A 69,422-nucleotide genomic window follows, 5' to 3' on the forward strand; every position below is an offset into this window, starting at 1 on the left:
CTAATTGGGCACCTTATTTGATGTCAAGCACAGTTCTAGCCACTGGGAATACAAGCCCTATCCCCACCTTCTCACGGTGCTCCATGCGACTGAAGAGACACGTGGATCAAATACGTACACACATAATCATTTAATTACCACTGCCCTAAGTGTTCAGAAGGGAAAGCACAGGGAGCAGGATGGAAGGTGTCCCCAAAGAAGAGACATTTGACCAGGAGCTGAAGGAACAGAGATGCCCTCCAAGCAGAGGCAACAGCTTTGGGGGAGACCCCGAGGAAGAAGGAATGGAGGAATCTGGGCACTGGAAAGAATGTGGGCAAGCCAAGCTCAATGAAGATGCCCGAGCCAGCCGCTGGGAAGGAGCTCATCTACCCAGGCACTGAGCAGACTCCAAGGAGATGAGGGTGCCCGGATAGTGCCAGAGAGGTCAGAGGAGAGAGAATGGGTTCATGTGCAGGAAGGGGGGTGTAGAGAAGGAAGTTAAGAAGTCCCCCAAAAGGAGGGAAGAACCAAGCAGGAATCAGAGATCCCAGAGGAAGGGAAAAGAGTGATTCCAGAAGTGGCCGTTTTGTTAGAATTCTGGCAAAGAGGAAGGCATGGGGAAATGAGGACCAAGTGGCACTAGAGGTGACACCCAGAAATAAACAAAGGAACTGGAGGGGCGCCTGCGTGGCCCAGTGGGTTAAAGCCTCTGCCTTAGGCTCGGGTCATGATCCCAGGGTCCTGGGATCGAGCCCCACATCAGGCTCTCTGCTTAGCAGGGAGCCTGCTTCCTCCTCTCTCTCTCTCTCTCTCTCTCTGCCGGCCTCTCTGCCTACTGGTGATCTCTGTCAAATAAATAATAAATAAAATCTTAAAAAAAAAAAAAAAGGAACTGGAAATGTTAACCAAAAAGAAGTCCGTAGAGGGTAGAGTGGCATCAGAGAATGAGCTCCCCAGCACAGGGGACATCCAAGCGGAGGTAAGCCGTCTCCAGGCTCTTCCTCACTCGCTCCCTTTTACCCCCCAGTCTCTGCTCAAGTGTCACCTCCCCGGGGGGGCATCCCTGAACTCCACCCTCATAAGCACTGCATGCCAGACCATTCTTGAACACAGAGCCCTGCTGCAGCATCTTCACCTACTGGTCACATCTCTATACACCTGCCCCCATTTAAAGTATCCTGCATGAGAGCAAGCCCCTCACTCAGTCTGCCGCCTGCTGCATCCCACACCCAGGCACGTGGAAGGTACTCTGCAATTTGTCTGTGGGATGAGAAAATAAAATCCCAGCTTTGCCTCTCACTGGCTGTGTGACCTTGTGTTAGTGACTGTACCTCTCTGAGCTTCATCCTATCAACTGTAAAATTTGTATTAAAATATGGTCGTCATGAGGTTCAGATGAAATTAAGGACCGTGTCACTTCTCCGTTGCAATGCTACTGTGAGCCACTGTTGCTAATGATGAAAAATTGGGCACTCAGTCACCCAAAGGCAGGGTTTGTGCCTCTCCACCATGGGAAGACACTGTGAAACCTTTTGAGAAATGGGGATCTGCCCTAAAAACCTATACTTTCTGGCAAGAATGTTAAGGTTTTTATTTTATTGCCTCTAAAAGCAGGATCCAAGGGTGCCTGGGTGGTTCAGTCATTAAGCGTCTGATCAGGTCAGGATCCCAGGGTCCTGGGATCAAGCCCCACATCGGGCTCCCTGCTCCGTGGGAAGCCTGCTTCTTCTTCTCCCACTTTCCCTGCTTATATTCCCTCTTGCAGTCTCTCTCTCTCTCTCTAATAAATAAAATATTTAAAATAAAATAAATAAAAGCAGGATCCAGAAGCCCTGGATTCATTAGGCATTTCCTGGACATGCTCTGTGTGCCAGGCCCTGTGCGGGGCCAAGAGGAGGAAAGGATCTGTCCACAGAGCTCACTGAATGAGACAAGTATGACCCACCTCTCGTGAGGCTCCCATTTTTCCTAAGGAGATTAAAAAAAAAAAAAAAACTAAACAAATAATTTTTTACAAGACAAATGTTAGTCCCCCAGTTAAACACTAACAGTGAAGCAAAAGAAGCAGGAGCCAGGTAGCATCATGAGTACGAGACCCTGGTTTCTCCATGTGCTGCTCAGCCTAGAGCACTCCTCCACAGCTCCATCTGGAAAATGGGAAGACGAGTAGGCTCGACCTCACACAGCTGTGGTGAGAATTAAATGAGCTCATGTAAATCCCCAGAGTGCCAAGCCCATGGTACAGAAAAAGCACGGTGCCGGGCTCCTCGGAGGGGTGGTGAGGAAATGTCTGTTTGATGAGGACACGAGTGCATGAAGATCTAGGGGAGATGCATTCTGGGCACCAGAGGACTGCAGGTAAAGAGGTCTCTGGGCAGTGATGAGCCTGGGTAGGACCCAGAAAGGGAATGCTGCCAGTGAGAAGTGGCCATTTCGAAATCTGCAGGCCACAGAACAGAGTGCAGGATTTTATCCCCAGGCTAGAGGTAAGCTACTAAACTGTCTTGAGGAGGGAAGACGGGAGGTCGGGTCCACTTCGATTTAATGTCAAGGAGGGTCATCCCGGCTGCATGTGGACAGTGGGCTAGACAGAGAGAGGCAGCAGGGGTGTTGGTTGAGAGAAGGAGTGAAGGCAAGATCTCCCACCCAAGGCCAGGGACCCGCTACTGAGAATGAGACAGGACACTCCAAATCCTTCTCCATCTAGGGAGACGTCTGGGCCAAAATATGGGAAAGATGATTAAACTCTGACACAAGGGAGAAACGGAAGCAGATGGCCTGTGAACCCATAGCAAAAAAAAGAAAGAAGACATGATCTAAGCCCTTGAGCAAAAATACATCTCCCCTTACATTTTGGAACATATCACAATTAATATTTTTTTAAGATTTTATTTATTTATTTGACAGAGAGAAATCACAAGTAGATGGAGAGGCAGGCAGAGAGAGAGAGAGGGAAGCAGGCTCCCTGCTGAGCAGAGAGCCCGATGCGGGACTCAATCCCAGAACCCTGAGATCATGACCTGAGCCGAAGGCAGAGGCTCAACCCACTGAGCCACCCAAGCGCCCCCATATCACAATCAATATTGATCTTAATTACACTAACGTTAGTCGAGTGCTTATTTATGTGCCCAGAATAATGGGCTAAATTTACTTTCTCATTCAATTCCCTTAAAAGCCTCACGCCTTCATTCAACAATTCAGTAAATATGTATTACTGGCACTGCTCTAGGTGAGAAAAACAAAGCGTCTACTCTTATGGAGTTTATAGAGACAGAGACAGAACCCAAACAAGGAAACAAAAATATTTCAGAGTGCGATGAGAACTGGGAAGAAAACAAAGCAGGGTAAGGGGCGAAGAGGGATGTGGGAGGAGTAGCCTTTTTAGGAACAGCGGTCAGAAATCTCATGGAGGGGATAACTCTTGGAACAGAGGCATAAATGATAAGACCAAGACACCCTTGGTTAAACCTGGGAAAGGGTGTTCCATGCAGAAGGCCCGGCAAGTACAGAGGCCCTGCTGGGCTAGGTGTGGGGCTGATGTACTTGAAACATAGAAAAAAAGACCAAGGTAGCTACAGCACAGTGAGTAGAGAAAGGCAGGGTATAGGTGTGCTGGGGCTGTAGTGTTGGTTAAGCATCTGCCTCTTGGTTTCAGGTCGTGATCTCATGGTCATGATATCAAGCCCCATGTAGGGAATCCACACTCAGCGGGGAGTCTGCTTCAGATGCTTTCTCCCTCTCCCTCTGCCCCCACCCCTGCTGTGCTCGCGTGCACACGCTCTCTCTCTCTCTCTCTCTCAAACAAATTTTTTTTTTTTAAAAGAGAGGCTATAAAGTTGAAAGGTAGCCAGGGACCAGACAGGCCACAGAAGACATTCATGTTTCACTCTAAGCACATAGTAGGAAGGTGCTAGAAAACTGTGAACTGATTGCCTTGGGTACCACTAGGGCAGGAACACTAGAGAAGGAAGAGTGGACACTGGAAGTCTAAATAGGAGGCTGGATATGGTGGGGAAAGTGGTAGCATTCAAGATGTATTTTGAGGGGCATCTGGGTAGCTTGTTAAGCATCTGCCTTCGGCTCAGATCATGATCCCAGGGTTCTGGGATCAAGCCTAGCATCCAGCTCCCTGCTTGAGGGGGAAGCCTGCTTCTCCCTTTCCCACTCCCCCTGCTTGTGTTCCCTCTCTCGCTGTGTCTCTCTCTGTCAAATAAATAAATCTTTAAAAAAAAAAAAAAGATGTATTTTGAAAGTTGGGATGCAGTGGCTCAGTTGTTTAAGTGCCTGCCTTCAGCTCAGGTGGGATCGAGTCCCAACAGGCTCCTTGCTCTTCAAGGAATCTGCTTCCCACTCTGCCTGCTACTCCCCCTGCCTGTGCTCTCTCTCCCTCTATGAGGGAAATGAAAAAACAAATAAGATCTTTTTTTAAAAAATGTATTTTGAAAGTAGAGCAAAGAGCATTGGATAAAGGACTTAATGTGGAAATGTGGTGGGAAAGGGAAAAGGAAAAGGGACTATTAATGATGACTACAAGGCTTTATACTGGGCACCATTAACCAAGTGCCATCAGCAAAAATTAGGACCATGAGCAGGTTGGGAGAAAATTTATGGAAACAAATGCACTTATTTTAAAAAATGTTTTAATAAAGATCTTATTTATTTATTTGACAGGGAGAGGAAGCATAAGCAGGGGGAGCTGCAGAGAGAAAGAGAGAAGCAGACTCCCTGCTGAGCAGGGAGCACATGAGGTTGGATCCCAGGACCTGAGATCCTGACCTGACAGGAAGGCTAACCCACTGAGCCACCTAAGCGCCCCCCCCATTAACATTTTCATTTCACAGATGAATAAATAGCTTGAGAATGATCAAATAACCTGCCCAAGTTCACACAACTGGTAAGTGGAATTACTTTTGTAACATGAATTTATTTTTACCCTCATAGTGCCCAATTATTAATCATCTCCAATTTACAGATAAGGAAACAGACCCAGAGATGGGAAGCCTACACAGCTAGCAAGCGGCAGAGGCGAGCAGATATCAGATCTAACAGATTTATTTTCCAATAAAGGAGTCAGTCAGGCTGAGAGACTGATAAGGAATCCCAGCCGACCAGATAGAAAAGAACATGAAGTTTGAATAAAAAAACATCTTCAGATTCTCTTTCAATGTTTTGAAATTCCCGAATATGATTCAAGGACAAATTCCAGAGGCCAAGAACTGCGGAAAGGACAGCACCGTTGTCCTTTGTAGCAAAGTGGTTCCCCAGCAGCCACATCAGAATCACAATCGCTACCTAACGAGCAGATTCCCGGCCTCCAGCCTAGCGGTCGCTGAGTAACCAATGGAAGTCAGACCCGGAGTCTCCATTCTACACACTAGCGCTCCAGAAATCGTCGTAGGACAAGGCTTGAGAACCGTGAAGTATGCATTGAATCCCGGCTTCCACCCCTACACTACCAGCCCTGCTACTCAGGATACCCCAGCCCTCCGGGCCTCAGTTTCCAAAACGAAAAGAAGGGGGGGGAGCGGGGCAGGGGAGGGGCGGAGGAATGGTAACCATAACCTCTGTCCCGGACCCTCGATCTGCCCCCAGCTGTGAGACCCGAGCCACACCACTGGCCAGTGCAAGCCGGAACCCCGGCCACGCTGCGATACAGAAGGGCCGAAGCGATACCCGTGAACCGCTACGGGACCGGGAGAGGCCGTCACCTCTCCCCGCCTCCAGTTTCCAGTGCACCGCCGCCACGTTTCAAAAATTCTGGACGCCCTCTGGGGGCGTCGCCGGATGCGCCCGTGACGTAACTGTAAACACACCCCCGGCCTCTTAGCTCCTCGAAAACCGTGTGTACACCTCTCAAAGAAGAGTGACGAATTTCCGGGTGTGCCGTCGCTTTACGACTCGTGCGCTCTGCCGTGGATTCCGCAGGAAGCTAGAAGGCAGTTTACGACAGCGCCGATTGTGTTTACGGCGCCGGCCGGTGCGCGCGCATCTTTCTTCCTTTTCCCTGTTCCTTGGAGGGTAACCGGGTGCGCTGTCTTCGGCCTGGACCATCTCTCGCCATCCGGGCCCGGCAGAGGCCTTTACAGGTGAGTGGAATGTTCCCTAGGGTTCCGTGGATCTCTGGGGCCGGCTTGGGCTAGGCCCGGCCTTCGGAGGCCTCCCGGAAGAGACCTCCCGTACGTCTGCGGCCGCCTCGGGCCCCCCCGCTGGGCGGGGCAGAATCCACCTCCGGGGACCCCAGGCCGGACACACTTAGGGATGCGGCTCACGGCCTTGTGGGTGAGGTCCCCTGGCCTTAGGCTTCGCTTTGCGGCCACGGGCTGAGGGACTTTGATAGTTACCTGTTCACCCCGTTGGGTCTCAGGGTTTTCAAAGTAGCCAGAGGCTCCCAGACTGTCTGTGAAGGAGGTATTTGGGGGGGTTCCAGGCTGAGCAGTGTTTGAGCCTAACGTGAGGAATTCACAGTCCAAAGGTTTTCTTCCCTTTTCTGTGAAATGGAAGGCTGTGGTGGCATAAGTTTGATCTCTGATCTGAAACTCTCTCCCCTCTGGAATGATGGCATCCCATCTGGAGTGGCTGTGATAGTCTGTCTACACAGCACCGTGGCCTGCCAGCCACAGGGCACCTTCTGAGCCCCGGGGTGCCTCCGCTGCCCAGGGTGCAGCTGTCACCCCGATGCAACTGACCAGCTGTTTGTGCTTCTGGTTCCATTCTGCTCATGGGGTATGCGTTGAAGTCCAGCGAATTCTTCCCACCTGCTGGAGAAATGCATGCCAAGCCTTGGGTCTGCTTCCTTCTTGAACTGTAGCAGAACAACTGGATTTTTTTTTTTTTTACACCTTTTTGAAATATTGTTGACTGGGCTACTAGGTAGGGATACAACCCCATTTCTTCTCAGGTGGCTGCCGAGCTATAACATAATGGGAAGAATGCTGGACTTGGGGCAGACAGCCCTGGAAATCAGCTGTTTTGAAACAGTGGCCAGATCAACAGCTTAATTGGCCGAGCTGCGGACTTTTAATCTCTGAAATGTGGGGTGTGGGGGAGTTAGTGCTGTTAACTCGTTTAGCACAGTGTCTGACACTCTGTAGGGGCTCAATAAGTAGTCATTGTAATGAGACTTGTCTTGAAGCTGCCATCTCTTCTCTCGGTCCTCTTCCCGTGGTATATCTTAAGTTTAGAGTCGGAGGATGAATCCCGCTGGTATGTTCCCTCTTGCTGTCACCCCGGTTCACTTCTGCAGGAAACCTCAGTCTCCCCATCGTGGGACACTGAGGAGAGCTTTCTGTGATGCTCTGGAAATATTTGTGCAACGGCTTTTCGTCTAGGAACGCACCTGAGGATTACGATGGATGATCAGTGCATAGGTTTTTGTTTTATTTTGTTTTTTAGATTTTATTTATTTGACAAACAGAACACAAGTCAGCAGGGGGGTGGGAAGTAGGCTCCCTGCTGAGCAGATAGCCCAACATGGGCCACGATCCCAGGACCCTGGGATCATGACCGGAGCCGAAGGCAGAGGCTTTAACCCACTGAGCCACCCAGGCGCCCCAAGTGCATAGGTTTTTTATAGGAACTGTCAGATGAAGATCTATTTCAGAGGAGCTATAGCATGACCAGAGCGCGGATTCCAGCCAGACTGCTTTGGTTCAAATTTTTTCATCAACTAGCATTGCAAATTTGAACAATTTCTTAGCTTCTCTGTGCTTGTGTTCTGATCTGAAGAGCGGGGATGATACTAGAAGCTACCTCAGGATTGTTCGGGGCATTTACTGGGTTTATGCAGGGTCGACACCAAGAACAATAACTGGTACTTGTGAACATCTACAAACATGGGACGTGTGGACACTTTTAGGACCTAGGGCTTATGGTAACCTCAGCTTTCTGACAGGCTTTTTGCTTGGCTCTGTGTCCCCTTGTTCTGCATAAGGATTTGCATTGATGACAGAAAATCAGAAGAACCAAGAAAGAAAGGTTACACATCAGGCTATACTTACGGACTTCTTTTTTCTCAGCACCCTGTGTGTAAATACATTTTTTGCAAGTCCCAGATGTAATTGTGTGGCATTTTACAGTCAAGCATTTTCATATGTATAACTACCCAGTCTTTAGCAGTGATTTCGTGCTGTGAATTAAACCAGGGTCTTATTCACTTAACAGATGAAGTCTTAGAGAAGCGGATTGTATGACTTGGTGAAGGTGTTTCTGAGAACTAGAACATGGTTATTACACTGGAGAAAGGTTACTACATTCCATCAAAGCTGAGACACTACTGAATTAAAGAAGCACACGTATGTTACGTAGCACCAAGAAGGACAAACTGCCAATTAGGATAAGAGAGCCAATGAAGCATAAGGTGCAGCCTCATTTCAAAGACATTATAGTGAGGAAAGTAGGTGTCAGAGAGTCGGTGCAGTATGGTAGATCAGTTTTGTTAGTGGTCTTCCACATCTTAAGTATTCACGATATTATCTACGAGAAAACGAACTCAGTTAGTAGGAGCTCAACAGTGGAGTGTTCCATTTTGTGTGTTGCCTTTCAGATTTTGTCATTATGTCTTAGCTTCTCATAGCAGAAGCCTGCTTGTACTCAGAGGCTTTCTTCATGAAGCTACTCACATTATTTGTATTTTTTAGGTTTTAGAAGATGGCGAAGTTCATGACCCCCGTGATCCAGGACAACCCCTCCGGCTGGGGTCCCTGTGCCGTGCCCGAGCAGTTTCGGGATATGCCCTACCAACCGTTCAGCAAAGGGGATCGGCTAGGAAAGGTACTTGCCTATTCATGAAAGTGAAGCTTTTAAGCTATGGCTGCAGCCCTCCGTTAACCATTTCTGGTTTGTTCTCTCCAAAGTGTAACTCCTGTGTTCCTTAGGGGGACACCAGCTGGGGAAGGCTGTAACACCTGGGTACTTAACAGTAGTCCTAACAGAGCTAGGCACTTAAAGGCCTTATGATCCCCAGTCTCTCTTAAGTTATTCCCAGATGGCGTCTTCACTTAACAGGGGTTTCTGGGTCCGCAGAAACGTGTCTGACTGACCTGTGTGCTCTCTCCTCTGCTACTGCTCTCACAGGTTGCAGACTGGACGGGTGCCACATACCAAGATAAGAGGTACACGAGTAAGTGTTCAACGGACTGCCCAGACCAGGGCCTTGGGAGGATTGTTGCTTTTTCTAGTAACCTCCATCCAAAAGCATTCTAGGAAAGGAACAAAATGATGATGATGATAATTCGTAGTTTTTAGGGCTGTCTGAACTGTAGGAAGTATCCACTTTTTTTTTGAATGGCCCTAAAACTTGGACTGCTCATTGAAGTGATTTAATCTGTTATAGTGGGATTTTTTTTTTTTCCCCTTCCACTTTCAGGGAGCCATGAATCTTTTTACGTATCCTTTGAACTCATTCCTGTTTTGTACTACAGTGCCTAGGATTTTCTGAACCTAGGAAGCCAGTCAGAGGACTCCACATATTAAGATTTCGACCCAGTAAATGGGTGGTGGTGGTGGTGGTGGTGGTTTTTCTGTGCCAGCTGAGATTGCTGGAAGGGGCTGCTTGTAACCCAAGTGACGATTATCTGAGGCCGAGGTCAGCAGTAAAGTGTAACATGACCTGTTGGACGTGTCTGCCTCAAGCACCCGGTGGTGCAGGTGTTTGCCGTTTGCATAGTGCACGCCCCATGTCTGCCCCTTCTGGGAGAGTAAAGGTGGACTCCTCTTCTTACAGACCAAGGCAGGGCATGAAATGGGCTTGACATCCTCAAACTCTGTCTTGACTTAGAAAGCTCTTTAGATCAGAGCTGTTCAGACTTGAATGTGCACGTGAATCACCTGGGGATCTTAAAACTCTGATTCTGATTTGGTGGGTGTGAGGTGAGTCCATCAGCACGCCCCTCTGCTAAGGGTCCGGGGGCACAGTTTGAATAGGAAGGCTCTAGACCAGCATGTGTGTAAAGTAACTGTAGCAGCTGTTACACATCCCTGCCTTTGCTTGCAGATAAGTACTCCTCTCAGTTCGGTGGTGGAAGTCAATATGCTTATTTCCACGAGGAGGACGAAACTAGTTTCCAGCTGGTGGACACAGCACGCACACAGAAGACCGCCTACCAGCGGAATCGGATGCGATTTGCACAGGTAGGCCAGGAACCAGCAATCCGACTGTCTTGGGGCCATTACCACTGGCAGCCACCTGCTGAAAATGCTACCTTGTGTGTACTGATGAAAGCACGTTTTCATGGGTCTTCCAGTGATTTCCAAGTGGCTGACCATTGATACACTGTGCTGAAGTAAACTTACTGGGTCCAGGATAGGTTTAAATGGTTTGGCTTTTTGTCATAGGCTAGGACATCGTACCTCTGTGCCAAGAGGGCGTGCTTGTGTCAGGTAAAAGGGTGCCTGTTGCCTCATTTAATCGCTGTGTGCAGGCTTTATTAAGTAGATGGTCCAGTTGGGCTGCATCTTCCTACATAAAGAGCCAAACTGCAACTCTAATAAAAGCCCGTAAACCTACTTCAATAAAAAATATGTGACTGTGTGTCCATGCGAATGCCAGGGAAAGCTCTCCCATTAAGCCTTGCCTCTTGTCCATCAGATCCCCAGGATTTTAACACAGGTGTTTTCTTCTTACTTCCCAGCGGAACCTCCGCAGAGACAAAGATCGACGGAACATGTTGCAGTTCAACCTGCAGACCCTGCCTAAGAGCGCCAAGCAGAAAGAAAGGTGAGGTTTCTTGTCCTCACCCTTCCAGGGCCGAGCGTGCTCTGAAATTACTGGGCCAGAGCAGGAGGACAGTTGTCTTCCCCAGCATTGCAGACAAACACAGAAACCTTCCTGACACCAGCAAAGCCACTGTTTGAGCTTGCCCTCATTCTACGAGGGCTATCGTTGGCAGGTAGCACGGCAGGAGATTACTCGGCAGTGGCCGTGCACTGGTAAGAAATGAGGGCAGGTAAGAAGAGCTCTGGTGCTTCCCTTGGTCAGTTCTGCTGCGGCCCGAGCCCAGGGCCTCCTTCACACGGGGCCCTGGGAGCCATGTCGGCCAGCAGCCCTGCCCAGGCTGGAGCTGCTAGAGGCCAGAGTAGGGGGCAGTGCACCTCGTCTAGCACTCGTGTGTACACTCGTGCTCTGCTCTTTTTCACGAAGCCCCTGTTTTCTTGGTTCCAAGAAGTCAGTGACAGTGTTGCAGGTTAGCAGAAGAGGATGGCAGCTTCTGCCTTTCAAAAACCCGCTCATTTAAAGATATGCACCCAAAGCAGAGTCTTCTTGTCTTTCTAGAGAGCGCATACGACTGCAGAAAAAATTCCAGAAACAATTCGGAGTGAGGCAGAAGTGGGACCAGAAGTCACAGGTAGTGTATCCACACCAGAGTTCTATCTAGAAATTCAGTTTTGTCTGCTTATTTGGTTTTATAACTGCTTTATTGGAATTTTCACGCTCTGTGCAGTCCACCCAATTCAAGTGTACAGTTCGGGGGTTCTTGGTATGTTCATGGATGCGGGCCTGCAGCCAGCAGAACAGTCTCATCATTCTGGAAAGAACCCCATGCCCTTCAGCAGCCAGCCTTTGCTCTCTCTACACAGCCCTCGGCTACTACCAGTCTCTTCTGTCTCTAGGTTTGCCTCTTCCAGACATTTCCTATACATAGACTCCTGTGACATGCGGGCCTTTGTGTCTGGCTCCTTCCACGGAGCACGTTTTCAGGTTCATCCAGGGCCTCCTTATTGCCAAGTCTGTAATACGAGTGTACCATGTTTCATTACCCGTTCCCTGGGACACAGACGTCTGGGTGGGTTCCACTTGCTGCTGGTGGGGAAATGCTGCTGTAAACGTTCGTGCACGGGTGCTTATGGGGATGCTGTGAGAGCGGGAGGCGCACATGAGCAGGAGACGGGCTCCGGCGGCAGCAGTTAGGTTTTGCGGGATGCGATGCTTGCTGGGCTGACATCCTGTGAGACATAAAAGAAGCTGCTAGAAATTCTATACGTGTGAAAGAGCTGGTGTGCCCTGGGTGCCAACATCACCTAGAAGGAAATTTCCTGGTTGTTTTTGACCTCTTGCCCCCTTCGGTCCTTTTCTAGACTGCAAAGCCCAGAGTCGGGGTGTTGTCTTAGAAAGCAGCCAGCGACAGGGCGCCTGGGTGGCTCAGTGGGTTAAAGCCTCTGCCTGCAGCTGGGGTCATGATCTCAGGGTCCTGGGATCGAGTCCCGCATCGGGCTCTCTGCTCGGCAGTGAGCCTGCTTCCCCCTCCCTCTCTCTCTCTCTCTCTCTACTTGTAATCTCTGTCTGTCAAATAAATAAATAAAATCTAAAAAAAAAAAAAAAAAGAAAGAAAGCAGCCAGCATGTGGCACAGGCTCTGGAGGGATTTATTGACTAAGAGCCCTCCACGCTGTTAACCTGTCTTCTCCTCCTGTTACACGCTGCCTGTTGTTCTCCCTCCACTGGTTCTGCACAGAAACCCCGAGACTCTTCGGTGGAAGTCCGTAGTGACTGGGAGGTGAAGGAGGAGATGGACTTTCCTCAGTTGATGAAGATGCGCTACTTGGAAGTGTCAGAGCCACAGGACATGTAAGTCGTGTCTTCTGCCACCTCCTGCTACGCGCGTGTGTGTATGGACCAGCGAGTTGTGTGGCTCTTTCGGCAGGAAGAGAAAGACCGTAGTTCCTCAGAAGCAGAGCTTCTCCTGATGTCACAAAGAGCTATTTCCCTCGGGTAGTAGATAGAAGTCAGTCAGTGGGGGCCAGAGCGCCAGGCCAGGAACCTGCATGCCCAGATGCCTCCATAACTGCCCATGTCCCTGTCTTGGCCTTAGTCTCCCCATCATTAAAGTGGGGAGTCTGTGTCAGTCAGTTGTGTTCACGCTGTTCTGTGGAGCCATATCCAGAGCTTAGCAGACAGGGATCTGTGTGAACTCTGGGAGCTTGTCTCTCCTGTTCCCGACAGAGGAATCCTCTCTCCTTTTATAGGTGGGATTTCTGGATAAGACTTTGGATTGCACAGCTTTTTTTTTTTTTTTTCTTCCCTAAAAATTGATTTATTTCTTAGAAAGAGAAAGCAAGCACATAAGCAGAGGGAGGGGCCGGGGGAGAGGGAGAGAATGTCAGGCAGACTCCGAGTCCCCTCCGGGCGCAGAGCTGGCTGAGAGCTTGGCTGAGCCGAAATCAAGAGTCAGGCGCTCAGCCGGCCGAGCCACGCAGGCACCGCTCTGTAGCTTTTTAAAAACGAAGACAAAAAGTTGATGGTGCCGTTTCCCTTGTCGCCTGGCTGCTGGCCTCAGTGAGTGCTGCGGGGCGCTGGAGTACTACGACAAAGCCTTCGACCGCATTACCACGAGGAGCGAGAAGCCGCTGCGGAGCATCAAGCGCATCTTCCACACTGTCACCACCACAGACGACCCTGTCATCCGAAAGGTGGGCCCCGCGGGCATCCGCGTGGATTCCTAGGCCTCGGAACCCCCTCCGTCTCCGATGCTCCCAGATGGGGCAGGGGCCGCTGGGACACGGCCACCCTGCGGCCTGTGCCGTGACACGGGCGTTAAGTGGAGCTGGACCCGAACCCCAGCCCTGCCACCCTTCCTCGCGCCGCCTGCCTGAGCCCTCCTCTCCTCACCTGGGAAGCGGGGCGAGTGTGCTTAACACAAGCCACTGGGGTGAGGCGAGAGCATAGCGACATGCCGTCCTGGAATGTGGCGCATGCTCAGGGAGCTGCAGTCCCTCGTGGCGGGGTGCGGAGGAGGGCGGCAGCACGCCTGCTGGCGGGAGCTTGCGGACTCCCCGCTCCAACCGCTAGCGGGGCGTGTACTTGCATGTGAGGGCGTGAGCGCTCCCTGCGGAGGGCCGGCTAGATCTGAGAGTATCCTCCCCTCTTTCTCCCCCGTCCTCTCTGCAGCTGGCGAAAACCCAGGGGAACGTGTTCGCCACAGACGCCATCCTCGCCACGCTGATGGGCTGCACGCGCTCCGTGTACTCGTGGGACATCGTCGTGCAGAGAGTCGGCTCCAAGCTCTTCTTTGACAAGAGGGACAACTCCGACTTTGGTAGGAAGCCTGTTTGGGAGCAGCACAAAGGTGTTGGCTGTCATGTTGGTTCAGAGCAAGTCCCTGGTTCTAGAGAAAGGGCTTTAAGTTAAGGGGTTTTTTTCCTTTACTTCAGTGTATTTTTTTTTTCAAAGATATTATTTATTTACTTGACAGACACAGCGAGAGAGGGAACACAAGCAGGGGGAGGGAGAGGGAGAAGCAGGCTTCCTGCTGAGCAGGGTGCCTGACGCGGGGCTGGGTCCCAGGACCCGGGGTCATGACCTGAGCCGAAGGCATACTTCAGTGTATTTATTAAGGGAAAACTACTCATGCACGTGTTCGATACCACACAAACATGAATACGCAGGCCCCGAAGGGAAACCAGGTCACTAAAGCAGGATAGCAGCGAGGTAGAACGATACAGTTCCATACCTGAGGCTTAGGGTCTTTTCTTAGTCAAAAAGCTAATAAAATCAGACATTTTCTTGAATCCCAAAAGATTGAAACGAGACTGGTTTCTTGAATTTAACATTAGAGGAGATGTGAAGTTACCCAGCAGCGCTCCTCGCTCCTCCCATCTGTCCCACCCCCCCTGCTTGGGAGAGCGGGCTTGGCAGGTGGTGGTTCCTTGAAGGACAGGCCTGCGCCCCTCCCCGTAGTGCCAGGCACGTTAATGGCTCGGTTTTGTGGGTGGGTGACCACGCCGCTGCTTTTGCAGACCTCCTGACAGTGAGTGAGACTGCCAACGAGCCCCCGCAAGATGAAGGCAATTCCTTCAATTCGCCACGCAACTTGGCCATGGAAGCAACCTACATCAACCACAACTTCTCCCAGCAGTGCTTGAGAATGGTGAGGCGGTGAGAGCCTCTGGGCCTCTGTTTCCAGAACATCTGCTTGGTGGTGGGCTCTGGGGTGGTGGGACTGAGCAGGGCAGACGGGGTCCCTGTCTGTCACAGAGGAGCCCACGCTGGGGCTTTGAGTTCAGGCTGCCTAACGGAACCCTAGACCCAGCACTTCAGAGCTCTGTGTTGTGTCGGACGTTCTCCATGAGGCTGGAGTCCTAGGAACACTTGTCTCGGCTGTAGGGATTCCTTCAGCTCTTTGACAGACTGATTACAAACACACTGTTTAGGTGCTGGAGATCTAGCAGTGAGCTGAGTTCTACTCTCAGGAGGCTTCATTCTAATGAAGGAGGAAAGACCATAAACGAAATAAACCTCTTATGACAAGTGGTGGCGTGCGCTCTAGAAAAATGGAACGGGAGGGGGGTGTGGCTGCTCATTCAGACACACGAAGCACACAGACGGACCATGCAAGCATTCGGGATCTCCCCGGGTTCATGCTCGAGGTCGGGAAGGGTAAACGGCTCCCACCCCACCCCGGAGGGCTGCAGGGGGCCGGCCACGGCTGTAAGCAAGCCGAGTGCAGGGTCTGCTCAATGGGCCCGGCCGCGAGTGCTCACTGTCTCCTGACCCCTCTGTCTCTTGGCAGGGGAAGGAAAGATACAACTTCCCCAACCCAAACCCATTCGTGGAGGATGACATGGACAAGAATGAAGTCGCCTCAGTCGCCTACCGGTATGTCAGCCACCTGGGGGGGTGGGCTCTCTGAAAGCCGGGGTCTCCAGTGGCTGAACAAGCTCCTTGTTGGCTGCAGGTACCGCAGGTGGAAGCTTGGAGACGACATCGACCTTATTGTCCGTTGTGAGCACGATGGCGTCATGACCGGAGCCAACGGGGAAGTGTCCTTCATCAACATCAAGACCCTCAACGAGTGGGATTCCAGGGTGAGGCACGCTTGGTCACCCTGTCTGTGGTTCCTGTGGGCCCTGCTGTCCCTGACTAGCCTTTGTGAGCCTTGGTCTTCTGTCTCTGTGCGTCACTTACACAGCTACCAAGATTTTTTTTTGTGTGTGTGTGTGTGTGTCTTCTGAGTTTTTCCTCCCCTTAGTTCCTCATTGAGAAAGAGATCGTGCCTTTGTAGACCGTGGCTAAGGCTAGAGCTTTTCTGCTCGTGTGGCACGCAGGAGGCACACAGGAACCAGGAGTAGTGATGTTCTCACAGGACTTTGTCCCTCTCTGTTCCTCTCTGCCCTCCTGTGGGCTTCTCTCTGCGAGCGTCTGGTTTTGATCTCTCGTCATCCGGGTTGGCAGATGTCCTATAAGCCCCGGAGCTCTTTTTTTGATCTGTTCTTTCACTTAGAGCAGCCACAACCTTCCCTCCGACCTTCTGATTTCTTCTTCCAACTCCTTCCCTTCTTGAATTTTGAGATTCTCAGATCAGCGAAGATTTGGCTCTTCAGGAGGCCTCTTGAAAGAAATGGGCTTCCTTCATCTCCTCTTTCTGCTTTCCCCTCCTGCTGGTGCTGCAGGATCGTTGGGCTGCGCCCCTCTCTGAAGCTGCCTGGGCTTCGGACTCGGCTGCGGAGGGCAGTGCCCCAGGGCGCCGCTGTACCCAACAAAGGGTCCTCCACAGCAAGGACAGCTCAGGCGCACATCGAACAGCGTCTAATGAGACAGAGTCTGTGGGCCGTTGTGCTCTGCCTTCATTAGAGACTCGGGGACCCACATTTACTGCTGCTGATTCCCACTCCCCAGGCGGCCTTGGCCTCTGCCACCTGACGAAGGAGCGCACCAGAAGCCCTGCTGCGGACTCGGCTCTGGGCCAGTGGCCTCTTCTCAGACTTTCCGCCGGTCCCCCCGATAGCATACAGCGTCACTGTCGCCGTGTGGCTTTACCCTCTGTGGTGCTCCCGGACTCCAGCCTCGCACATTTTTTCAGTCCTTCTCTTGCTTTCTCTGCTGGCCCCCCTCCTTTCTGACTTCCAGTGGAGCCGCCTTTCAGGTCAGTCCCTCCGCAGCTCTCTGTGCCACAGTTACTTCTCCATAGAGCTCTGTGTTCGTTTTCTCTTGCTCCGTAACAAAGGCTCAGAATGAATCTGAAGGTTCTGGAAGAAACATCCAGGCTCATTCTAGTTAGTAGAATTCAGAGTTCCTTGCTGTTGTGGGCTCAGTGCCCCGTTCTCATACCAGCTGTCCGCTGGGGCTTCTCGGCTCCTCGAGGTCCCCCACATCCCTTGCCCGAGGGTCCCCTCTGTCTTCAGATCAGCAACAGCTCAGCAGGTTGTTCTCGTGCATCCAGCCTCTGACTTGACTTCTCTGTGTCCAGCTTGCACCCAGGTGGTCTCCCTATCTTAAGGGACCTTAGTTACATGCGCAGAATGCCCTTGACATGGAAGGTGCCTAACCATGGGCATGACCTTTCCTCATCGGCACGGTTTCCCGCCACACAAGGGTCGGCGCCATCGGGAGACATCTCCCGATGACTTAGTAGAATTGTGCCTAGCCCAAGCCTCAACCTTGAACTGTAAGCGTGGTTCCTCAGATCTGCTTGGGTTTCTCAGCTCTGCGGTCCGTCTTCTCCCTCAGTTCTGCCGTCATCACCCACTTCAGGATGCTGTCGATCGCGCCTTTTACTGTGCGCTTGCTGGTCTAGCTGACCTCCTCCGTGCCCTCCCCGCCCCAACTCGCTTGATATCTGCCAACTCATTGTCCAAAACACTGCTCCCACCGTGCAGCACAGCTATGTGGAGAGACTCTCGAAATGCCACAGCAAACTCGCAAGAGTGGTCTTGAGGGAATCGTATCTGTCTAAGTCCTATTCCTAAACCGTTTGGGCCCGACTACTTAAAGGACTAGTATTTGGGAAGGCCTCTGGTTGCCATGAACCAAGACAATCTGAGAATCTCTGCACATGACCTTCAGCCAGTCACTTCACTTTGGGTCCCAAGTTCCCACATCTGCGCACGAGGTAGTAGGAGCAGATGATCTCTTTGTTTGCCCGTGTATATACAGAAGGTCAGACTCTGGCCTCCTCCCCCACCCAGGGCTGACCCGACCTGCAGCCTGTCTTTCCCTCTGTACCTCTCCCATCACGCCACCTCCAGCCTCTGTCAGCATCCTCCCCGGGGGAGCCATCACGTTCCCTCCGGGGAGCTCTCCCTTCCCACACCGCACACAGTGAACTCTTGCCACTGCCATTCATACGGCCCTTGTGTCACTGTGCGCGCATGGGTCCTGGTCTAGACAAGAGGGTTAGGGGTTTGCCGGGCCCCCCCTGTGCGCCCAGGGACCGTGTCTTTGCCTGTGATTTACCTGCGGACTCCCCGCTTCCAAGCCAAGCCCACAAAGGAGTCCCTTCTCTGCCGGAGGAGGTCCCAGGCCTCCGGCAGTAGGGGCCCCCCTTCACGCCTGGGCCCGGCTTGCCTCCTGCAGCACTGCAACGGTGTTGACTGGCGTCAGAAGCTGGACTCGCAGCGAGGTGCCGTCATCGCCACTGAGCTGAAGAACAACAGCTACAAGCTGGCCCGGTGGACGTGCTGCGCCTTGCTGGCCGGCTCTGAGTATCTCAAGCTGGGGTGAGGTTCGCGCAGGCGCCCAGAATCCACCGGCTGCAAGGGGCGGTCGGCGGGCCGGGCGGGGTGGGCCTCCCCGCTGTCCCTGGGGAAGAACTTGGGGCTGCAGGTGTGGCTGTGCCCCTGTGCGGCCTGCCCCCGCCATGGTCACCCCCTCCCCTGCTAGGTACGTGTCCCGGTACCATGTGAAGGACTCCTCGCGCCACGTCATCCTGGGCACACAGCAGTTCAAGCCCAATGAGTTCGCCAGCCAGATCAACCTGAGTGTGGAAAATGCCTGGGGCATCCTGCGCTGCGTCATCGACATCTGCATGAAGCTGGAGGAGGGCAAGTACCTCATCCTCAAGGACCCCAACAAGCAGGTCATCCGCGTCTACAGCCTGCCGGACGGCACGTTCAGCTCTGATGAGGACGATGAGGATGAAGAGGAGGAGGAGGAGGAAGAGGAAGGTGTGTGGCAGGCCTCCTTCTGAAGTCTAGGCAGGGCTGTTAGGCTAGCTAGGGACCGAGCTCCGAGGCCACTCTTCTCTGGAGCCCTGACATGGGACCAGCTGAGTGCTCCCGGAGACTCGACTCTGCAGCAGCCTGCCCTCCGGCGCCTGGAGCTGCTTCCAGAGCCTTCAGATCCCATGAGGGGTGCTGGGGGAGAGGGGCCTCCTGGAGGCCAGGGTGGGAAAGAAGCATGGAGGGAAAGGCGGAATGGTTAGCCAGTGGTCTGGAGGAGGAAAGATGCTCTGGGCTGGTTACACGGGCCCCGGGTTGCCTCTTTGCTGCTTCATTCACCATCTGATGACTGCAGGAAGTTCCTCGTAGCCCCATGACGATCCAGAACGCAGTGGGGAAATCACAAGCACTTCCCCGGCGTGACATGCCTCATTTCTCTAACGTTTTCTGTCTTTCAGAGGAAGAAACTTAAACCAGATGATGACATGAAGCTGGAATTTGTCGTTCCACTGAGCCTGGAAGGGTTTTGGATGTGTAGTGGAATGCTGATCTGATTCGTACTGTCTGAAGTATGACAGTGGAATAAAGTATAACTATTTAGTCTCTTACCTTTATCGTGTGCTGCACTGGGATTGGCAGCCTCTCCCCCCAGTACCTCCTGGGAGAGGGATGGTGAGATACGGCTGTGTTCTATCTGGAGTTCATAATTGGGCTCCTTCGTCTTTTACCCGTTTCATACCCCTGTTAGAGGGTGAATGTCCTAGATGTTTCTGTTCTTGGAACCACCTGACATGATCCTTCGCTGGGGATGGTTGTCAGTTTTCTGAGGCACCTAACAGAGGTCCCCCGAGAGGTCTGTTTCCACAGGTAGGGGTGCCTGCTGGCCATGTGCCAGACTCAGCTCCTGCCCTTTACTAGGGACATAAATCACTAGTAAAGGGAAGGAGGGCATGGTCTCTGAAGGTTGAGGTGGGCGGGCAGCTTACGAAGGAGACTGCCCCAGGAGATGCTGATGGGTGTCCCACTGGGTGGTGAGGACTGGTTTATAAATTGTTTTCAAGCTTGGTTTGGGCCGGTGACAGAGTCCCAAGCCGGCACCCTCAAGGCAGTGTGTCGTAAATCAGCTACAGAATGCTTAGGATATGTAAACTTTTTTATAAGTGAATAGCGTTCTATTCCTGATGGTTTGAGGTAATTACCCTGCCCAGTATTATGCTAAGCTTTCTATAAATATCTCATCTGAGGCTGAGGCAGAACAGGAGTGCTGGTCAGAGTGGAGTCATTGTACTGATGAGGAAATGGGCTCAGCTCTTGAGTAACATTCCTGGTTACTATTTTAATCAGAGTAATTGAGCCCAGGGGGTCATGGTGGCTCAGTGGGAAATCTGGTTGTCTCTCTGCCTTTCCTCTTGCTCATGCTCTCTTTCTCAAAATCTTTAAAAATAATAGTAGTAATTGAGCCTCAGCAACCAAACATTTATTGGTTTCATGGAAGTTAGTTAAGACATGCAACATGCTTCTTGGGGAGTCTTCAAAATAGGTAGATTGTCCAAAAGCACACGTGAAAGTGTTAAGTGCCATGAGGTTTCGGAGTTGAGCCTGGTCCTCACCAGACTGGCTCTGCAGACCCAGGATGCAGCCCAGGGGATTAGGGGGGGATGAGTGGGCAGGTGGAAGTCAGATTCAACCTTGGGGCCTAAAAACTGCACCAGCTTCCACAGGCTTCATTTGCTTTATCTGCCTACTACTTATCTCCGTCCTTCTTGGGGCCATCAAGCTGATGGCTTCAGTCCTGACTCAAACCTTCCACTGCATCCTGCTGCCTGTGAGCCCACTGTCAAGGCCTGGCCATACTTCATCAGTCCTGACTTCCCTCTGCTCACCAGACAAGGCGAGCAGCTAATTCTTCATTTATCTGTACCCATTCTCACATCGTCCCAACCACCAAGAAGCAGATGTTCCTACTTTGTTTCTGGCAAGGTACTTCACATAGCCTCTACTTTCAGGATTTATTCAACAAATGTTTACTGGTGTCTTGCTGTATCCCAGGTCCTGGAGGAAGCACAGAGGCCACCAGAGTGACTAAGATCATTTCTGCTCCATTGACCTTTTCTCTGAGGCAGACACAAGCTATAAATAGATACATGGCATTCCTTGGGGGTACTTTTGTTCTGAGAGGTCAAGGAAGACTTCTCTAGAGAAGGTCCCAGGGACAATATTTTTAAAAAAAGCTCAAGCCATGCAAAGTTAGATCATGGAATGCTCTCCATACCAGGCATGGCTGCCTTTCCATGAGAACACAGCCTTAATGCCCCTCCAAGGTTCCTGTACCTTGGTTATGCCCCTGTAAATCTGAAGCGGGATCCACGTTCCCCCTGTGCAAAGCCAGCCTTGATTATCCAGTTCACCTGAGCAGTGGCTCAGGATCATCTCCCGCCCTTCCCGTTCCCTCCCCTGCAGTCACGCCCATTGCTGTGCATTCGCAGCGGGTTTGTGTCTACACTGGCATACCATGGGCCACTTTGTTTACATTACCAAGAATGAAAACGTGACAAAAAACTTCTTGGAGAGACCTCATAATTTGGTGTAAGGGAGACTGGGGATTAATTCCAGGTTCCACTTAACCGTTTGGTCCCTCAGGCAAATCACAGCTAAACCTCCATTTGGCCAGTGACTACAGAATATGAGAAACAATTGCCTACCTCTCCTGGTTGGTGGGACAACCAGCCAGTCGTGCAGGTTACTGAGCAAATAACAGACTGAATCACTGTGGCAAACACCTGTTTTTTCTGTCCCGACTTCGACCTGGTTTCCAGCCCCCCCCCCCAAACTGGGTAACCAACAAGTGTCCGGCTACGTTAAGGATGGAGTGTTAAGAACTAGGTTTATCTCGGGGCGCCTGGGTGGCTCAGTGGGTTAAGCCGCTGCCTTCGGCTCAGGTCATGATCTCAGGGTCCTGGGATCGAGTCCCGCATCGGGCTCTCTGCTCAGCGGGGAGCCTGCTTCCTCCTCTCTCTCTCTCTCTCTGCCTGCCTCTCTGCCTACTTGTGATCTCTGTCAAATAAAATAAATAAAATATTAAAAAAAAAAAAGGTTTATCTCCAAAAGCCATCAGCTCCCGCGCCTCCCCTGCACCTGGAGAGGCACATTTTTAACACAAGAGCCCTGCGCCCCAGCGGTACCAGCCCCCCAGCTCCCAGCCCGCAGGCAGCACGTGCGCGCTTTGCCCCGCGCCCCCGGGAGCCAGTGCCCGCCCCGCCCCTCCCGGCGTGCCGTGCGCCGCGCACGTGACCCCGCCCCCTGCCATTGGCCGGGCGGGAGGGGCGGGGCCGCCGTGGTGCCTTCGGGCCGAGCGCGGCCTCAGTCGACTGCTGGCTGTCGCCCGTGCGGCAGGGAGGTCCGCGGTCCGTGCGGAGAGGCAGGCGCTGCAGGCGTGGGCACCGCGCACGCTCGGAGAGAGGCCTCGGGGAGAGCTGCGCCGGCAAGAGTGTGGCCTTGCGTCGCGTGGCGGCAGGTGTGCTGGGCCAGCACTGTCACCGATCGAGGAGTCCGGCGCGCAGGGCACCCGGAGGGGGCGGGGCCCCGCAGGCCACACCTCCTTCGGTCTCGAGGGCGGGGACGTAGCCCAAGAGACCTGTTTCTATGGTCTGAGCCGGGGAGGGCTCGGGAAGGCTGTCGGGCACCCCTCAAATTAGGGGAAGAATGGGGGAACACCCACCCTCATACCACCAGGGCAATAAGAAAGGGGGTGGCGCTTCTGGGAACCAAGGCCCTGGAGGAGACGGAGGCGTTCAGATTTCCTGGGGGGAGCCCTAGATCCGAGCTTGAGAGGATGGGGGCTGGCAGATGAGCTTAGAGGGCCTGGGGCTCCAGTCCTGGCTCGACCTCCGATTGCGGTGAGCGCCCAGGCGAGCCCCTGCCCCTCGCCCATCTACCCGGGCCTCGAGGGGCCATCCGGGGTGCGAGACCTCACAGCCGTGGGCTGCCACAGGATGGACCTCTGGGCCGCAGCCCGGCTGTGGGGCCCACCGGGGCTGCTCCTGACCTGGGCCCTGCACCTGGCTCTGTGCCTGCGCTCAGCCCAGACCTCGGTACCCCCGTCCCGGGACTACTGCGTCCTGGGTGCCGGGCCCGCGGGCCTGCAGATGGCCTACTTCCTGCAGCGGGCCGGGCGGGACTATGCGGTGTTCGAGCGCGCCCCACGGCCCGGCAGCTTCTTCACGCGCTACCCGCGCCACCGCCAGCTCATCAGCATCAACAAGAGGCACACGGGCAAGGCCAATGCGGAGTTCAACTTGCGCCACGACTGGAACTCTCTGCTCAGCCACGACCCCCGGCTGCTCTTCAGACACTACTCCCGCGCCTACTTCCCCGACGCGGGAGACATGGTGCGCTACCTGGGCGACTTTGCCCAGCGCCTGGGGCTCCACGTGCTGTACAACACGACCATTACTCACGTCACTCTGCACAAGGCCCGGCAGGCCTGGAACGGCCATTACTTCATCCTGACCGACCAGATGGGTCACACACACCAGTGCAGGTAAGGAACGCCTCCCGGAGCCCACCTGCTGGCACCCCTTGGTCAGCAGGAGATGTGGAAGAAATGAGAGAATAAGATCTTTACTTTCTTTTTTCTTTTCTTTAATATTTTATCCATCTGTCACGTTCACTGTGACACCAGCATCGGGTACTCAGCATCGTCTAGGTTAAGTACCCAAAAGTCCTTCCTGAGGAACATCTCCTAGAACTAGTGTTCCTCCAGAGACATGCTGGGGGAGATGTCCAGCAGGTGTTAGACAGGCTCAGTGGAATTTCAGACTGAACTAGAGCAGGAGGCCCCACAGGCAGAGCTGCCGGCGGGCGTTCAGTTTTAGCTTGCTTTGGCTTGGGAGAAAGCTTAACACTTTGTAGACAACCCAAACTCCAAGTCACACACTGTACTGCCCGGATTCCCTCCTCACAATGACCCTGGGGGCAGTTCACTGATCCTCGAGTTACAGATGAAGAGCTCGGGCGGGAGAAGTTGAGTCACTGGTGCTGTGTCACACAGTCTGAGCCCATCTTCCTCACCCCGGAGCCTGTACTTTTTCTGTTACACCAGGCTGCCTCTCCCGCCCAGGCTATGGGGCTGCCACTTGGGTCCCAGGTAGTGCCGGGAGGTCATCTTCTCAACGCCCTTCGCCGGAGGCCCAGCCTTGTCCTTTGCTTGTTACAGCCCAGGAAAGAAGGGCCGTGCCAACCTGGGACCCTTGCATTTTAGCCCGCCAGACAACCGCCTAGGGGAGTCAGGGTCGCAAAACAAGGAGCCACAAGGGCTGCGGTGTCTTCTATAAGCCCTCCGGTTCTGTTTTCAAAACCACCTGTAATCAAATCTCAATGCATCCCTGCCCAGGACTGTAACGCCCTCCAGCATGAATCAGTCGGGCTGATCTGGTTTCACATTCTGACTTGGCTATTGTAGGAACTTGGGAGGCCATAGGCCTCTAGGGCCTGTGTCCCCTCACCTGGAAAGCCAAAGAACACCAACTCAGGGCTGCTTTAGGCAGTGAGGTGATGCACAAAACACTCGGTAGGGGCCTGGGACAGAATTCCTGCTCGGCAGTCTCCTGCATTGGCCCAGCCATCAGAAAAGGGAAAGTGGACCAAAGAAAAAGGGAAGAGTCATTTTCAACAATGAGGGAGACACTTGGGCTGCCTGCTGTGTTCAACATTAGGGGAATTACTTAATTTCTTGTGTTCCCTTCTCAGAGAGTTGGATTAATCCTCATGTTTGGCATCATCCCAGGGCGTGGGAAAGGAGACCGTCCACTGGAGTGGGCCTGGGAGGGGCAAGGGGGAAAAGTCTGTCGGATATTCTGGGATAGGTCAGTAAACGGATGAATGAACGGAGCTTCTCTGGCTTTTTTAGGAGCCGGCAGCCTGGGGAAGGCGGGGTAGCCAGGTGGCACGTGCAGGGAGTCATTTTCACGGCGGGGTCTTCCGTCTGTCCCCTCCCTGCAGCGTGCTTCTCGTGGCCACCGGTTTGTCGGTCCCCAACCAGGTTGACTTCCCAGGCTCCGAGTACGTGGAGGGGTACGAGTCTGTGTCCGTGGACCCCGAGGACTTCGAGGGTCAGAATGTGCTGATCCTGGGGCGTGGGAACTCTGCCTTTGAGACGGCGGAGAACATCTTGGGTGTCACCAACTTTATCCACATGCTGAGCCGCTCCCGGGTCCGGCTGTCGTGGGCCACCCACTACGTGGGAGACCTCAGGTACGCTGCGAGCTGCTCGTGGAATCCGTTCCGCCAGCCCCCTCCAAAGCCATTCCTGACCCCACCGGAACAAGCACCCCTTCCTCTGAGTCTCCTCGCGCCCCGTTCAGACTCCTTTCTCTCTCCTGGTGTTCCCCTCGGGCCCCAGGGCCATCAACAATGGCCTGCTGGACACCTACCAGCTGAAGTCCTTGGACGGGTTGCTCGAGTCCGACCTGACGGATCTGGCCATCGTGAAGGACCGCGAGGGCAAGTTCCACGTCACCCTGAAGTTCTTCCTGGAGGAAGGCAACCCGAGTGCCGACGCCGACGCCGTCACCCTCCCCCAGGACGACAATGACAACTTTGCCATGCGCGTGGCCTATGACCGGGTCATCCGCTGCCTGGGCTGGAACTTCGACTTCTCTATTTTCAACAAGTGAGTCCACACAGGGGGGAGCTGGGGTCTCCTCGCGAACCCCTTCTGACACCTCCCCAGGGGGCAGAGAGTCCCCATCCCCTGGGCCGGCGGCAGGGCTCTCGGGATGGCGCCATCAGGGTGGACATGGATGCTGCTGGTCCCCCACCCAGGGTGGGCGCCTGCTGTGCTGACAAGGACAGGCGGCCCAGAGGCCCTCCATCCCAGAGCAGCAGCCACAGGGGCCTTCCTCTGCGCTGGGATCTTCCACCAGACAGACGGGAAAGGGAGCTCGGGCCGAATAAAGAAGGGGAACTTGCTGAGAGGCCGCGGTCGCATAGCAGCTAAGGACACAGGCTCCGAGGTCGATCTGAGATTCTCTGCAGAGCAAATCTGCGGGCTCTGGGAAAGTCACTTAACCAGACTATGCCCACTTTCTTCATCACTAAAACGGAGAGCATAGTTCTCTCTCACAGGGCTGCTGTGAGGAATAACATGGGAAAGTACTTGGTATATCCTATAGGCTTCATAAAATGGTAAGACACCAAGTTCACTTATAATTGTTTTCAACCGCTTTGCTTGACACGTTGCTGCCCCAGGACCTTGGCAAAGCTCGGTATCAAAGACTCCGTCCAGTGTGTCTCCCTTTCCTCTGGCCAAGGTGTTGGCAGATGTGGAGAAACTGGAGGGCCTGAAGCGGACCCCCCATCCCAGCATGTCCCCCAGGACCCCGCTGGAGCCCAGAGCCTAGCCTTGAGTCCGGCTTGAACCTGGCTCTGTCCCTGACTCACCACATCTTCAAGCTGAGCCTCAGGGACTCCCTCTGTCAAACAGAGATCATCATACCCAGCTCCTAGGGGCCTGGTGTGGTTTCAACACAACAAGCAGTATGAAGCCGGTGCGCTGAGTTCGGTGCCGAGCACACAGTACACTCATACACAGCAGTGTACATGGCGGTGTTTTGTACATAGCAGTGATTTTTACAAAAAACCCTTTCGGCTCACAGGTCCCTCAGACTGTCTTCCGGGGGCAAGTTCAGCAAGAAGTACCCACTGATCAAAGCCAGTTATGAGTCCAAAGGAAGCCGGGGTCTCTTCGTGCTGGGCACCGCCAGCCACTCCGTGGATTACCGCAAGTCTGCGGGGGGCTTCATCCATGGTTTCCGCTACACAGGTGAGCCAGCGGAGAGAACCATCCCCGGGGCTCGTAAACAGACCGATTCACAGCAGCCTTCCCAGAAGTGCTTGTCGGTAGTCATTCATCTTAAGATCCCTGTCTGGGACGGAGGGCCGCAGGTCTCATGGGCTGAGGATAGATCTTGAGAAGCATCAGAGAAGGTGTGAGAGCCGGGCCATGTGGGCGAGGCGTGTGGCTTGCCCTAGTCCTGTGCCAGTCGAGCAGCAGGCATTGCCAAGGAGGCAGAGCCTGAAGAGGGGTCGTGGGGGTCCCTCCCCAGCAGGGCGGGCTGAGAGGTGAGCCTTCGTGACCTCTCCGGGAGCCTCTTTTGGATGCGGTGGCGTCGGAGGCATAGAAGTGAACTCTCGGCCCTCGCGGGGCTGTCGTAAGAACTAAGACGATATCTGGGGACCTTGGAGCTACAAAGCATCATGCACAGATGCTTTGGGTAGCCACAAATCCCAGTAAAAACTGCAGGTTGGTTGATGTCAGTTCTGAGGGTATAAACGCTCTGCGTGCCAGACAGGCTGATGGTGGGCGCCTGTTACACGGGCCTGGTTTGATTTTGCCACAAACGCCAGAAGGGTCCTCCGTCCTGCGTCCCCGCGTCTCTGTGTTCAATTCGATGACTCCCATTGGCTTTATACTCGTGTTTGCATTTTACTGTCCTTCCAGTTTGGCAGGGGAAAAGAGCCGTGTTTGATTTTCCAGATGATGTATTTTATGTCCGTGTGTGGTCAGAGAAGGAAACCAGAGAGAGGGTGTTACCCATCTGTAAGCCAGGACATCCACAGATCAAATACACACAGCCCTGGAATGGACGTGTCTGTCCCTTTAGCTGTGTCTCCCCTCTAAGAAATCCTCATCAGTGTTCCCCTCCCTGCACCTGCTGTCCTGGCAGATTCTACCCCGGCTGCCCTGCTTCCTTCTGGCGCCCCGATCTTTCTTCAGCTCCAAGACCGGATCCTCACGGCAGCTCCGTGAGGCAGGGCCTGTTGTTTCTGCACCACTTCCCGATAAGGAAACTCGGGCACAGAGAGCTTAAGTAACTTCCCCCACGTCCCCCAGCCGGTGGATGGCAGACGGGTGATGTGAATCCACGCATGTTGCCTGACCCTCAAGCTCGCAGCCAACCACTGAGCTTCGGGCACGTGGGCGACAGTCCTGGGTGTTCAGGCGCCGACCGCTGTGTGGTCACTACTCGGAGCGGAGGGCCCTGCGGGGGGAGGGCCCGTGCGGCTGTGCACATCCCGCTCATCCTGCCCCAGCCTGAGAAGCCGGTCCCTGGGGAGACCAGAAGCAGCCAGTAAGGCAGAGGAAAGCCAACTAGGAAGGGCACAGACCGTAACCGTGTGGACGATTACTCCCGACCCCCAGCCCGTCCGTCCCCACGCTGTATCTGTCAGCCCGCCCGCCTCCCTCTCCTGACCCGGGCATGTTTGTCTCTCCTGACGGGTCTTCCCACTGCCAGAGGTTTCTCTGGCTTCCTATCCAGCTACATGGTCCCTGCCAAAACACCTGTTTCTTAAATTTTCCCTTTTCTCTGTTTATAGCTTAAGCCTCTCTCCACGCTCCCCGTCTCCCCCGGGACCGCTCCAGCTCCTCGGGGTGCCATGCCGAGCTTTGCCAGGCCCCGGCCAGCTCGCCTTCCCGGGCTGGTCCCTCGCCTGCTTCTCAGAATGGTCAGGCTCTCTCAGGATGGTCGCCCTTTCATCAGGAGCCTGTCCCCAGACTCCACTCGCTGTGTCCGTCCTCAACTCTGTGCAGAGGGACAGCTGTCGCTTTCCTGCCCTTACAGGAGTCTGTCTTTGTGACAGTTTGGAGTTAGGCAGTGAAGGAGAGGGGACGCTGAAAGGGTCTCCAGCTGGGGCCCGGGAGGAAGGGGAACTGGGGCCAGGGGAGCCCGGTGAGAGGCCGGCACAGGGTCTGGGGCTCGCAGAGCAGCTGGGAGGGGGGCGCGGGGGGCGCGGGGGGCGCGGGGGGCCGGGAGCCCGAGCCTGCCACGCCCATCCTTCCAGCTACCATCAGGGCTGCTTTCACACCGGAAGCAACTGGGGAGCCTGACCGATTAGGCAGCAGAGCCCCAAACACTATCTGTCTGGCCCATAGTGTAGGAAGCCTCCACTGACCCCGCTCCAAAGGCCTCGTCTTGTGCCACGTGTGCAAGTGTGTCTTGAGTTCCAAGAAGTCCGTGGGGACTGAACAGGCATCAGGCGGTGAAGGAGCAGATCTTAAGGGCGTCCTGCGTCATGCCTTCCCTCCCTCTGGCCTTCCTTCCCAGTGCGTGCTGTGCACCGCCTGCTGGAGCACCGCCACCACGGCGTCGCCTGGCCGTCCACCGAGCTCCCCACCTCACAGCTGACCAGCGCCATCGTCCGGCGCGTGAACGAGGCTTCTGGGCTCTACCAGATGTTCAGTGTGCTGGCCGACGTCATCCTGCTGAAGGAGTGAGTAACCCGGCTTCACCGTTCTTCACCCTGTCCTAGCTCTTCTCTGCCTGTTCCAGGTGTGGAGGGGCCCCGGGGCTCCCTCTCGGGTGAAGCCTGCGGGGAGACAGGGTAGATCGATTCTAGGGGAGAACATCAGGGAAATCGACACAGGTAGACAGACAGCCCTAGATGTGCGTTGTAGCTCTGCCACTTTCGAACTGTGTGACCTGGACCAAGTCACGTAGCCTCTCTGAGCCTTTCTCTCACCCGCACAGTGGGGGTAATCACACCTGGTGGGCAGAAGTAAAAGCCACTGGGAGGTCACAGTTGGCCCCAGGTGGACAAGCAGTAAACCAAAGTGATGTGAACCCCTGGTGTGGATCGGCGGGCTCCCTCGGGCGGGGACCGGCTGGGCTCCTTATCAGTGAAGTGACAGGTGGCAGATCACAGGTGACACCAGCAGAGCAGGGAGGGAGAGGGGCTGTGGGTGAGGGTGCTCCGAGGACAGGTGGCAAGTGAGAAGCAGGGGCGATCCCTCAGTCAGAGGGGAAGCAGCCTGACCCAAAGCCAGGGAGGGCCACATGCCCCAAGTTCAGGGACACACAAGGATTTCACAGTGATGAGCGCAATGTATCCATCCCCCTGTCTCCTCTCTTCCATTCCCATTCTCCACCTTCAGACTCCCCATAAACATAAAACTTTCAAATTACATCAAGAATATGACCGCCTTTCCCCAGTCCCAGGACCGCCGCCTTGGTCCAGAGGCCCAGCGTCTGTCGCTTGAACTAACCACAGTCTCCCACCTTGGCCCACGGCCTGCTTTCCGCACAGCAGCCTGGCGGTCCTCTCAAAACACAAGTCACACATAGTCAGCTCTGCTCAGTACTCTCCAGGGGCCAGGGGGCCGTCAGAACACACACGAGCCCTCCTCGACCTGCCCCCAAGCCCCTCTCCTGCCCCTCCGCCCGAGGCCACTCCAGCCACATCGGCCTTCTTCCTGTCCCTGGAAGACACCACGGCAGTCGCTCCCTCCCAGGGCTTCCCTGTTACTGTTCTGTCAGCCTGGGTCACCCACTCCCCAGATACATTTCAGGTTGCTCGGAGTTTTCTAGAATCTGTCCCAGTGTAAGCCAAGGCTCAGCTGTGACGGAAATGGTAAAGTGAGGTGCGTGGGGATGACCAGCGGCTGTACACTGTACAAGGGACATGCACGCACATGCTCCTCAGCTCTGTCACGGCACTGAGGGTCTGGCCCTCCTGCGCTGCCATTGTCCCCAGGAACGCCATGGCATTTGAGTACCTGGAGGAGTTCCCCGTGCAGATGCTGGCCCAGCTGGAGACCATCACGGGAAGGAAGGCCAGGCACGGGCTGTTCGTCGTCAACATGGAGTACGGCAGAAACTTCTCTGGGCCCGACAAGGACGTCTTCTTTTATGACCGGTCTGTGGGGCACACAGAAGACGCCTGGCAGTCTAACTTCCTCCATCCCGTCGTCTACTACTACAGGCATCTTCCCACCGGTGAGCCGGGGCGCTGCTCTTCCCCGAGCGCAGGCTTCCTTCCGGGAGCTGGGCGCTGCTCGGACCCCAGGTCTCTCTCCTGTCACACCTGTCACCTGTCACACAACTTCTCCCGGCTGGCAGAGGACACTGGGGGACTTCACCCAGAAACCCAGTGGGGCAGAAGGTCTGGGAATAAGAAACAGTGTTCCCAGGTTCAGGCGCATACCATGACCGGGGCAGGCCACACATGGAGTGTCGTGACCCCCTCCAGGCACCACACCAGCAAGAGGGACAGCCTTGCTGTGTGTGTCCGAAGGAGGGGTGAATGTGGAGGGAGAGGGGACCCAGAGACGGACTCTCAGAGGGACCGGGGAAAGGCCCTGGAGGTAGTTACCACAGGCCGGTAGCCTGAAAAGCACAGAAAAGCTGGGCAGTGTTCTCGGGCCGTGCTTTCCTTGCTGTGTGGCCTGGGACCATTCCTGGAACTCTCCGAGCCTCCGCTTCCTCATTTGGAAAGTGGGGATAACAGCAGGATTGTGTGAGGAAAAATGAGATGAAGAACACAGAATGCGGGGCGCCTGGCCGGCTCAGGTGGTGGGGCATGATTCTTGATCTTAGGTTGTGAGTTCCAGCCCCACTTTGGGGGTAGAGATTATTTAAAAGATAAATAAAATCTTCCCCAAAAGAAGCACAGCACACCAGCATGGTACCCGGAAGAGTAGCTACCAGTAGGTGAACCACCCCCTCCTCACCCCCGGGGACACCACTCCTGCTTCAGAAACTGAAGAGCTGTCCCTTGGAAGAAGATGCCCTAAAAACAGACATAGGTGGTATCAGCAGGTAGAAGTGACAGGAACTCGGGGTTCTTGTCAGAATTGGGAGTAGCTACTAATCAGAGCTGTCACAGTGGAACGGGTTACCCCTAGAGTCAAGTTTCCCAGTACAAGGGTGGTTGAGTCCTGGCTTAATGGCCACCTGCCTGGGATGCCACGGAAGGGTCCCCACACCAGGCACAAAGCTGGCCTAGGTGAGCCCTCGGGCCCCTTTCGAGGCAGGGCCTCTGAGTCGTGTCCCAGAAAGCGCTGTTCGGAAGCGGTCACAAAGAACCTCAGTCCACGTGTGCCTTAGAAATCCCCGGGCGCGAGTCATTAGTCTTGGTTCTGCTTTCTGACACCACAAGGAACAGATCTAGTCTCTTCCTCATGCCAGCCTTGCACACACAGCGATGGCTGTGGGACAGGCCAGCAGCTGCCCAGCACAGTGTGTCGGGAAAGCCGAGCATGAGGGAGCGAGGGAAGCACCTGGGACGTGTGGGAACCACATTGTCATCTCCGGGATGGGAAGCCCAGCCTCCAGGCTCTGACACAACTCCCCCTCTCTGCCCCACAGAACAGGAGGTGAGGTTCCGCCCTGCCGGCTGGGCCCTGCCTCGGCCCACGGCCATCCACCATGTCGTGGAAGATTTCTTGACCGACTGGACCGCCCCGGTGGGGCATATCCTGCCTCTGAGGCGCTTCCTGGAGAACTGTTTGGACACCGATTTGCGAAGCTTCTATGCAGGTAACCTAAGTTCCTAGAAGGACCAAAGGGACTGAGCAGGAGGTCAAAAAAAGACCTGATCAATCCGTGCCCTGCGGAGTTTTCAGGATTCATAACCAGAACCCACACCTGAGAATTCTGTTATCCACGAGGTAGAGGTGTTCAGAGAGACCCTTACCAGTCCAGCAGACCTGAAGTTGCTGAGTAGAATTCATTTCTTAAAGAACTGGCAGGGGGAGAAAAGGGAGCTCTGAGAACACCATAAAGCCCCTGCTGGACGTGGGATAGCTGCCAGCCATCAGCAGGAGCCAAGAGCCTGGGTCACCGAGCCGTGCTTGGGGGCGGGAAGGTGAGGCTGGGGCAGGGAGGGAGGGAGGTCTGTTCAGAGTCCTTCACCGAAGCTCAGATCTCAGTGGCTCAAAGAGGCACAACACACTCTCAAGAGGGAGATGGTGGAGACTCGGGCTTTTTGGTTCTGGGTAGAAAAGGGACAATCTCCTCCTGAGAATTTCTAACCACTAAGCCTCCCCCATGTGAGTTTGGGGCCAAACTTCACACTGTCCTCATGGTGTAAAAATCACAGAAGGAAATGCAAGTCTTCTGTGAAGAAACAAACTTTATCTTTTTTTTTTAAAGATTTTATTTTTTTGACAGACAGAGATCACAAGTAGGCAGAGAGGCAGGCAGAGAGAGAGGAGGAAGCAGGCTTGCCACTGAATAGAGAGCCTGATGCGGGGCTCGATCCCAGGACCCTGGGATCATGACCTGAGCCAAAAGCAGAGGCTTGAACCCACTGAGCCACTCAGGCGCCCCAAGAAACAAACTTTAAAACTAGAGAAAGGAGGGGGCACCTGGCTGGCTTAGTCAGTTAAACGTCTACCTTTGGCTCAGGTCAAAATCCCAGGGCCCTGGGATCAAGGCCCGAGTCAGGCTCCTTGTTCAGTGGGGAGCCTGCTTCTCCCTCTGCCTCTGCCCCCTCCCCTTCGTGTGCACACACATACATTCACGTGCACTGTCTCTCAGATAAATAATAAAATCTTTTAAAAAAATAAATAAAACTGGAGAAGTACATATATACATAAAAGAAAACTAGGGCTCGGTGAGCCTAGGTGGCTCAGTCAGTTAAGCGACCAAATCTTGGTTTCAGCTCAGATCATGACTTAGGGTCCTGGGATCGAGCCCCGAGTTGGGCTTCACACTCAGCATGGAATCTGCTTGTCCCTCCCTCTCTTCTTCTCCCCCTGGCCCCATTCTCTCCCTCTCTCTCTCTCGAATAAATAAATAAAAAAAAGAAAAAATTAGAGCTCAAAAAGTTTCCACAGATAAACTTCCAGGTAAGTTGAACCCACCCCCAACCCCCAAGCAAAAAGCACTTAACACATAAGGACACAAACCTCTGTGAGGGAGTGTCAGCAAAAAAAAAAAAAAAAAAAAAAAAAACTTCTGGATCAAACCAAAAAGACTACGGGAATTGGAATAGTTAAAAATAGAGTCTGCCTAAAATATGTAAAGAAATGAGAAAATAGATTATCAAAGATGTAATTGGGCAGCATTCAGGAAGAACCAAATAAAACTTGTAGAAATGAAAAAATATATAACTGGAAACAACCTAGGAGCACCTGGAGGGCTCAACCAGTTAAGCATCTGACTTGTGATTTCAGCTCAGGTCATGCTCTCAGGGTCCTGGGATTGAGCCCTGTGTCAAGGCTCTGTGCTCAGCAGGCAGTCTGCTTAGGATTCTCTCTCCCCCTCCATTCCTCTCCCCTGCTCACAAGCTCACTTTCTCAAAAGCAAGTAAATAAACGTAAAAAAATGAAAACTCAACCTAAAGATAAAGTAGCACATTAGACAGAGATGAAGAGAGAATCGGTGAACTGGAAGGTAGCTCCGACAGAAGTCTGAGGACCCGGAGGGAGAAGTGACAGAAACAGGCCCAGTTTCGGTCTTTTTTAAAACCCTCTGAATGCCTAGAATATCTGCCCTTTTCTGTTCAGCAAACGTGTTGAACACCAGTTGTATGTCAGGTACTATTCAAATAAATCAGGTATGAGATGATCAGTGTCTGTCTGGCCTGCAGGTCAGAGGGCATGTGTCCTTGTTTCAGCCCCAGGCGACATCGTCCGCCAACCTCAAAATCAAGATGTATACACTGAGAGAGCTGGCTTAAAACAGCAGTGCAGGCTGATCGTCTAAATATGTGTAGATGCACAGAAGTCATTCAAAGCACAGGGCTAAGCAACTTCCAAGTGCTGGCCTTCTGCAGACCATCACCTGCCTTCGTGCTCGCCCGGGAAATGACGGGAGGCAGATCTAGAACTCTCCACTACAAAATGGCTGCCTGTTTCTCAAGGTTTCAGGATTACTCAAAGATGGCCATGCCCCTGAGGGAGCATGTCCCACCCTGGGTTATGGCTGCCTCAAGTACATCATCCAGACCTCGGGGCCCACTGGCAGAGGGCGCAGCTGTCCATTCCCTTGGTTGATGTGCGGCCGCTAGCTCTGGCCCTGGATTCTGCTGGGCTTCTCTGCCCCCTCCCTGCCCCACCCCGGGGCCCTGAAGAAGGGGTGACCTATGTCATCAGAAGGTGGTGCTTGCCCAAAGCCCCCCTTTCTGCCACTCTCCCAGCCTCCCCCTGCACCACGGTCCTCCCTGCTCGGGGAGGACGGTCATGCCCTGTGTTGCCAGGGGCCATCTGGACCGGAAGTCAGAACTGAGGTCGGAAGTGCCGTCCGTGTGGCCCCTTAGAGCCTGTTCACCCATGTGGGCCTCACAACATCCTTTGTTACATGCCCGAGTTTCTTGAGATCAAAGGCTCAAGACAGTTTTTGGATGTGCGCTCCTTCCCATCCTGTCTCTAAATCCCCGAGAAGACCGAGTCCCTTATCTGATTCATCTTTTCTGTTGTTTTAAGACTTTATTTATTTGACACAGAGAGAGAGAGACAGTGAGAGAGGGAACACAAGCAGGCGGAGTAGGAGAGAGAGAAGCAGGCTTCCCGCTGAGCAGAGAGCCCGAGGGGCTCAATCCCAGGACCCTGAGAGCATGACCTGAGCCAAAGGCGGATGCTTAACGACTGAGCCACCCGGGCGGCCCTCTTTTCTGTTTTTTTTTTTTTTTAAATCAGAGTTACATAAGCATTCAGCTAAAAGACTTTTTCTCACTTCCACCCTCAGTCCCAGAAGGAAGTACTTCTAGCTCTTCTGGTGGTTTCTTTGTATTTCTGAATAACAAGCACCCACAGCTGTTTCCTGACAGGGCCGACTTGACCCGTGCACCAGCTTTGCACTGTTCCCCAGTGTTCTCTTCCCTCTGCCACCCCCGCACAGGGCTCACACCAGTGCTTTCCACACCATATCTGCAACCCAGAGATGGCTGAGGGAATGAAGGCTTGCAGGCAGCTCTGAGCTCCCTGCCCCAGCCAGGCCAGCTTCCAGAAGGGAAGGCTGGGGGTCTGCTCCACAGTCGCTGAGCTCCCAGTGGACCGGGCCCAGATCTTGGGAGCGGAGTCATTTCTGTAGTTTGCTTTCCATCTAGAGCCTCGTTCTTCCAGAATGTCCGGGCACCGTCCTTGGAACTTCAGGGAGGGATGAGCCCCACCAAAGTCAGCTCCCGGGCTCACGGGGTGGAGGGCCCTGGGCGAGACCCAGGGGCATCAGTACCCTCCTCCCCCCACACCTCTCCCCACACCTCTCGGTCTTACTCATCCATCTTTTGCTTTTGTGTAGAATCCTGCTTCCTGTTTGCGCTAACGCACCAGAAGCTGCCGCCTTTCTGCCAGCAGGGCTACCTGAGAGCACAGGGGCTCGTGGGGACCGAGAGCCTCCGGCGGCACGGAGTAGAGAGCGGGCTCCTGCGGGACTACACCACGGCGGACAGGCTCCATGAGGACGGGGCCCGCAGGCCACTGGGTAGCTCCCGGGCCCCGGGGCCCCCTGTCCGGCCCCCCGAGAGCAACAAGGAGGAGCTGTGACCACCAGGAGGCTCCCAGCCAGGCCCCTAGCTGGCCCCTCCGTCCCACTGACACATGGTTGCCAGAGACACTCAGACTGTCACGGTGACCAGGGTCACTGTGAGGGGTGGCCATGCGGTGGTCTCCCCTCCAGTCTGGTCCTTGGGTGCCTGGGAGACGGGATCCTGAGAAAGCCACCCTCGGCCACGTGGGAGCCGCCTTCCACAGCCAGGCTTGTCTGCAAGTGAACTGTCACTGGGCACCAGGCTGGCTCGGTTCTGTCCCCATGAGTGCCCAGCGGTCCCATTTCCTCCTGGTCTACTCATCAGGTGAAGTGGGATCCCACCGCCTGCGGACTGTGTCCCCAGTTGAGCTGTCCTCATCTTCAGAAGGGTTCAAGGCAGGCACTTCAAACATCCTCAGCCATCTGGGGCAGGTGGGACTGTCACCCCTGATGAAGCGATCAGGTCAGAGAAGTTAGGTGACTCCCAGGGTCCCACCAGGCATCCCTGTCTGGGTCCCCTGAGGACCCACCACTCTGCCTCGCCCTACCCCCATCCCTGTTTCCAGAACCCCGGGGCAGGGGCCAGCCCAGCTTATCATCATAGGCCCGCTGTCACCAGGCAGAGACGGGACAGCTCCTGCAGAGCCACCTTATCTCACTGGGCTTCTGCCCGAGCAGCAGGACTCAGAGCGGCGCCCGCCCCACGACTGCGCTCCCTGACTTCTGTCTTCAGCACATGTGCTGTCTGCTCTCCCCTCCTGCTCGGCACTTGCCGCTTGCCCTGCCCTTGCCCTCTGACATCCCAAACAGCGCCCTGGCCTCTGGTCTGCCTGAGCAAGTTGTGTAAAACTGTCCCCATGCTGGAAGGGAGGGACCGGCTCCACCTATTGGTTCTTTTTTTTTTTTTTTTTTAAAGATTTTATTTATTTATTTGACAGAGATCACAAGTAGGCAGAGAGTTAGGCAGAGAGAGAAGGGGAAGCAGGCTCCCCGCTGAGCAGAGAGCCCGATGCGGGGCTCGATCCCAGGACACTGGGATCATGACCCGAGCCGAAGGCAGCGGCCTAATCCACTGAGCCACCCAGGCGCCCCTCCACCTGTTGGTTCAAAGCGTGTGCGAGGAGGCGTTTCTAACTGCATCTGTGTGACGACAAGGCCTCTGCTCTCTGGTTGCCCAGCAGCCCTCACTCTTCTTCCCCACCAGGAATCTGCTCCCTTCATATGCACCCGTCAGGCCACGGAAAGCATTCATACAGAAGAATAATCACGGTGATTTTTTTCAAAGCCAGGACCCAGATGATTGCTTTTTCATCCATTCTTACTGGGTCCCTGCATCCACGCAGAATTCAAGGGACGCAGGCTTTCTGGATCCACAGCCCTTTTCTGGAAACTTCCTCTTGGCCTCCACTACTGGGTCCACCTCCTGTCTGCAGATCCCTCTCTCTCCAGTCGTGTGCAGTTAGAGCCGTGACACTCTGCAGCCCAAGCGTGTGACAATAGTTGGCATAGCTTACCCAGGCGTGGGAACATCTAAAGATCTCTCCCTGATCCCAGAGCGTTGGGTCTGCCGTGTTTCTTACAGATGATATGTAAACCGGATTTAGGCCCCGTCAGTGCCCCCCTCCAACTCTTTCTTTCCCAAGACTTTTTTTTAATCTTTTCACTAGGACTGTTCCCATATCTCAGACCCTGCCACACACATCACACCTTACCAGCTACTGAAGGCAGCTGAGTGCCTTCTCCCAATCAAAGTTCAAGGTGCTGCAACAAACAATTCACTGACGCCTGCGTCCCCTCGGCTGCTGCTCCCTCCTCTGCCAAATCGTCAGTGCCCTCAGAATTTCAGCCAGCTTCGTCTGTGTTTCAGAAGACCTGGCTTCAGGGTGCAGCTGATCAGATGCCTTCCCTGGTATTCTCCATGTAAAACTGGTCAGTAATTTGGAAAAGAAAATAAATCTCACTTCAAATCCCTATTTCATACTTCAGAATTAAGTTCAGAGCAATTTTTAAAAGCCGTATGGAAACTGGAGGGGACCAGGGACTGTTAACAATGAAAGCAAGGACTGTCCGACTTCAGAATAATGGGGCAGTTCCCCAGAGGAGAAGGTTTCACGTTTCCAACCCATACTTTTTTTTTTAAGTTTTTATTTAAACTCCAGTTAGTTAATGTTCCAGGTGAAATTTTGTGTTTTGTTTTGTTTTTAACTGATCTCTACACCCAACATGGGGCTCGAACTCCTGACTCCAAGATCAAGTGTCACATTCCACTGACCGTACCGGCCAGGCGCCCTCCCTCCCATACTTAACTAATGTCGGTAATGTGACCATTTAAAGAAAAGGATAAAAATTAAAAGGCAAACAGCATGGGTAAAAACAGTGACAGCAGAATACAACACACAAAAATATTATCTTTATTACACAACCGATTGGCGTTAATGAGAAAAAAAAAGACTATTTAAGTAACTGATGGGACATTCGCCCAATAAAATGCCACACGGCTCTCAAAACCTCCCAGAGATAGGGAAGGGCCATGCCATAAAACATACATGTGTGACCAAAACCAATCGAAAAGAAGCAGGTGACAAGAATGTAGTTAGTTGTGAACTACTTAAAGCTGTGTAAGGCTGGAGAGCCACAGATGGGGGAGACTGGAAAGGCATGTCACAGAATGTCAACAGTAGTCCTATGAGGTTTATGGAGGCATTTTTCTTTCTCCAAATACGTGATTACACTGTAGAGTGAAATAAATACATTTATTTTTTAAAAAATCACCTTTGCTTTTGGGATTTAAATTGCTGGGGGTGATAGGAGCCGGAAGCCCTCCCAGGGGACATGCTCTGGCTGGGTCCTCATGGCGCCCATGGTTTCATCCCTCTCCCAAGTCCGGAAGACACCACACCCAGTGTTGAGGGGGAAGATGTAGACACACACACACACACCCGCAGGAAGGGAATTTTAAGTGGAGCGCGCTCCTCTGCTGCAGTCTTCAGACTGACCGAGTACAACAGAGGAGATCTCTGGAGAAATCTTCCCTCCCTCCCAGTGACAGAAAATGTAAAGGTAAAGAGGTCCTCATGTTGTACAGGTCCCCCGGCGTAATCTCCAATCCACTGTAGAGCCCCAAATTCCTTCTGTTCCTCAAATAAAAATGAGGGAGTCACTAAAGTCTGTCTAGAAAGTAAATCACCAAGAAGTGAATTTATCTAAATTACTCCTAACATCTAATCATTTACCGAGTATTTACTATGTACCCAGAACTGTGCCATGGCCTGAAAGGGAAGCTCACAGATTCTCTGCTGCTTCTCCTCCAAAGAGCTGGCCCTCGTTCCCCTCCTGCTGGGTGAGAGCAGGACTGAGTGATTCACTAACGGCAAAGGAGGAGAAGCCACAGGATGTCATTATCATGATTAGGTTATGAAGAGACTAGCATTCATCCGCCCAGAGACTGTTCTCTCTCATCGCTCTCGCTTCGCGGGCCATGTTGCAAAGACGTCCAAGCACCTATGGAGAGCTCCTTGGCCAGGTGGCAAGGAACTAATGCCTGCCAAGAGCCAGGTGTATAAGTCTGGAAGCAGATCGTCCTCCAGTCCAGCCTTTAGATGGGTGCAGGGCTGGCCACCACCTTGAACACAGCCCCATGCCAGAACCCACCCAGCTCAGCCGCTCCCTGACTCCAGATTCACAGAACGTGGAGATAATGCCTGTTGTTGGAAGCCCCTACATTTCAGGGGCTTTGGGGGGCGTGTTTTGTTACACAGCGATAGATAACCAATACATGCTTTAAGAAACTTACCTGCCTTACTTTGTCACCACAACTTGAAGAGACAGATAATCCTATCCCCTATTCCTACCCTGTTCTCCCCATTCTTATGCTGAGAACAATTACACAGCAGGTCCGTGGTGAGATGCTTTGAAAATCCACTTCCTTCCTGCCCTCCTCTAAATATTAAATCATTGGAGCGCCTGGGTGGCTCAGTGGGTTAAGCCCCTGCATTCAGCTCAGGTCATGATCCCAGGATCCTGGGATCGAGCTCGGGATCGAGCTCCACATCGGGCTCGCTGCTCCACGGGGAGCCTGCTTCCCCCTCCCCTCTCTGCCTGCCTCTCTGCCTACTTGTGATCTCTGTCAAATGAATAAATAAAATCTTTTAATTAATAAATAAATAAATATTAAATCATTAATGCAGCCACATCACCTGTGGGTTTCCTTCTTGTGAACATTGGGGAACAAGAAATTAAGGGACACAACTCTCAAACCTAAGAAACAGGAAGTCAAGTGTGCGTGGCCCCACCGGGTGGCAGGGCAATGTTGAACTGCTGATTGCACAGAAACCTACCCTCAAAAGGAGTATTCATCCATTCCACCAGCCAGACATCCGTGCAACCCAGGTGGGGGCAGGATGACTCAGATGGGACGAGGAAAGCTCTGGAATCTGGAGCATCTGCCTCCCCCAGGCTCTAGCCTCAGTTAGGATCCTCGGTCCTCCGACCAATTACACCATGAGCCCCGAAAGCTAAATTGGATTCTTCCCTGGAAAAGAAACCTGTAGGCCGCATCATTTCCCTGCAGATGCTAATTTTTTTTAATACAGTAAAAGTGCTGACTGGGGAGAAGATTTTGTCAGACTGCAGGATTTGAAGAAGCATTTAATTCAATCTGGCATCCAGACAGAATGTAAATCTGCCACCAAGGGAAGCTGACGGGCAAATGGATGAGAGGCTTTCGCCCAAGTATTTGATCCAAGTACATCACACGACTAATCCATCAACCCTGAAATAAAAAACAACAGCTGTATTTAAGCAGGGAAGAAAAGACCAGCAGAATATCCTGTCTCACTCCTTTCTCAATTCTGCATACTGATTTGCCAGCTCTTCTGGAAAGAGCCCCGAGTTTCGTGCTCATTGCAAAATGTTTCAAAAGTCTGCCGCCTGTTTTTTTTTCCCCATTCTCTTGGAGATATTACCATCTCAGACCAGTCTCTCGAGTCATTCCAAATCATTATAAATTAGTTAGGTGCAGAAAAGTCTCACCCCCAGAAAGAAAAGATGATGCTATCTAGCTAGAAATGTTCACCATGTGTTATAACCTGTCATTGTAATTTGGAAATACAGCAAGTATGAAAGTATATGAGATAAGGCCCCTTCACACCAGCTCTGTTTCAGTTTCAGATCAGTCAAACAGGAAAAGGGGATGAATCCAGAAGCCTGTGCCATGAAGCACCATAGTACATTAAAGATGGCCGCAAAGGTTATGACAATTTCTATCAAGATGTGAGGTGTGTGTCCCCTCCCCTTGACTTAGGGTGGCTTCTGGAACTGTTTTGACCAAAAGAACATGGTAGCAATGATGCCACACCGATTTCTGGGTACAGGCCCAAGACGACAGGCAACTTCACTGCTTCTTGGGAACACAGCCACCCCATGGAGAAAGGCCCGTATAGACAGGAAGTGAGGCGCATGACCAGCTAATAGCCTGAACGAACTTGCAGCCATGTGGGTGTGCCGTCTTGGAAAGAGATCCTCCAGTCCCAGCTGAGCTCCCCATGCAGAGCAGAGATGAGCTATCCCCACCAAATTTCACATCTGCGCGGAAGATGATTCTTGTCGTAAGCCACTACGTGTTGGGATGGCTTGTGACACACCAACAGGTAACAGGGACAGACACCACGGAGAGTTATAAGGTGGCTTCCGTGAAAGTTCCCGTGTAAAAGCAGGTATATCATCTGTATTAGCAGTTGTTTCTTGGTTTTGGTGGGTTTTGTGGGGGGGAGCAGAGGGAGAGGTAGAATCTTTTTTTTTTTTTTCTTATTTATTTGACAGAGAGAGAGAGAGATCACAAGTAGGCAGAGAGGCAGGCAGAGAGAGAGGGGGAAGCAGGCTCCCCGCTGAGCAGAGAGCCTGATGCGGGGCTCGATCCCAGGACCCTGAGATCATGACCTGAGCTGAAGACAGCGGCCTAACCCACTGAGCCACCCAGGCACTCCGAGAGGTAGAATCTTAAGCAGGCTCCACACCCAGCACAGAGATCATGACCTGAGCCAAAATCAAGAGTCAGACACTTAACCTACTGAGCCACCCAGGGGCTCATTGTTAATGAGTGATTACAAAGATAATTGCAAAGCACACTCATTGAAAAACTCTTAGTAAAATATAGCTATGGTTTCGCACCATCTAGAGTATATACACTGAGGGATCAATTTAAAAGACAAGAGTGGGTTGGCTCCTTGGCTCAGTTGGAAGAGCATACGACTCTTGATCTCGGGATTGAGTTTGAGCCCCACGTTGGATGTAAAGAGTACTTAAATAAGTAAATACTTTCTAAGAAATTATTTAAAGAAAAGTGAAAGAAAGAGAAGCACGAGCAAGTTAAAGGAAAGAAGACTTTTATACACTCAATACTTGTTCCATGGTTGCCTGAAATTAACTGGTGGAAACAAGGAGTCTGAAGTCTGTCTTTGCCTCCAGAAAACCCCAAGTAGCCTGCTAACCCTTGTACATGTGGGCGAGTCAACAAGACAAACCAGTATTTCACTGCACTCAGACACTGCACTTGAAAGGGATTTTTCACCTAAACTGGGCCAACACAAATTTTTGATCAAAGGAAACTCCTCCAGCATCAAAGTCATCCCAACTTTGTTGCGCATGAATTAATCAAAGAAGCCTATGGAAGGATTATAGGACTTGAAGCAAAGGGTCCTTAGTACAAGCATGTTTGTGATCCGCAGGCCTTCCCCTGGAGAACCCACTGAGTGTCCACCCAACTCCATGGGACCACCCACCACGGAGCAGACACAGAATGCAGACTGGCTAATCAGAGGGCCATTCAGGTGGACACGTGACCCAAACAGAGCCAATCACAGCCTTGTCTGAGACTCCACATAAGGACACTGGGAGGGAAGGGGACTTCCTATTCTCAGACTGTAAACTCAAAGCTGGACTTCTTGTGGCTGGTAGCAGCCATCTTCCCCACCACATAGGGAATGAAATCAGCACACAGAGGAAAGCAAAGCAAGCGGCGGAAAGCCCACGGAGCTCTGCAACATTACGGAGTGATGATCCCCCTGTGTCTAAGCCAGCTGCATCCTGAATGTGCCAGTTCCATGAGCTAACAAGTCCCTCTTCATGAACGGGTTTGAGTTGGTTCCCAAAGGAGTCACCAAAGGGGCTTGGGCTTGTCATGAGAAGAATTCAAAGACAGACAGGCAGCACAGGGGACCAGCAACACCAGCAGGAAAGTTCGTTACAATGTTCCTGACGTCACAGAGGAGGGTATTTTGTTGGAAAAATATGGACATTGATGTCCGTGAATCAAGAAGGGATTCAAAAGAGCTGGATTCTGAATATGTGAAACTTAGCAATTTCTTATTTTTTTTTTAAGGTTTTTGTTTATTGGGGTGCCTGAGTGGCTCAGTGTGTTAAAGCCTCTACCTTCGGCTCTGGTCATGATCCCAGGGTCTTGGGATGGAGCCCCACATCGGGCTCTCTGCTCAGCCTCCTTCCTCCTCTTTCTCTCTCTGCCTGCTTGTGATCTCTGTCAAATACATAAATAAAATCTTAAAAAAGAAGAAGAAAGAAAAAAATGTAAGTTTAAAAAAAATAAAATAAAGATTTTTATTTATTTATTCATGAGAGAGAGAGAGGCAGAGGCAGAAGCAAGCTCCCTGTGGAGCAGGGAGCCGGATGAGGGACTCAATCCCAGGACTCTGGGATTATGACCTGAGCTGAAGGCAGACACTTAACTGCCTGAGCCACCCAGGAGCCCTAGGTTAGAAATTTCTTATTAGGGATGCCTGGGTGGCTCATTCAGTTAAGCCTCTGCCTTTGGCCCAGATCATGGTCCCAGGGTCCTGGGATAAAGTCCCAGTTTGGGCTCTTTGCTCAGCGGGGAGCCTGCTTTTCCCTGTTCGTCTGTCTGCCACTCCCCCTGCTTACTGTACTTGCTCTCTCGCTCTCTCTGACAAAACAAGTGAATAATGTCTTTAAAATTAAAAAAAATTTTTAAAGAAATTTCTTATTAAATATACTAGTATTTTCTTTTTTATATATGCACAAGACACATATTAAATTTTTTTAAATCAAAAAGAGGGACATCTGGCTGGATTAGTCAGTAAAGCATGTGACTCTTGATCTCAGGGTTATAAGTCTGAGCCCCATTTTGGATGTATAGATTACTTAAAAATAAAACCTAGAAACTCAGTCATTCAGGGGCACCTGGATGGTGCAGTCAGTTATGCCTCCGACTCTTGGGTTTCAGCTCAGGTTACGATCTCGGGGTCATAAGATCAAACCCCATATGGGGCTCTGTGCTCAGCACAGAGTCCGCTTAAAACTCCCTTTCCCTTTGTCCCTCCCCCACCTCTGTCTTTCTAAAATAAATAAAATACATCTTAAAAAAAATTCAGCCAGTCAATCAAAAAGAACTCTTTCAATAAACATAAAATAAGAATTCTAGGGGCGCCTGGGTGGCTCAGCGGGCTAAAGCCTCTGCCTTTGGCTTGGGTCATGATCCCAGAGTCCTGGGATCGAGCCCCGAGTCGGGCTCTCTGCTCGGCAGGGAGCCTGCTTCCTCCTCTTTCTCTGCCTGCCTCCCTGTCTACTTGTGATTTCTGTCTGTCAAATAAATAAGTAAAATCTTAAAAAAAAAAAAAATCTAAGTGACAAGAAACATTGTGTCATAGTGTTATAACGAACAGTTTTATTATTCCGGGTTCAAGCAGAGAAACAGAAGCCACGCAACACATTTCAAGCGAGGAAAACTAGTAAAATCTGCTATACACACACTGAGGACCGAAGAGGCAAAGGGAATGCAGAGATAACCTGGGGGTAATATGTGCAAAACCAACACCAGCCCCACCGTGGGCCATGCTACCTGTTGGGAGTCACTGGGACCCAGACCTCTGAGAAGGAGGCACTGCTTGCCATCGTGCTGGTGCCCCCCAGAGGAGGGAGGATGAATCTGGGGCTGAGGTCCCAAAGAAAGCCAGGGCTGGAGCCCGTGGCTGCTGCCTGGTAAGGAGGAGCCAGAACTCCGGGCAGTGCTAAGAATGGGAAGCAAGGGACGCCTGGGTGTGTCAGGTGAGCACCTGACTCTTGATTTCCGCTCAGGTCATGATCTCCGGGTGGGGAGATTGAGCCCCACATCGGGCTCCCCGCTCAGCAGGGAGTCTGCTTCCCTTGCCCTCTCCCCCTACCCCTCCCTCTGCTCATGGGCACTGTCTCTCTAACATAAATAATTCTTTAAAAAAAGAAAGAAAAGAATGGGAAGCAAATAGGTAGGAATAATCCCTTCTCCCTCCTCCTGCCTTCTTGTCTCCCTCAAATAACCCTTGGTGGCAGAAGCTGGCCAGCAGGCAAAGGCACCACGGCGTTCCCAGGTTTCTAGCCCTGTCATCATGAAACACAGTGTGGAAGAGAGGATCTGGAGCTGAGAAGCAGGCTGAGTAACAGGCACAGCAGTGTTTCTATTTCTTAGTGACACATGAAATAATTGCGCAATTTACATTCAATGGCCTCTTAGGTTCTACGAAGTAAGATAGCTCAGCTAGTAACGTGGAAGCTACTGCAAGGCCCCAAATCCTAGTGATGTAAAAGAAATGTTTAGTCCTCCCCAAGTAACAGGGGGCATGAGCAGTGCAGAGTGGGTATGTGGTTCCACGGGGTCAGGGACTCAAACGCCTACTTTTTTTCTCTGCCATTTTCAACATCTGACTTAAAGCCTGGGACCAAAGGAGTTACTCCAGTTCTGGCCAACACAGCCATAGTCAATTACAGAGAAAGGGATGGCACGCCCCATCCTTTTAAAGCAGATACTACCCATGGGCCAAATCTGGCCTTCTGCCTATCTGTTTGAATAAAGTTTTATTGAGACACAGACATGCCTATTTATCTATGCATTGTCTCTTTCTGCTTTTGCACTTACAGCAGAGCTGAATAGTTCCAATAGAGGCCTTAGGGCCTGCAAAGCCTAATGTATTTATCATCTGGACCTTTAAAAAAAAGAGTTTGCTGACCCTGACTTTAAAGGAACAGCCTGGAGGTTGAACAAGTGACTTCCATTCCCACAGCCTGGTTACACGGCCAGAGGAAACCGTGAGAGAGACTGGAATGTGCAGTCTTTAGCTGAAAAGCCTGGGCTCAACATAAAATTCTGTTACTCTGGAAGCCAACAGCCCTTCCATAAATTCTGCCTCTGGCTTTCCTCTCTCCTGACCTCCCCATCATCTGAGCCACTAAGTGCTCTGAACCGCTCATTTGCTGATACGAGGTGCACTTTATTTTACTGTTTTCTATAAGTTCCCGGCATTTTAAACTAATTATAATACCAACTACCTACCCAGTAGCCGTTCCCTCAAACTACCTATCCAATAGCCATTCCTTCACTCCTTCCTTGCTAGCAGTTTCCTGATTTTGTTCAGAGCGTGTGTGGCTGGAGGAGCTCCGGAAAAGTGGGCGTGGCTCCACAGAATGAACCCTGCAATTGGTCAAATCCCTTGGCCGCTTATCCGTTTAGAAGTGACCATGTCCCCTAGTACTGGTCATGGAAAAGGAAGGAGGGTTTCAGGGGAAGATTGTCCTGCCTGATTTTTTTTTTTTTTTTTAAGATTGATTGATTGAGGGGCGCCTGGGTGGCTCAGTGGGTTAAGCCGCTGCCTTCGGCTCAGGTCATGATCTCAGGGTCCTGGGATCGAGTCCCGCATCGGGCTCTCTGCTCAGCAGGGAGCCTGCTTCCTTCTCTCTCTCTCTCTGCCTGCCTCTCAGTGTACTTGTAATTTCTCTCTGTCAAATAAATAAATAAAATCTTTAAAAAAAAAAAAAAAAGATTGATTCATTCATTTGAGAGAGTGAGCATGTGCGCGCACACACACGCACACACACACACACACACTCATGAGTTGGGGGAGGGGCTGAGGGCGAGCATCTTCAAGCCCACTCCCTGCTGAGCACAGAGCCGGACACAGGGCTCAATCCCACAACCCAGGAGATCATGACCTGAGCTGAAACCAAGGCACCCCTCCAACAGCTGTTTTTATAGTACAGTTATCCTGGTTCCCAAAAAGATAAAATATATATCTTTTTACTCTTGGTGAGTGTCTCAGACTGCCATAATAAAATACCTCAGACCGAGTGGCTTAAACAACAGATATTTAGATATCTAGGTCTCATTGTTATGGAGCCTGAGAAGTCCAAGGTCAAGGGCCTGGCAGGTTCAGTTCCTAGGGAGAGCTCTCTTTCTGGCTTGCAGATAGAAACCTTCTCGCTACCTTCTCATAACCTCATTTGACAGATAAAGAGTGAGAATGCTCTGGTCTCTCTTCCTCTTCTTGTAAGGACACTGGTCTGATCATGGGGACCCCACCCTTATGACTTCATCTAAATTTAATTATCTCCCAAAGGGGCCCCCCCACCAAATACCATCACACTGGGGATTAGAGCTTTGACATATGAATTTGGGGGGGACACTAACATTCAGCCCGTAACAATGGGCTCTCGGTCTTACACATACATCAGTGAATCTCTATGGTGAATGACAGCCAGTGGACCAAGCCCGGGACCCTAAAATAGAAGCAGAGTGACCTCCTCAGAAGCCAGTCACTGATTTCTTTGAGGATAATCTGTCACCTTTACAGAGAGGTAACTGTCTCCTTGGGGTCCCTTAACTCCTTAACTCACCCAGAGTAGCTGTTTCTAACTATTTTTTTTTTTAGATTTTATTTATTTGTTTGAGAGGGAGAGAGAGAGAACATGAACAGGGGGAGGAGCTGAGGAAGAGGGAGAGAGAGGTAGGTGCTTACCTGAGCCACACGTGTGTCCTTAGAGAACTATATATATATTTGTTGGTTTTATTTATTTATTGACAGACAGAGATCACAAGTAGGCAGAGAGGCAAGCGGTGGGTGCTGAGCAGAGAGCCAGATGCGGGGCTCAATCCCAGGACCCTGAGATCACAACCTGAGCTGAAGGCAGAGGCTCAACCTACTGAGCCACCCAGGTGCCCTGAGAACTGTATTTCTAAACATAAACACAGTTCACACTTATTCCAAGAAAGAGTAACTTTGTGCTCCAGGAGTTGGGAGTTTTGGAAAACAGAAAACAGAGGTGATATAGATCATGTGTAAGCAAACAGAAAGTGAAAATAAGGGACATAAAACCTTACCTGACCCCAGCTTCTGCTCCTTGAGGCATTCAGCTGAATAATTACTGTCTCGCAGAACAACTGAGTGCATCCTCCATGTCAGTTTTCGGGCTACTCAGTAAATATGGAAAAACTATGTTCATAGGGATGCCTGGGTGGCTCAGTCAGTTAAGCATCTGCTTTTGACTCAGGGCATGATCCCAGGGTCCTGGGATCTTCTCCCACTGTCCCTCCCCCTGCTCGTGCCCTCTCTCTCTCCCGACCCCTCTCTATTTCTCAAATAAATAAAATCTTAAAAAAGCAAAATTACCTGAAGGGGGCGTCTGGGCTGGCTCAGTCAGTATAGCATGTGACTCTTGATCTCAGGGTCATGAGTTTGAGCCTCACATTGGGCACAGAGTTTATTTAAAAGAAAAAATAAAAATGATAATTACCTGAAGACACTGGAGAGCAACCCAGGTAGGCAGAACTAGGAGAGAGTTGACACACTGAAGAAAGAAATAGCATTGCGTGAGTTATCCATTTTGTAAAGTTCTTCACTGAAGGCCAGACTCCAGCTGGCACCACACAGCTCAGCTAAAATTCCAACAGAAGCCCACAGTCTTGCTGGCTCAAGGAACAAGAGGAAAGAGTTAAAGGATACCAGAGAAGTAGGAAGTAAGGTTGGGGAAAATCCTCAAAAGAGAGCCACAGGGGCACCTGTGACTCAGTCAGAAGAGTGTGCAGCTCTTGATCTCATGGTTGTGAGTTTAAGTCCCACACTGCATATATAGAGACTACTTAAATAAAATCTTGGGGCGCCTGGGTGGCTCAGTGGGTTAAAGCCTCTGCCTTCGGCTCAGGTCATGATCCCAGGATCCTGGGATCGAGCCCTGCATTGGGCTCTCTGCTCAGCCTGCTTCCTCCTCTCTCTGACTGCTTCTCTGCCTACTTGTGATCTCTCTCTGTCAAATAAATAAATAAAATCTTTTTAAAAAAATCTTAGAGAGAGTGCCAGAGAGATGGGGCCCAAGTTCTGCATATAAACTCTGTACAAATCTCTGGCTGATCCCTGAACTACCCATGTGAGGGGTGAATTATAAGCAGCTCCACCAAGGCAAAAAAAATGAACAGGATTTGGTCCTGCTCACCACAAAGGAGACAGAGCTTGGAGTTCAAATTGAGCCAAGTTAGCTGTCCACTAAAACAAAGCAAAAAAGAATCAACATTCTTTGGAGAAATATACAGAATTCAGAGTATCTGCAATGAATATATCAATCGCAATGTGATACAATCCAGAATTATTAGAAATATAAAGAAATAGGACCCATACTGAAGAGGAAAGCAACTAATGAAGAATGATTTGGAGTTGGGGCACCTGGGTGGCTCAGTGGGTTAAGCCGCTGCCTTCGGCTCAGGTCGTAATCCCGGGGTCCTGGGATCGAGCCCCGCATAGGGCTCTCTGCTCAGCAGGGAGCCTGCTTCCTCCTCTCTCTCTGCCTGCCTCTCTGCCTGCTTGTGATCTCTCTCTGTCAAATAAATAAATAAAATCTTAAAAAAAAAAAAAAAGAATGATTTGGAGTTGACCCAGGTGCTGGATATATCAGACAAAGATTTTGAAGCAGTTATTATAAATATCTTCAAGGACATAAAAAATGTTCACAATAAGTAAATAAATAGAAAATTTCAATAGAGAAATAAAAACTATTTTAAAAAATGGAAATTCTAGAACTGAAAAAATATAATACTGGAAATCAAAAGCTCAGTTGACAGTTTTTTTAAGATTTTATTTATTTATTTGAGAGAGAAAGACAAAATGAGAGAGAGAGAGAGACAGCATGAGGGGGGGAAGTTGGAAGGAGCTGCAGACTCCCCACTGAGCATGGAGCCTGATGTGGGACTCAATCCCGGGACTCCAGGATCATGACCTGAGCTGAAGGCAGCCACCCAACCAACTGAGCCACCCAGACACCCCCAAAGCTTACTTGACAGTTTTAACAGCATATTGGAGATTACAGAAGATTATCAATGAATGTAAAAATAGATCAATAGAAAAAAATCCAATCTAGGGCACCTAGCTGAAAAAGCATGTAACTCTTCAACTCTGGGTCATGAGTTCAAGCCCCATGTTGGGTGTAGAACTTTTTTAAATAAATAAATATTTTTTAAAAGGAAAAGAAATTAAATAACCCAATCTGAAGAACACAGTAAAAGAATCAGAAAATCAAGAATATAAGTAATTACAGGACAATACAAAAAGCTCTAATATATGTATAATTGCAGAGAAAAGAGAAAGTGGAATAAAAACAATTTTTTTAAGATTTCATTTATTCATGTGAGAGAGAGACAGAGAGAGCACAAGCAGGGGGAGAGGCAGAGAGAGAGGGAGAAGCAGAATCCCCACTGAGCTGAGGATCCAACATGGGGCTTGATCCCAAGAACTGAAGATCATGACCTGAGCTGAAGGCAGTCACTCAACCATTTGAGCCACCAAGGCACTGCTAAAAAACAATTTTTTAAATTAATAATGTCCTGAATTTCCCCAAATTTGGTGAAATGACTAAATTTAGATTCTGGAATCTCAGTGAACCCAAGCAAGATAAACACAAAGAGAACATTACAGCATATCACGAATGCTGAAAACCAAAGATAAGCAAAAGATCTTAAAAGCAACTAGAAAAAAAACAACACATTATACACATGGAATGAATAACTGCTGACATCTCACTAGAAACTATGGAAGCCACGGGCGCCTGGGTGGCTCAGTGGGCTAAAGCCTCTGTCTTCAGCTCAGGTCATGATCCCAGGGTCCTGGGATTGAGCCCCGAATCCGGCTCTCTGCTCAGCAGGAAACCTGCTTCCCCCTCTCTCTCTGCCTGCCTCTCTGCCTACTTGTGATCTCTGTCTAATAAATAAATAAATAAAATCTTTAAAAAAAATAAAAAAAGAAGAAGAAAGAAACTATGGAAGCCAGAAGACAGTTAAAGGGCATTTTTAAAATGCTAAAGAAGGGGCGCCTGGGTGGCTCAGTGGGTTAAGCCGCTGCCTTCGGCTCAGGTCATGATCTCAGGGTCCAGGGATCGAGCCCCGCTGAGCAGGGAGCCCGCTTCCCTCTCTCTCTCTCTGCCTGCCTCTCCATCTACTTGTGATTTCTCTCTGTCAAATAAATAAATAAAATCTTTTTTTAAAAATGCTAAAGAAAAGGAAGAAAGTACATCAACCAGAATTCCATGGCTTATGAAAATATTCTCTAAGAATTAAGACAAAGACATTTTTAGATAAACTAAAATGAAGAGAAACAATCTCCAGCAGGCCTGAACTATAAGAAATGCTAAAGTAAATTCTTTGGGTTGAAAGGAAATTATATCAGATGAAAACCTGGATCTCTTTAAGAGGAATTGAAGAGCCCTGGAAAGGACAAATGTAGACGTAAATATTGGGGGCGCCTGGCTGGTTCAGTCAGTGGAGCATGGGACTCTTGATCTTGTGGTTGTGAGTTCAAGGCCCATGCTGGGCATAGAGATTACTTAAAATTAAATCTAAAAACAAATAAGTAAATATCAAAGATTGTATTTTATCTTAATTTCATTCTTATATACCAATTTAAAGCAAAAATATCAACATTCCAATCTAGGATTCTTAGCCTAGAGATATAGTGCATATGACAACATAGCATAGGGATGAGAAGAGGTGGTAAACGGACCTATCCGGTTTCAAGATTCTTACATTATTTTGTGGGCACAGTATTAACTCTAAGTGACAAGATGTCAGTCTTTTGGTAGCTGAGTAATGTAACAGTGTATCTATGTACAACCTCTTCATTATCCAGACTTCAAAATGTTCTGCTTTTGCATCCAGCTGTTTATATCACTTTGTGGTATCTTCCTGAAGCAGAGCACCTCCCCTCCACGGTATCGTCAGCAATACCCAATTCAAATCTCCATCCTCCTGCCTTCCCAATGGAGGTCATGTTTCTACTTGTAGCCTTGCAGCAATTACATGATCACACCTTTGATTGATTTCTTGAGTGTTCAGAATGATTCGATAAGTATAAATTTGTATTTGAGGGAGGAGAACAATGTAATTCTTCCCTCCAGAATTTTCTGATTGGATGCTCAACATGAAGACTATGAACCCAGTGACAGGATGGATTTTGTTGTCCCCCCTTCTATGAGAACTGAATGCCACTATAATATTGACAAGCAGGTACTTACTGGTGACACCACTTCATCCACTCCAGGTTGACGTTTGTTGTGGGAAGATGTCCTACACATAATGTCTACCATTTTCTTCACTTATTTTTTTTAATTTTATTTATTTATCAGAGAGAGAGGGGGGAAGAGAGCGAGCACAGGCAGACAGAATGGCAGGCAGAGGCAGAGGGAGAATCAGGCTCCCTGCTGAGCAAGGAGCCCGATGTGGGACTCGATCCCAGGATGCTGGGATCATGACCTGAGCCGAAGGCAGCTGCTTAACCAACTGAGCCACCCAGGCGTCCCTCTCCACTTATTCTTTAAGCTTCGATGGACAAGCTGAGAGTAGCATTTTCGATGGCCATGTGGTCTGACTTAAGTCCAGCTGTGACCTTTCATGGTGTCTAATGCTCTATCTCTTCATTAATATCCATATCAGTGTTCTAACTAATGGTGCCTCTGTGTGGCAGATTAACCTTTGTAGTGTTTGAATCTTTCAGCCTCACTATGCCCATCAGTCTAAATACAACTCAAATAATAATTTTTCTTCTTAAAGGATCTTTTACCTCTTTTCCTTTTAAAACATGGTTTCCAGGTGATGATATCAGTCAGGGGTGTCACTGAGAAAGCCACCAGTAATTGGCCAGCTGACCTGCCTGATGATTGGTCACAGTATGAGGCCAATCTGAGAAATCCCTGGCGATTGGCCAGTGCACACTGGTGACAACACATGGTGGTGACATCACATGAAGAAGGCATTCTAATGTCCCAGGGCAGTTATAAAAGCTTGGCAACAGCCCAGGCTGCAGTGAGGAGAGAGATGGCGGTTCGCTCACAGCTCTTCCTGCTCTTCCTCGACTTCTATGTCCTGTTTCCTGCCCCTGCCCATGGCAAGCCCCCTGCCCACTCCTCCTGCCCCGGGCCTCTCTCCAATACGCTACACACCACCTTCATGTTAGCACCTACGTTTGTGCCCCTCTGTGGTCCGGAGAGTCTCCGAACTCGTACACGGCGACTTGCTGACCCATTGCACACTTGGAGGCTGGCCCAGGTCCTCAGGGAGACATTCTCATTTGGCACGTGGGACTGGGACACTCTCTACCAGAGTTCCATGGATTCTCAGCCAGCTGGGCCCCACACCTCTGGCATCACAGGTGTGTTCATTACAGGAAAGCTGGGTCCATGTCCTGAGGGAACACTGGGCACACTACTACCATGGAGCCCTCCAACCTGGCCCAGCACAGGGCAAATGAATGCTCTGAACATAGAGACGACCCAGATGTGCACAGTGTGGGGAATGTCTGGAGACACCAGGCAGAGAGGGAATTTTACGATACAAGTAGGTACTGGGAAAAGGAATCACCATATCTCTGTATGCAGTGTTAGTCATTGCAACAGTGGCCCTCCATCCATGGACTGTCTGGAACAGCTCAGCAGTGGACAAAATAATTCCCCAGAAACCTGGCTAACCCGGAGCCCACAGACCATCAATCCTAAAACACAGCCTAAGAAAGAGAAATTCAGGCCTGAGAACAGAGCACGTGCCAAGAACCCAGAGACTGGGAGACTTCTGATCCCATTTGACAATGGGCCGATGTGTCACACAGACACTTGGTGGACAAGGAGCCTCCATACCTCAAGTTGGCCAGCCCAAGGTAGCACAAGGCAAGTAAGCCCCGAGAACAGGTTTGCCAAGTGCCATGAAACCATGATTCCTGCATCCAAGCATTGTGTCGAGAAAGTGCTTCAATTCAACAGAAGCATGACCACTGGCCTTTGCACTGAGTGTACAAAAACTCAGCTCTCCCCTAGGCCAAGCAGGCACCTAGACATCACACTCACCAGGTGCTCTTGGACCAGAAGACCAACAACTGAGGTGTCTGATAAGCTAAGTAGGCACCTTGACAGCGGGCTCCCCATGTATGCTTGGCCCTGGACACCAACAACTCAGCTCTTTGCTTGGTCAAGCAGGCACCATGACCGTGCACTCACTATGTGCCCATTGACCTGGAGAGCCACAGCTCAGCAGTCTGATAGGCTGAAGAGGCACCTTGACACTGGGCTCAACATGTGTTCTTGGTCCTTGAGACCAACAAATCAGCTCTTTGTGTGGCCAAAGAGGCAATTTGACAGGAGGCTCACCATGTGCCCATGGACCTGGAGACCAACAAGTGAGCTGTCTGGTAAGTTCAGCGGGCACCTTGAGAGTGGGCTCACCATGGGCCCTTGGATACTGAGCCCAAGAAAGGAGCTCTTGGCTAGGCCAAGCAGACAACTGGACTTGAGACTCACCATGTGCCCTTGGACCTGGCAACCAACAATGCACCTCCATGATAAGCCAAGTAGGCTACTTAACAGCTGGCTCACCATGGGCCCATGGACCTGGAAACCACAACATCAGGTCTCTACTAGGCCAAGCATGCACCTGGACAGCTGGCTCACTATGTGCCCGTGGACATGGAGACCAACAAAGGAGCTCTGGGCCAAGCCAAGCAGACCTCTAGACATGTGGCTTACCATGTGCCCTAGATCCCTGAGACCAACAACTCAGCTCTTTGCGTGGTGCCCATCGACCTGGAGACCAAAAATCCACCTCTGTGACCAGCCAAGGAGGCAGCTTCACAGCTGGCTCACCAGGGGCCCATGGACTGGAAGTCCAGCAACTCAGCTCTTGGCTTGGCCAAGTGGCCACCTTCACAACAGGCTTCCCGTGTGTCCTTGGACCAGGAGAACAACAACAGCGCTGTCTAATGCGGTAAGCAGGCAATTTGACCATCAGTATGCCTGGTGCCCGTCAACCTGGAGACCAACAATCCCCCTCTGTGACCAGCCAAGGAGGCAGCTTCACAGCTGGCTCACCAGGGGCCCGTGGACTGGGAGTCCAGCAACTCAGCTCTTGGCTTGGCCAAGTGGCCACCTTCACAACAGGCCTCCCGTGTGTCCTTGGACCAGGAGAACAACAACAGCGCTGTCTAATGGGGTAAGCAGGCAATTTGACCATCAGTATGCCTGGTGCCCGTCAACCTGGAGACCAACAATCCCCCTCTGTGACCAGCCAAGGAGGCAGCTTCACAGCTGGCTCACCAGGGGCCCGTGGACTGGGAGTCCAGCAACTCAGCTCTTGGCTTGGCCAAGTGGCCACCTTCACAACAGGCCTCCCGTGTGTCCTTGGACCAGGAGAACAACAACAGCGCTGTCTAATGGGGTAAGCAGGCAATTTGACCATCAGTATGCCTGGTGCCCGTCAACCTGGAGACCAACAATCCCCCTCTGTGACCAGCCAAGGAGGCAGCTTCACAGCTGGCTCACCAGGGGCCCGTGGACTGGGAGTCCAGCAACTCAGCTCTTGCCTTGGCCAAGTGGCCACCTTCACAACAGGCCTCCCGTGTGTCCTTGGACCAGGAGAACAACAACAGCGCTGTCTAATGGGGTAAGCAGGCAATTTGACCATCAGTATGCCTGGTGCCTGTCGACCTGGAGACCAACAATCCCCCTCTGTGACCAGCCAAGGAGGCAGCTTCACAGCTGGCTCACCAGGGGCCCGTGGACTGGGAGTCCAGCAACTCAGCTCTTGGCTTGGCCAAGTGGCCACCTTCACAACAGGCTTCCCGTGTGTCCTTGGACCAGGAGAACAACAACAGCGCTGTCTAATGCGGTAAGCAGGCAATTTGACCATCAGTATGCCTGGTGCCCGTCGACCTGGAGACCAACAATCCCCCTCTGTGACCAGCCAAGGAGGCAGCTTCACAGCTGGCTCACCAGGGGCCCGTGGACTGGGAGTCCAGCAACTCAGCTCTTGGCTTGGCCAAGTGGCCACCTTCACAACAGGCCTCCCGTGTGTCCTTGGACCAGGAGAACAACAACAGCGCTGTCTAATGAGGTAAGCAGGCAATTTGACCATCAGTATGCCTGGTGCCCGTCGACTTGGAGACCAACAATCCCCCTCTGTGACCAGCCAAGGAGGCAGCTTCACAGCTGGCTCACCAGGAGCCCATGGACATGGAAACCACAAAATCAAGTCTGTTCTAGGCCAAGCAGGCACCTGGACAGCGAGTTCAGCGTGTTTCCATGGACACAGATCCTTCCTTCTCCCCAGAAGACAGGGAACTCAAACACTGGACTTTCCAGCTGGCGTCAGATTAGGAGACCTCCAATCCTGCTCAGCATTACACCGCTTTGTCCAATGCAGCCATGGAAACCTGGAAGCCTCCAAAACATGAGCCGTCCATCCCAGGACAGCATGGGCCTAAGAAGCCACTGGCATACCACCTTGACCCCCCAATCTATGACTGCATGCTTTTCACTTCTGCAGGGAAGGGAGCATTTAAGTCTCTTCTCACTTTCAATGTCCTTCAGCCTAAGGTCCTTGTGGCCTGTTATCTCTTCATTATTCATTTTGTGGGGAGGTCTCCTCCTGATGAGAAAACTATGCCATGCCATAGAAGGTGAAACAGGCCAGTGGTTTCAAAACTTTGTTTTCAAATTCATGGCAGGAAATGAAGAAGGGCAAAGGGAGGAAGTAGTGCAGGAGACCCAGGCACTGAACTATATGGAGTCATTGGCAGAAATCCTCCAGTTGAAGGAGCAGTATTCCATCCTTGAGGGAGAGGTGCAGGCCTTAAGGCAAGAAGCCAAGCAGTACACTGAGAAGCTGGCTCAGCTCCATGAAGTGGAGAAATTCTTTATTCAAATTAAGGTCTTCCTCGACGTTTCTGCCTTACACGCAGTGCCCAAGGGTTAATCTTCGTGCAGCCACCCACTATGGCATTGAAGGGGAGTTCAGAAATAGGAGTTCATCTCCCCAATTGATGGTATGTTATGAATTTCGATATTAGGCAAATAAACCTTTTAAAATAAAAAATTTTTTTTAAATTTTTTTAAATAAAAAAATTTAAAAAGCGAGACCCAAGGGCACCTGGCTGGCTCAGTCGGTACAGCATGCGACTGTTGATCGCAGAGTTGTGAGTTCAAGCCTCTCATTGTGTTTGGAGCCTACTTGAAAAAAAACTAAAAGCAACACCCAACTATATCCTGCTATAAGAGATGCCATTATACATAAAGTCCCAGATAGACTGACAATATTTTTAGATTACTTATTTATTTGACAGACGAGATCACAAAAAGGCAGAGAGGCAGGCAGAGAGAGGGCGGGGGAAGCAGGCTCCCTGCTGAGCAGAGAACCCAATGTGGGGCTCCATGCCAGGACCCTGAGATCATGACCTGAGGCAGAGACTTAACCCACTGAGCCACCCAAGCACCCCTAGGCTGACAAAGGATTAAAAAACAGTGGGTTAAGCCTCTGCCTTTTTGTGATGGGTGGCTCAGTAGGTTAGGGAACTGACTCTTGGTTTTGGCTCAGGTCATGATTTCAGGGTAGTGGGATCAGGCCCCACATCAGGTTCCATACTCAGTGTGAAAGAAGAAAAGGAAAAAGCAAAGGCTCAGGAAGTGAAAGTCATTCTTACTCAACGGGACCTCATCATAATTCTTGTGACACTTTCACAAACTAAAGACATATATACTTATCGGCAGACCTAGCCCCACCACATCCCTGCAGTCAGTGGGAAGAACCCAGGACACGTAGTCAGAAGATCTGGATGTGAGCCTGCCCTCACCTCTACCTTTGTGCCTTTGGCAAGTCACATGACCTAAGACTTGATTTCCATCCATAAACAGTATCTAAGGGCCATACTGCCGGCCCCATTTTACGGATGAGGAAACCAAGGTTTACATGGGTTACGTCACATGGTGTTTAAGTGGCAGAGCCAGGATCTATTTCAGGTCCACGTGACTCCAAAGCTCACGGACCTGGGCCCCAGAGACCTAACTCCAGCACACTCAGGCTCGCTTTCCCAGCCTGGGTCTATGATCCGCACCTCCAGGGAAAAGTCCATAACTAGACCCAATGTTGATTCTGAAGGATACCTTTTCAAAGAGATTTGTACATGTTAACTCTTATTGACAGATCACGTTAAAGGTACAGGAGAGTTGAGCTGTTAAACACACACCTGCAGACTCGGAGCCACCAGACCTGCCAGGAGATCTCACGCCAACAGCGGGCAGGATCTGGAATGATCCCTGGCACCCCGCAGCCTGCACGTGTCCGACGGCGTGGGGGTGGGGGTGGGCACATGAGGGCCCACAGCATACGCCTGCCTGCATTGACAGTCACAGCACTCCAGACCAGCCATCCCAGGAAGGCACAGTGGCCAGTCGGGGAGTTAAGGGTTACGGTGCTGCTCCAATGTCCAGACTTCACGTTCAGGAAGGGGTGAGGGGACATTGAGTGACTGCTGGAAGCACAACAGAACATGAATCACCGCAGAACACGAAACCAGCTTCTCGAACTGCAAGGTGTACCTCACAGTTCTAACATTTCTGCAAAAGCGTTTTTTAAAAAACATTAAAAAATCATTTAAAAAAAAACATTAAAAAATTTAAAAAACTTTTTAAGAAACCAGCAATTACCATCAAGATGTAAACTGAAAGCAGATACTCTAGGAAAAATAGCTCTCGGAAGCACTATGAGCTTAGACGTGGCCCACTACCTCATCCTGCAGTGGTTTTTGCTAAAGTGCCTCCCTCGGAAATCCTCCGACACCCAGTCACGGAGATGCACCTGCCTCCCACACCAGTGCCCTGCTCCGCACTGATGCAACCAGCGCTGGGCCCAGCTGGCCTGGCCCCGAGGAGACTGTGGGAGCCACACTGCCACCATGTGGACACTGCTAGTAATGACCACTGCTGAGAATCACCCCTGCCTGCCGCCGCCCACCCTGCCCTGGGTTTGAGCCCCACAGTCGCAGTCAGATGGCCTAGACAGGCTGGCTGGTCCGTCGGGATTGGAGGGGCGTGGGTGGGTAGCAGCAGTCTAGAGTCAAATCAGCCCCTTGCTAGGGGCATTAGAACACCTTTAAGCTTCTTCCTCCTACTATTTGAGTAACCCTGGACAAGCTATGTAACCTCTCTGCGCCTCATGTTCCCCATCTGCGAGATGGGAACTCACAGGGCTGTAGGATGAAGTGAGTTGACACGTGCAGGGTGCTTAGCACAGTGTTGGCTGTTTGGTGACTCTTCTGTATGAAATCAACGGCTTCCAAACCCTCTGAACACGACCCACAGCAGGAAACATTCTACATCACAACCCAGGACACACACACAGACACATAACACCAACAACTGGTGCACAAAATCATCCTTGTAACATACAACGTACTCTGACATTTTCAATTCCATTTGTTTGTTTTAAAGCGGATCCTAACCCCTCTATTGATTTCACAAACCCACGGATAGCTCATATCCTGCAGTCTAAAAACCACTGCAGTACATTTCAGCAAGAGACAGCAGTATAAGCTACCCCTAGCTCAGACTGCTAGCCTGGCCTCTCTCCCCTCCTCTCACACCTGTGCCCTGAGCCTCCCTGGTGCCTGAGCCGGACCTACGCCTGGGGCGCTCTGGCTGGGCAGTTGCACCACCATGGAGCTGAGGAGACCCTCTGTGGCCTACTGTGAGGGCTGCCCCAGTCCTTGAGGTAAGCAGTGGAGAGACACACGGACCCTACGAGAGCTGACAGTGTCATGAGGAGTGAGGAAGGAAGAAGCTGAGTATTTTGTAGTTTCTGCATCAGAAGCACGAGCCCCACGGCTCTGGTCTGTGGCCACTGCGCGTTGTGTCCTTCGTGGCCCTTCTCAGTGTCTGGGGCATCTTTGTGACCTCCCCACACCCAAGGAAGTTTTTCCATCAAAATGAACAAGGCTCTTGGTGCCCTCTAGGCTTTCCGCACGTCCCAGCATGCCTCCCTGGCCTCCCCATCCTTCTCTTGGCATTGGGTTTTCTGGGTTTGATGCAGTCCATGAAATGTCCTTTAGTGCTCTGACGGGTTACCCTAACCCCTCTCCAGCCCACTTTAGTGAGACTTCGTCATTGGGAGGCCACCAGCCCTCTCATCTGAATTCTGTGAATCGCCACCGGGCCTACCTCTGGATGAAACCTGGACAGTATTGTGGCCCTCTTCCTGTCTTCTTTCCCTCCACCCCAGGCGCTGGCTGTTTTCTGTGAAATCGGCAGTGAGCAGGTTCGGTCATGAACTGAACCTGAGGAAATGGGTCAGGAGTTGTGCGGGCAAGAGGGAAGGATGAGAGCCGTTGGAAAACAGAGAGAGAATTATATTTGCTTGTTTAGATTTTTAATTTTTTAAAAGATTTTATTTATTTACTTATTTATTTATTGAGAGAGAGAATGAGTCGGGGTGGAGAGGGAAAAGGGACAAGCAGATTCCCCACTGAATGGGGAGCCCGACACGGGGCTTGATCCCAGGACCCCAAGATCATGCCCTAAGCCAAAATCAGACACTTAACCGACTGAACCGTCCAGGTGCCCCTATATTTTTCATTTTTATTTTTAAGTAATCTCTACACCCAACATGGGGCTCAAACTCACAACCCTGACATCAAGAGTCACATGCTCCTCCGACTGAGCCAGCCAGGTGCCTGGCATTTTTTTTCTTTTTAACATTTTTTTTAAAGATTTTATTTATTTATTTGACAGAGAGAGGGAGAGAGATCACAAGTAGGCAGAGAAGCAGGCAGAGAGAGAGGAGGAAGCAGGCTCCCTGCTGAGCAGAGAGCTCAATGCGGGGCTCAATCCCAGGACCCTGGGATCATGACCTGAGCTGAAGGCAGAGGCTTTAACCCACTGAGCCACCCAGGCGCCCCTTAACATTTTTTTAATAAATAAATACAGTGGAAGCAAAAAAAAAAAAAAAAAGAAACAGTACCAGCAGAGTGTTGAGTGTGGTGGTTGACTGACAGATGCACAGAGGCTGTGGAAGTTCAGAAGACAAGTCTCCCACTCGAGACTCAGGGAAGGGTCTCCAAAGATGATACCTAATCTGGTATCCGGTAGCATTTTCTCCCATGGAGAGGAGAGGGAAACACCTTCCAGTCATAGAGAGTAGCAACTGCAAAACTCAGAGAGAGGAGAGACATTTAAGCAAATTCTGGAACTGTAAGGGATTCCCACTGGCTGGAAGGTAGGTCGAAATGGAGGTGTGAGCTGGAGTTCTGCCAATTCACCTGCCTTGTGACCTTGGATAAGTCATATAACCTTTCTGCAAACCAGTCCCTGAGATATCCAAAGATACTGTTTAATAAGCAGTTCTATGGAGCATCCTCTGTAAGCCAGGCACTGTATCAGGTTGCTGGGTAAATGGCTTCCAATAAAAGCTACAAATTCCTGCTATCAGGAAGCCTATGGTCTAGGGTAAGAGACAGACACTGTACAATGTGTTATGCAAGAGTTACGAACAAAGCACTGCAGAGAAGGAAGCAGTTAATGCTGCTCAAAGAAGAAGTGATGATGGGATGCCTGGGTGGCTCAGTTGGTTAGGCGTCTGCCTGCGGTTCGGGTCAGTCCTGGGATCGAGCCCCTCGTTGGGCTCCCTGCTCAGCAAGGAGCTGGCTTCTCCCTCTCCCTCTCCTGGCCACTCTGCCTACTTGTGCTCTCTCTCCATCTCTCTGCCAAATAAATAAGTAAATAAAATCTTTAAAAAAAAAAAAAAGGTGATTTTAAGAAGTGATTAGTAGATGTTCCACCAAGTGGAGAGAGAAAGAAAAGCACTTCAAACTGAGCAAAGCCAAGGAGCAGGAAAGAGGCAGTGACACATTTCTAGAGCCACGAGGCCCCGAGTGGCGGTAATAATGTAAGTTCAGGGTGCGGGGAAGACGTGATCTGTGACTCCAGCCTGAGACACGTGCTCTTTACGCCCAGTCAGGGTCTTCTGCCCCCGACCAGCATTCCGCCTTCGAGGAGCTCAGCTGCCTCATCTGTAAAAAGGAGGCAAGGAACCCCCCCCCACACACACACCTCCAGTTTTTAGAAGTAACTGAGGCAAAGCGGTGGGCGATGCCAGAGTTTGCAAGATCCGGAACCACGCCTTCCTCCCGCCCCTTTCTCCCCTGGGTACCTCCCCTATGCTCCCACCACCTGCCTCCTCCCCTTCTTCCCCACCCTCTTCTAGGGCCCGCCCGCCTACTCCGGCCCTTCCCCAACGGCCACACCGTACTCCGGTCCTTCCCCAAGAGCCCGCCCCCTCTTCCGGTCCCTCCCCCGCCCGAGGGCCCGCCCCTTCCCGCGGTCCTCCCCGCTACCCCGGGGCCCGCCCCTTCTTCCGTTCTCTCCCCCTCTTCCGGTCCCTAACTGAAGCTCCACCCCTTCCTCTATGCCGTCTCCCGCCATCCCCATTGGTGGAAAATCCAAGCCGCCCCTCAAGTTGCGGAGAGAAATGCTCCAGGTTGCCTGTCCCCGGAAGTAATGCTCGAAGGGCCCTCCCCTGAGGAAGTGACGACGGGAGTGCCCTTGACTAGCGGGGAGGGCCGGGCTGTGCATCCCTCCGCTCGCGCTGCAGGGAGGTAGGAGGCTCGTGGGGGTGGCTCGAGGTGGTGTCGCGGCGGAGACACGCTCCGGGCCTGTTCCTGCGCTGTCCGGCCGGCCGAGCGGGCCGAAGCCCCGGGCGGGGCGGGGGGCGGCCTCTCCGTTGAGCGGGATCCCCGGTGGCGTCCGATTCCCCAGTCCCTCTAGACAGGTCCTTTCTACTTTAGAACCCACACACACACACACACACACACTTCTGTTCCTGTTCCTCGAATTGTCGCGATTCCTCTTTCTTGATCCTTTGACAATCCCCTTTTCCCGTAATTCCCCACTAAAATGCCTGTTGAATGAGTAATAAAGAATTTGCAGACGGCCTTGGGTTCCAGTGTTGACTCTCATTTAACAGTTAGGTTTCTTTGGGCATGTCACATTACCTGAGCCTCGGAGTCCTCATCTGTGATGCGAGCAATACTGTAGAAAAACCTCCTCCAGGGTGAGCTGGCAGGACCCTGTCGTGTATAGGGCACTTGGGGACGGGGATGGACTTGGCCCTTAGCAGATGCCCCATAAATGTAGGCTCCTCCCTCGCTTCTGTTGTAACTCCTCTTACATCCTGATTTCGTTTTCGTTGTCAGCCCAGTTTTCCTGTCCTGATTTGCGATTCCTTCTGCTTTTTGATTCTCATTCTTCACTTAACCTCGACTCCAGAAATCTTAGTATCATTTCCTGGCATTCTTCCTCACGCCCTGAATCTTGAGCTGCCGCCCCCCAGGACTGCCCAGATACCTTTCTTTTCCTGATGTGTTGACTTCCTGCGCTCTTCCTGCCTTTTTCCCTCACAGATGGCTCAGCGACTTCTCCTGAGGAGGTTCCTGGCCTCCGTCATCTCCAGGAAGCCCCCTCAGGGTCGTTGGGCACCCGTCACCCTCAGGACCCCGCAGTGCAGTCCTGGTAACCTGACAGTAACACCCAACCAAGCCCGGTCAGTGTACACCACCAGAGTGTGCACAACCACCTTTAACATCCAGGATGGACCCGACTTTCAAGACCGAGTTGTCAACAGTGAAACACCGGTGGTTGTGGATTTCCATGCACAGTGAGTCCTGGGGGTCAGCAGAGGACTGGGGTGTTTCTTGTGCAGGAATTTGTTGAGTACCTGTTGTGTCTCAGTCCCGCGTTTCATACTTCTCAGACATAGTCTCATTCTGAAGACCACCCCTCACACTCAAAGATTGAGTGTAGTCTGATAGGATGATAGGACACAGACTAGTGAACAATCTTCAGAGCTCACTGTTACTGGAGCTGAGAAACACTCACGTTCTGTATCTCACTCCCCAAATGGCTCAGAGGCCCCTTCAACTTGGACCAAAGCAGGAAAAATAGGACGGTCACATCATCTGGCTTTGGGTGGACACTAATTCCTGGCCTTGCAGATCAGCTGATTTTTAACATCTTGCCACCAAAGCGGGAAAGGGCTGGCAGAAAGTTATCATTGCACCATAGTGCTGCCCAAGTACACGGGGGATGGGCAGGGTTTTCTTTTCAGTGCTGTAGAAGTGGGTTGTAAGAATAGTTAAGCGCCTGTAGCCTTCAGATTGTTATCGTGCCTTTCCTCACTTCCAGACTTCAGGTCCTGACTAGCCAGCTGGCCACAAAAGAACTTGGACAAACCCCTCAGATTGAGGCCTCCTGGTGTAGGCTGGGTTAGAAGTTGGGAGACCTTCTGGGCAAATCTCTGTCAGATTGTTCTGCTTTCTTTCCCATTCTTTCTCTCTGACTCACCGTGTTGCCTTGCGCAGGCCGTTAGATGTCCTTGTGCCTCCCCTTCTTCACTTAAAATAGGAGATGAGATCTTGCAAGCTGGGTTTTTAGGTGTTGTGAGTTCAATTAATTGAAATCTCTGACCAGAAAGGGTTTTTTAAAGGCTGAGACTTAAAATAAGGGTCGTCAGCCAGGGGCTCATGGCCAGCAGAGCTTTCTCCCTTCCTCGTATAGCGAGGAATTCCAAAACGAATGATAAGTGGGATGATGCCTCATTTTCTTCTCTGACCAGAAAGTAAGACGTGAGTTTGTTTAGTGCCCTGGAGATGACAGCCTGTCATCGCGGAGCTCACCACCCAGAGGGGCGCCCCTGTGATGAGTGCAGGGCCAGCATTGACCCAGGGCCTGGGGATCACAGAAGAACCCAGGGCTCAAAGAAGACATTTGAAGGACAACCTTGGGTTGCAGTCCCAGGATGCCTGTCAGACTCTAGGACTTTGCCTCCAGGAACTGTATGGTCCTTAGTTTCTCAGGAAGGTGTTTTTCTTTGTGGGGTTGAGGGCTCTGGGCAATAAAAACAGAAGATCCTGGCATAGTGACAAGTATGTTGGAGATGCTCCCTAGTACTGGCTTCTCCTCCCTGTGGTTCTGGGCCGGTGAAGTGTGTGAAGTAAGTCCGCATTTTAGAGAGCACCCTGAGCCCCATTGCCTTAGTGGCTGTCTCCTCACTGCTTTGAGATGCATAATCTCTGTTACTTGAAAAGAGGAAACTGAGGTCCCAGGACTGTCAGCTGGCTGGTGAGGAGTCTCTGTTTGAACCCCCAGATCTTTTAACTTCAAATCTCCCATTTTCTGTATGACAGAGTATTTCTCTATTGTCTTCTGATGCGGACTGTGTTTTAGAAGCCCGGGACCTCTGCAGATTCCCCCTGCTGCGGAGTACTGGCTTTATCGTTTGGCATATCATCATTATAGGTTCATAGTCGCCACACACAGAGCTGAGAGGGGCAGAAGGCCCCTTGGCAAGATGTAGTTCAAGGGAGGGTTCTGGGGAGACATAAGATCAATTGCTGAGCGCTCCTGTGACTGCACGCTTTCTCTCTCCCCTTGTCAGGTGGTGTGGCCCATGCAAGATCCTGGGGCCAAGGTTAGAGAAGGTGGTGGCCAAGCAGCACGGAAAAGTGGTGATGGCCAAGGTGGATATTGACGACCACACAGACCTCGCCCTAGAATATGAGGTATGAGGTGGCAGGGGACTGCCCCAAAGCCGCTGGTGTGGGGGGTGCTTGCAGCCCTAGGGTAGCTGGGGCAGGACATGGCTTGGGGGCCACCGGTAGCCATTAAGGGGCGTCTCAGTTTTTTCTAGCGCACTCAGTTCAGAGCACTTTGCGGATGTGGCCTGTTGAGGTTCTGAACCACTCATGTCCCTTTACCACCTTTAGGAAGTGGAATGTGTGATTCAAAACACCAGCTTATTCTCTGAATCTTGGGACATGGATGTGTTCCTTCGTTCATATATTCACCCGTGCTCATATTTAATCAGTAGTTATGTGGGAGCCGCGCCACGTGCCGGGCATTCGTGACTCTGGCACAAGGAAGACGAATTCCTTGTGTGCAGCACTCTTAGTCTAGCAAAAGAACAACAGGCAGACATTTCATGTCACGGTGTGGTGAGGAGTGCTGAGAGCAGAGGTACGGAAGAGACTGACTGCTGGGGCGGTGGTGGGGAAGGAGGGATGTTTCCCACTAGGGGGACCTCTGAGTGGGCCCGTGGAGGATGCATGAGAAGAAGGGCCAAGTGCACGGCGCACAGTGAGACAGGAGGGAGTCCAGCATGTTTCGCTGGTGTGTGTGTTCGGTGTCTCTTAAGTGCCAGGAGCTGTCTCTCAGTTGTTCATAAGGCAGTGGACAAAGGAGACAAAATCCCTGCCTTCGTGGAGCCTACATTCTAGCTGGTTTGTTTTTTCTTTAAGGTTTTATTTATTTGTCAGAGAAAGAGTGGGTACACAAGCAGGGGGCACAGCAGGGAGAGGGAGAAGCAGACTCTCCACTGAGCAAGGAGCCCGATGCTGGGCTCGATTCCAGGACCCAGGGATCATGACCTGAGCTGAAGGCAGATGCTTAGCCAGTTGAGCCACCCAGGCATCCCTCTAGTATTTTTCATGGGTGGTTGGCACACTTTTTCTCTAAAGGACCAGGTTTGAGGCTTTACGGGGCATTGGTCTGTGTTGCAGATACTCAGCCGCCATTGAAAGCAGCCAGAGACCGTGTATAAACAAATGGGCGTCGTTGTGTGCCAATAAAACTTTATTCACACAATTAGGCAGCAAGCTGGGTTTGGCCAGTGGGCCATAGTTCACTGATCCCTGCTTTAGATGATACGTACTGTGGGGAAAAGTAAATCAGGAAGAGGAGGTGGGGCTAAGCATGGCGCTGGGGAGGGGTTCATTTTTTAAAGGGTGGATGGTGGGACACTGAGCTGTTTCTGTGATACATGCGACTCTGATCTCGGGGTTGTGAGTTCAAGCCCTGCATTGGCTGTAGACCTTCCTTTAAAAATAAGTAAGTAAATAAATAAACAAATAAAAAGGTGGGCTCAGGAATACCTCTCTGAGAAGCTGACATCTGAGCAAAGACTTGGAGTAAGGCAGTGAACCAGGCAGCTGTTTGGAAGAGCAATCTAGGCAGAACAGACATCAAACGCAAAGGTCCTGTGGTCAGGGTGAGCCCAGTTTGCTCACAGAATAGCAGTGCCTTTGTGCCTGGAGCGGGAGATGCATGGGGTGTGAAGGTATCCTCCTGGCCTCGGAGACCAGGCAGCTAGAGAAAGGGAAGAGGTGCACTGTGGCTGGATGGCCAGTGTGGAGAACTGAGCAGGGAGTGAGAGCGCAGGCCGCTGGGAAGTAGAGGGGAAGGGGTTGGCAAAGCCATGATGAAGATACTGTTCTTATCGAGTTGAGGTCATACTTGGTGGCCTGTGATCAGATCCGGTTCCCCGACATATTTGACCTGGACTTTGGGTTCTTTTTTTCTTTTTTCTTTTTTAAGATTTTATTTATTTATATGACAGACAAGAGATCACAAATTGGCAGAGAGGCAGGCAGAGAGAGAGAGGAGGAAGCAGGCTCCCTGCCGAGCAGAGAGCCTGATGTGGGGCTCGATCCCAGGACCCTGGGATCATGACCTGAACTGAAGGCAGAGGCTTTAACCCACTGAGCCACCCAGGTGCCCCTGGATTCTTTTTTCATTTCACATGAAAATCCAAATTTCTGGTTCTCCTGAAGATCTGGCCAGACTCAGCCCCCATCCTTCCTTCCTTCTGGGCAGCCAGTGACTAGAAGAGGGGGCCTGTTCTCTTCCGAGTTTGTAAGTCCAGGTTCAGCGCTCACGAGACCACCAGATAGCGGTGCGGCCTCCAGCCGGGATGAGGATAGGCTGGCCGCCTGTTGCGCTAGGGTGGGAGTGGTCACCCACGGAAACATCTGCTCCAGACAGGGGGACAGGAAGTAGATGCTGGGCAGGCAAGGCCACCGATGAGCACTGCAGGTGGGGAGGGAGGCCTTCCTGAGGGAAGAGTCTGTGGCACTGGGCTGCTTACACGGGCTTGGTGGGGAGGGATGACTTGCTGTTTTTGCGCTTGTTTTGTTAAGTAAACAATATCCCCAACATGGGGCTCGAACTCCCAACCCCAAGATCGAGAGTCATGTGCCCTACTGACTGAGCCAGCCAGGTGCCCCGAGGCTATTTTTCTGAAGCCCTCCCACCGACCTGTCAGTCCAGGGGGCACTTACGGGCCGTTGAGATGCCCCCGTCTTTCTCCTACTTGTCCATCCCTCCCCCCTCCGAGGCCAGCATGGGGCACACAGTGATCCTCATCACGGGGATGAGCTTAGGATTGGAGCAGCTAGAACATTCCCCAGGGTGACCGGCAAGTATAAGGTGTCACAGGCCAGTCCCGACACCGCAGCAGTCAGCCTCAGCCCGTGGAACCTCTCAGCAGACACACCCTGAGCGCCAGCCGTGGTTCAGCAGCTGTGGCTAGCTGGTGCGGGCTGGCAGAATAACCCATGCCCACCCGCATTCCGGGAGCCTGGTGACGCCGGGCTGGCCACCAAGGTCCTGTAGTCAGGCCTGGAAAGTGCATGTAAGAGAAGACCCCGTACAGGATCTCATCGCTCCTCCCTCTGACCACTGTCCAGGTCACTCGGGAGGACCTCAGGGCTGCTGGGCCTGCATTAACTGGTCCCGGCCCCGGGCAGATGTCACTGCAGTGCTGCAGAAGCTCCAGCCGGGGTTGTCCTGACCCCTCCCCTAGCCCTTCCTTCCTTCCTTCACACCTGTTCTGGAAGACAGCCCGAGGAAGAAGTTTCAGCCGAGAGATCCATAGTACCTCCTGAGACCGCTTCCTCCTTTTCCAAGTGTTGGGTGAACATGTGGGAGACAGTACTTTAACTTATATTCAGAGAATTTGGCGCCTCTCCCCGAGCTTTCCTGAACTCCCCCTCGCCCCCCAATCCCCTCGGCCCCAGCGCATGCCCAGCACACACCCTCAGGGTGAGTCTCCTTCCTCACACAAATTCTTGCCCCACACCTCTGCTTCGGTCAGCTGCCCTCCCAAGAACTCCACTGTCTCAGAGGAGAAGGAAGGGAAAGCCTGGGGGCCTTGGGGTTTTGATGCCAACCCGCCCCCCGCAACCACCCTGTTGTGCACTGCCCTGACTTGGCTGAAAAAAGGCTCTCTGCTCGCCCAGCTCCTCGTCCCCACTGGATGGCCGGGTGTTCCCTGATCGTTCAGACCTTGCCAGCTACAGGGGCAAAGAGCGGATCCAGGTGTGGGCCCTGGAGCCTCTGTGCTCTCCTTCAGGGCTTCTTCTGACTTCCCACT

General features: G+C 51.7%; 3 protein-coding genes across 5 annotated transcripts in view; all 3 read left to right on the forward strand.

Annotated features, from left to right (window-relative positions):
- The first annotated feature begins 5,913 nt into the window (after window positions 1–5,913).
- On the forward strand, window positions 5,914–19,459 carry EIF3D (eukaryotic translation initiation factor 3 subunit D). Its single transcript, XM_045083924.1, has 15 exons — window positions 5,914–6,068; window positions 8,619–8,751; window positions 9,055–9,100; window positions 9,974–10,110; window positions 10,611–10,696; window positions 11,252–11,324; window positions 12,431–12,543; window positions 13,253–13,385; window positions 13,864–14,011; window positions 14,712–14,842; window positions 15,485–15,570; window positions 15,650–15,779; window positions 18,268–18,410; window positions 18,574–18,857; window positions 19,310–19,459. Exons 2-15 carry the CDS (start codon window positions 8,629–8,631, stop codon window positions 19,321–19,323), a joined length of 1,647 nt encoding a protein of 548 aa, XP_044939859.1. The 5' UTR covers window positions 5,914–6,068; window positions 8,619–8,628; the 3' UTR covers window positions 19,324–19,459.
- Window positions 19,460–22,171: 2,712 nt separating this feature from the next.
- Window positions 22,172–37,044, forward strand: FOXRED2 (FAD dependent oxidoreductase domain containing 2). Its single transcript, XM_004743450.2, has 8 exons — window positions 22,172–23,391; window positions 24,852–25,103; window positions 25,252–25,521; window positions 26,507–26,673; window positions 28,958–29,123; window positions 30,384–30,625; window positions 31,997–32,167; window positions 35,873–37,044. Exons 1-8 carry the CDS (start codon window positions 22,844–22,846, stop codon window positions 36,115–36,117), a joined length of 2,061 nt encoding a protein of 686 aa, XP_004743507.2. The 5' UTR covers window positions 22,172–22,843; the 3' UTR covers window positions 36,118–37,044.
- A 25,614-nt stretch (window positions 37,045–62,658) lies between these two features.
- Window positions 62,659–69,422, forward strand: part of TXN2 (thioredoxin 2) — a 12,483-nt gene continuing 5,719 nt past the window's right edge. For 2 of the 3 annotated variants that reach the window (XM_004743138.3, XM_045083925.1), the window contains exons 1-3: window positions 62,659–62,814; window positions 63,619–63,872; window positions 65,652–65,775. In XM_004743138.3, the coding sequence (XP_004743195.1) occupies window positions 63,619–63,872; window positions 65,652–65,775 (378 nt within the window). In that variant the 5' untranslated portion in view covers window positions 62,659–62,814. Of the gene's footprint in view, window positions 62,815–63,244; window positions 63,270–63,618; window positions 63,873–65,651; window positions 65,776–69,422 lie in introns of those variants that run through there. The other variant, XM_045083926.1, reaches the window with a different exon arrangement.

This window comes from Mustela putorius, unplaced genomic scaffold (genome assembly GCF_011764305.1).
Source record: "Mustela putorius furo isolate JIRA1106 unplaced genomic scaffold, ASM1176430v1.1 tig00000738_pilon_pilon_pilon, whole genome shotgun sequence".
Taxonomy (NCBI): domain Eukaryota; kingdom Metazoa; phylum Chordata; class Mammalia; order Carnivora; family Mustelidae; genus Mustela; species Mustela putorius.

Bases quoted from the DNA above. Each gene is read 5' to 3' on its own strand.
- EIF3D (XM_045083924.1), top strand. From the start codon at position 8,629: ATGGCGAAGTTCATGACCCCCGTGATCCAGGACAACCCCTCCGGCTGG. The intron at 8,752-9,054 runs GTACTTGCCTAT...CTGCTCTCACAG, and splicing joins AAGGGGATCGGCTAGGAAAG to GTTGCAGACTGGACGGGTGC. The intron at 18,411-18,573 runs GTGAGGTTCGCG...CTCCCCTGCTAG, and splicing joins TCTGAGTATCTCAAGCTGGG to GTACGTGTCCCGGTACCATG.
- FOXRED2 (XM_004743450.2), top strand. From the start codon at position 22,844: ATGGACCTCTGGGCCGCAGCCCGGCTGTGGGGCCCACCGGGGCTGCTC. The intron at 23,392-24,851 runs GTAAGGAACGCC...CCCTCCCTGCAG, and splicing joins GGTCACACACACCAGTGCAG to CGTGCTTCTCGTGGCCACCG. The intron at 30,626-31,996 runs GTGAGCCGGGGC...TCTGCCCCACAG, and splicing joins CTACAGGCATCTTCCCACCG to AACAGGAGGTGAGGTTCCGC.